Source organism: Cheilinus undulatus, linkage group 20 (genome assembly GCF_018320785.1).
Source record: "Cheilinus undulatus linkage group 20, ASM1832078v1, whole genome shotgun sequence".
NCBI lineage: Eukaryota > Metazoa > Chordata > Actinopteri > Labriformes > Labridae > Cheilinus > Cheilinus undulatus.
The window spans coordinates 42,167,920-42,235,835 of NC_054884.1; the positions used below are offsets into that span (position 1 = coordinate 42,167,920).

The 67,916-nt window shown below is 39.4% G+C and overlaps 2 protein-coding genes across 2 annotated transcripts; one reads left to right on the forward strand and one right to left on the reverse strand.

The window, feature by feature from the left end:
- Nucleotides 1–1,330: 1,330 nt before the first annotated feature.
- On the forward strand, nt 1,331–36,545 carry rnls (renalase, FAD-dependent amine oxidase). Its single transcript, XM_041815160.1, has 6 exons — nt 1,331–1,626; nt 3,091–3,196; nt 11,445–11,587; nt 11,727–11,885; nt 24,840–25,009; nt 36,242–36,545. Exons 1-6 carry the CDS (start codon nt 1,509–1,511, stop codon nt 36,392–36,394), a joined length of 849 nt encoding a protein of 282 aa, XP_041671094.1. The 5' UTR covers nt 1,331–1,508; the 3' UTR covers nt 36,395–36,545.
- An 11,049-nt stretch (nt 36,546–47,594) lies between these two features.
- Nucleotides 47,595–55,628, reverse strand: ptenb (phosphatase and tensin homolog B). Its single transcript, XM_041814898.1, has 8 exons — nt 55,237–55,628; nt 54,978–55,022; nt 54,100–54,143; nt 53,776–54,014; nt 51,185–51,326; nt 50,938–51,104; nt 50,475–50,738; nt 47,595–48,802 (listed from the first exon to the last, which is right to left on the reverse strand). Exons 1-8 carry the CDS (start codon nt 55,296–55,298, stop codon nt 48,617–48,619), a joined length of 1,149 nt encoding a protein of 382 aa, XP_041670832.1. The 5' UTR covers nt 55,299–55,628; the 3' UTR covers nt 47,595–48,616.
- Nucleotides 55,629–67,916: the final 12,288 nt, after the last annotated feature.

The window sequence follows — 67,916 nt, forward strand, 5'->3', positions numbered from 1 at the left end:
AATCATTATTATTATTCTATTATTATCATCATTATGATCACCTTTATTACTGACATAACCATCATTATTATAATATTATATCATCGTTATCATCTGTCTTGTCGTTGTTGTCGTTTCTGTTGTTGATGTCTGCTGAGGACACAAACGTCCCACAGGTTGTAAACACTGTGAAACAGCATCAGCCTTCCTCCTCTTTTTTCTTATTTTTCACTCATTTATTTCTAAAGAAGATTTCATTTGTTAAGGTTAAATCCATCCAAACCTTCCTGGTTGTTCCTTCCTTGGTGTTTGTGACTGTCAGTGAGTCTTTCACATCACTGTGGAGGAATGTTGTCCCATTCTTCTTTGCAGGATTGTTTTCACTCAGTGACACTGGAGGGTTTTCCAGCTTTAACGGTCAGTTTGATGTTTACTCCAGCACAGGCTAAATACTCATAAATATTTCTCATTGTCTAAATCAGGGCTGTCAAACTCGAGGCCCGGGGGCCAGATACGGCCCGTGTTGCAGTCATGCCCGGCCCACCAGATCATATTTTTATTATAACTGGCCCACCAGTATGAGGTCTGCAGATTTCCTCCAGTATAAAAATGTAAACTAATCCTTGATGATTTATAACGTCCTTGTTGAGTCATAAAAATTAGAAAAAGTAAACGGTATAAAAGATTTTAGAAAAAGGCAAAAATGTGGGAAGAAATGTTTTTATCTATATTTTCAATTTTGCATCTCACAGTTATGACTAAAAGTTATGGTTTTGACTTTTTATTTCATATTTTTACCTTTTAGATTTATAATTTTAAGTTTTAAATCCTATTTTGACCTTTTAAAGTCATGATTTTGACTTTTATGTCATGTTTTTACCTTAAACACCCATAAGTTTAAAAGGTAAAAACATGGCATTTAAAGTCTTAATAATGTTTTTAAAGGTAAAATATGAGATAAACACTGAAACCATGAATTTTAACAGTCAAAAACTGAGATAAAATTCAAAATCATGATTTAGTCAAAATATGAGGAAAACATCGAAGTCATGACTTTAAAATGTCACAATATGAAATAAAATAAAAAATCATCAGTTTGACTTTTCATGTCAGATGTTGAGTTTTGAACTTATCATGCTCACCTTTAATCACAAAACCCTCTCTGCCGGAAATAAGGTCGACATTTTATGGTCTACTAGACCCTGTAAGGATCAGGTTAGACCCCAGGTCAGAGTACGGCCCCTCTACACCCCTGGTCTAAATGTTTTTATTCTCCCTTCAGGTTTCTGGATTTAATCGGAGTTTTATTTTGAAATCCTTAGCCGGCTTTCCCGCCTTTATTCTTCCTACCTTGACGACCCTAAACCCGGGCTAGTCTTTGTTGGCCCACATTTATCCTTCTATTTTGTAACGCGGGAGGCGTGTTTAACTTCTGAGGCTGGGGGTCCAAAGACATGTCGATCCGGACCGGTCTAACCTGGGTTATCTCACCTTAGAAGCGTTAGCACGGCTGCCGTTCCGAGCTAAACATGTCCCGGGTTCTGATCGTGGGAGCGGGCCTGACGGGCAGCTTGTGCGCATGTCTGCTGAGGAGAGAGCTGCAGAGTCAGGTGGAGATCGTGGTGTGGGACAAAGCTAGAGGCGCGGGTGAGTCCGAAGCTCCTTCAGAACAGGATCACTTTAGTTTTATCCGGTCACAGACGGAAGTATCTACGCTGTAGAGCAAACCTGGTGACTGATGGAGTGACAGCTAAAACTCTCCTTAAATTCGGCATTTAATTATTTTAGAAATGTTTCTGTTTATCCACCAAATCTGCCTTTTTCCACTACATATAGATCCGACTGATGTGGAGCTCCGCTGTTCTAAAATGGCAGAAAGTTGGAGTATCAGATGGGTTTAAAGTCAGGAATAAATGAAGCTGAGCATGATCAATAACCGCAGTTTAATGTGGATATAATAAAAACGCCTTTACCGATAAAAGGGACGTTTTAAAGAGTTCATTTAAGGTCAGGCCAGTATGTGTTACAGAACCTCATCTAGAAAACTCAGAATTTACTTTCTGAAAGCCACAGATTCAAAAATATACTCCACAGCACCAATAAAATAAAAAGTTTTAATATTAGATAGTATCCTCTTAAATTCGGCCTGAAACGGATCCATGATTTTAACCAAATATCACTGAAATCTTCTATTTTCATGTCCGTGAGTCCTGCTAATGTAGAGCTCATTAAAGGGGACAGGTGAGGCTCAGGTGGGTCTGCCTGTCAGAGGTAGATTATATCATTTTGAAAGAGTTCTACCTGCTGCTGGGTAATATTTATAGATAATATATTAGGAGACATGCTGATACCATGACAATAATCAACATGTCTCTAGAGTGAGAACATCATTCATTCAGTGGACCCCCACCCACATAAACATTCAGATTTAAAGAAACTTAACCATACTTTTAAACATTTCTGTCTAATTTAAAATATTTTTAACGTTTTTGTATCTTTGATATTTTGGTCTGCAAATGTTCTTAAACATCCGTCTTTACCAGGTCATCAGTTATTTGGTTTCAGTCATGAATTTATTACCAATGCTACCTGATTATTCTGCTCTGATAATCCTTAAAGCAGTGTTACTCAACAAAAGAGCCAAGCTGTTGAAAAATAACTCTGCAAGAGCCACAATCCAAGAGTCAAAGCAGTCAAGAGTGGCAAAATGGGCAAAAAGTAGGAAAAAAGTGGCGTTTAATGACCAAAAGTAGCTCAAATGGATGAAAAGTGTCAAAAAATGGTATAAAGGGGTAATAAAGTTTCCCTTTTTTAAGGTTGTCTGGAGGAATAATGTTTAAAATGAAGACATCAAAGAGCCACTAATAATCACATGTTGAGTATCACTGCCTTTAAGTAACTATCAGTCTATTCATGTAGCTCCATGCAGCAGAAGTCAGCAAAGAAAATCACTGTTTTTAATGCTTTATGGTTCTACGCCTCCCCTGATGTCCAGTGGCGCCCCCCAGGGGAAGCCCACCTCACACTTTGAAAACCACTGCTCTAGAAAGGTGGTGGGTCCAGGACCAGGAGATTGGTCCCACTGATCCAACATCCCCTCTTTCCCTCCAGGAGGCAGAATGACCACCAGTCGACCTCCAGACTCGTCCTGCAGCTCGGCTGATCTCGGCGCTCAGTATGTCACAGCCACCGCCGCCTACGCCAAGTCCCACCACAGGTAAGACCCTCAACTGGCCATGCTGAAGGAACCCTTAACAATTCTACAACTTTATTTTTGCCTCACAGGTTCTGATTTCTCAGCTGCTTCCTGTACATGGCGGTGTTTTGGGGCTTTTATTTTTGCCTCACAGGTTCTGATTTCTCAGCTGCTTCCTGTACATGGCGGTGTTTTGGGGCTTTTATTGTGAAGGACTTATCTGACTGTATGTGCTGCTTCCTGTACATGGTGGTGTTTTGGGGCTTTATTGTGAAGGTCTATTCTGACTGTATGTGCTGCTTCCTGTACATGGCGGTGTTTTGGGGGCTGTTATTGTGAAGGACTTATCTGACTGTATGTGCTGCTTCCTGTACATGGTGGTGTTTTGGGGCTTTATTGTGAAGGTCTATTCTGACTGTATGTGCTGCTTCCTGTACATGGCGGTGTTTTGGGTTTTCTATTGTGAAGGACCATTCTGACTGTATGTGCTGCCTCCTGTACATGGCAGTGTTTTGGGGGCTGTTATTGTGAAGGTCTTAACTGACTGTATGTGCTGCTTCCTGTACATGGTGTTTTGGGGCTTTATTGTGAAGGTCTTATCTGACTGTATGCTGCCTCCTGTACATGGCGGTGTTTTGGGGGCTTTTATTGTGAAGGTCTTATCTGACTGTATGTGCTGCCTCCTGTACATGGCGGTGTTTTGGGGCTTTAATTGTGAAGGTCCTTATCTGACTGTATGTGCTGCCTTCCTGTACATGGCGGTGTTTTGGGGCTTTAATTGTGAAGGTCTTATCTGACTGTATGTGCTGCTTCCTGTACATGGTGGTGTTTGGGGCTTTATTGTGAAGGTCTATATCTGACTGTATGTGCTGCTTCCTGTACATGGTGGTGTTTTGGGGCTTTATTGTGAAGGACTATTCTGACTGTATGTGCTGCCTCCTGTACATGGGGGTGTTTTAGCGGCTTTTATTGTGAAGGTCTTATCTGACTGTACGTGCTGCTTCCTGTACATGGTGGTGTTTTGGGGCTTTTATTGTGAAGATCTAATCTGACTGGTTGTGCTGCCTCTTGTATATGGCGGTGTTTTGGGGCTTTATTGTGAAGGTCTATTCTGACTGTGCTGCTTCCTGTACATGGCGGTGTTTTGGGTTTTTATTGTGAAGGACTATTCTGACTGTATGTGCTGCCTCCTGTACATGGGGTGTTTTGGCGGCTTTTATTGTGAAGGTCTTATCTGACTGTATGTGCTGCCTCCTGTACATGGCGGTGTTTTGGGCAGTTATTGTGAAGGTCTTATCTGACTGTATGTGCTGCCTCCTGTACATGGCGATGTTTTGGGGCTTTTATTGTGAAGGCCATATCTGACTGTATGTGCTGCTTCCTGTACATGGTGGTGTTTTGGGGCTTTTATTGTGAAGGTCTTATCTGACTGGTGGTGCTGCTTCCTGTACATGGTGGTGTTTTGGGGCTTTATTGTGAAGGTCACCCTCAACTGGCCATGCTGAAGGAACCCTTAACAATTCTACAACTTTATTTTTGCCTCACAGGTTCTGATTTCTCAGCTGCTTCCTGTACATGGCGGTGTTTTGGGGCTTTTATTGTGAAGGACTTATCTGACTGTATGTGCTGCTTCCTGTACATGGTGGTGTTTTGGGGCTTTATTGTGAAGGTCTATTCTGACTGTATGTGCTGCTTCCTGTACATGGCGGTGTTTTGGGTTTTCTATTGTGAAGGACCATTCTGACTGTATGTGCTGCCTCCTGTACATGGCAGTGTTTTGGGGGCTGTTATTGTGAAGGTCTTATCTGACTGTATGTGCTGCTTCCTGTACATGGTGGTGTTTTGGGGCTTTATTGTGAAGGGCTTATCTGACTGTATGTGCTGCTTCCTGTACATGGCGGTGTTTTGGGGCTTTTATTGTGAAGGACTTATCTGACTGTATGTGCTGCCTCCTGTACATGGTGGTGTTTTGGGGGCTTTTATTGTGAAGGTCTTATCTGACTGTATGTGCTGCCTCCTGTACATGGCGGTGTTTTGGGGGCTTTTATTGTGAAGGTCTTATCTGACTGTACGTGCTGCCTCCTGTACATGGCGGTGTTTTGGGGGCTTTTATTGTGAAGGTCTTATCTGACTGTATGTGCTGCCTCCTGTACATGGCGGTGTTTTGGGGGCTTTAATTGTGAAGGCCTTATCTGACTGTATGTGCTGCTTCCTGAATATAGCGGTGTTTGGGGGGCTTTAATTGTGAAGGTCTTATCTGACTGTATGTGCTGCTTCCTGTACATGGTGGTGTTTTGGGGCTTTATTGTGAAGGTCTATTCTGACTGTATGTGCTGCTTCCTGTACATGGTGGTGTTTTGGGTTTTCTATTGTGAAGGACTATTCTGACTGTATGTGCTGCCTCCTGTACATGGGGGTGTTTTAGCGGCTTTTATTGTGAAGGTCTTATCTGACTGTACGTGCTGCTTCCTGTACATGGTGGTGTTTTGGGGCTTTTATTGTGAAGATCTAATCTGACTGGTTGTGCTGCCTCTTGTATATGGCGGTGTTTTGGGGCTTTATTGTGAAGGTCTATTCTGACTGTATGTGCTGCTTCCTGTACATGGCGGTGTTTTGGGTTTTTTTATTGTGAAGGACTATTCTGACTGTATGTGCTGCCTCCTGTACATGGGGGTGTTTTGGCGGCTTTTATTGTGAAGGTCTTATCTGACTGTATGTGCTGCCTCCTGTACATGGCGGTGTTTTGGGGGCAGTTATTGTGAAGGTCTTATCTGACTGTATGTGCTGCCTCCTGTACATGGCGATGTTTTGGGGGCTTTTATTGTGAAGGCCATATCTGACTGTATGTGCTGCTTCCTGTACATGGTGGTGTTTTGGGGCTTTTATTGTGAAGGTCTTATCTGACTGGTTGTGCTGCTTCCTGTACATGGTGGTGTTTTGGGGCTTTATTGTGAAGGTCTATTCTGACTGTATGTGCTGCTTCCTGTACATGGTGGTGTTTTGGGGCTTTATTGTGAAGGTCTTATCTGACTGTACGTGCTGCTTCCTGTACATGGTGGTGTTTTGGGGGCTTTAATTGTGAAGATCTAATCTGACTGGTTGTGCTGCCTCTTGTATATGGCGGTGTTTTGGGGCTTTATTGTGAAGGTCTATTCTGACTGTATGTGCTGCTTCCTGTACATGGCGGTGTTTTGGGTTTTTTTATTGTGAAGGACTATTCTGACTGTATGTGCTGCCTCCTGTACATGGGGGTGTTTTGGCGGCTTTTATTGTGAAGGTCTTATCTGACTGTATGTGCTGCCTCCTGTACATGGCGGTGTTTTGGGGGCTTTTATTGTGAAGGCCATATCTGACTGTATGTGCTGCTTCCTGTACATGGTGGTGTTTTGGGGGCAGTTATTGTGAAGGTCTTATCTGACTGGTTGTGCTGCTTCCTGTACATGGTGGTGTTTTGGGGCTTTATTGTGAAGGTCTATTCTGACTGTATGTGCTGCTTCCTGTACATGGTGGTGTTTTGGGGCTTTATTGTGAAGGTCTTATCTTACTGTATGTGATGCCTCCTGTACATGGCGGTGTTTTGGGGGCTTTTATTGTTAAGGTTTTATCTGACTGTATGTGCTGCTTCCTGTACATGGTGGTGTTTTGGGGCTTTTATTGTGAAGGTCTTATCTGACTGGTTGTGCTGCCTCTTGTATATGGCGGTGTATTGGGGGCTTTTATTGTGAAGGTCTAATTTGACTCTATGTGCTGCTTCCTGTACATGGTGGTGTTTTGGGGCTTTATTGTGAAGGGCTTATCTGACTGTATGTGCTGCCTCCTGTACATGGTGGTGTTTTGGGGGCTTTTATTGTGAAGGTCTTATCTGACTGTATGTGCTGCCTCCTGTACATGGCGGTGTTTTGGGGGCTTTTATTGTGAAGGTCTTATCTGACTGGTTGTGCTGCCTCCTGTACATGGCGGTGTTTTTGGGGGCTTTTATTGTGAAGGTCTTATCTGACTGTATGTGCTGCCTCCTGTACATGGCGGTGTTTTGGGGGCTTTAATTGTGAAGGCCTTATCTGACTGTCTGTGCTGCTTCCTGAATATAGCGGTGTTTGGGGGGCTTTAATTGTGAAGGTCTTATCTGACTGTATGTGCTGCTTCCTGTACATGGTGGTGTTTTGGGGCTTTATTGTGAAGGTCTATTCTGACTGTATGTGCTGCTTCCTGTACATGGCGGTGTTTTGGGTTTTCTATTGTGAAGGACCATTCTGACTGTATGTGCTGCCTCCTGTACATGGCAGTGTTTTGGGGGCTGTTATTGTGAAGGTCTTATCTGACTGTATGTGCTGCTTCCTGTACATGGTGGTGTTTTGGGGCTTTATTGTGAAGGGCTTATCTGACTGTATGTGCTGCTTCCTGTACATGGCGGTGTTTTGGGTTTTCTATTGTGAAGGACCATTCTGACTGTATGTGCTGCCTCCTGTACATGGGGGTGTTTTGGCGGCTTTTATTGTGAAGGTCTTATCTGACTGTATGTGCTGCCTCCTGTACATGGTGTTGTTTTGGGGGCTTTTGTAGTGTGAAGGGCTTATCTGACTGTATGTGCTGCTTCCTGTACATGGCGGTGTTTTGGGGGCTTTTATTGTGAAGGTCTTATCTGACTGTATGTGCTGCCTCCTGTACATGGCGGTGTTTTGGGGGCTGTTATTGTGAAGGTCTTATCTGACTGTATGTGCTGCTTCCTGTACATGGCGATGTTTTGGGGCTTTTATTGTGAAGGTCTTATCTGACTGGTTGTGCTGCTTCCTGTACATGGTGGTGTTTTGGGGCTTTATTGTGAAGGTCTATTCTGACTGTATGTGCTGCTTCCTGTACATGGTGGTGTTTTGGGGCTTTATTGTGAAGGTCTTATCTTAATGTATGTGATGCCTCCTGTACATGGCGGTGTTTTGGGGGCTTTTATTGTTAAGGTTTTATCTGACTGTACGTGCTGCTTCCTGTACATGGTGGTGTTTTGGGGGCTTTAATTGTGAAGATCTAATCTGACTGGTTGTGCTGCCTCTTGTATATGGCGGTGTTTTGGGTTTTTTATTGTGAAGGACTATTCTGACTGTATGTGCTGCCTCCTGTACATGGTGGTGTTTTGGCGGCTTTTATTGTGAAGGTCTTATCTGACTGTATGTGCTGCCTCCTGTACATGGCGGTGTTTTGGGGGCTTTTATTGTGAAGGCCATATCTGACTGTATGTGCTGCTTCCTGTACATGGTGGTGTTTTGGGGGCAGTTATTGTGAAGGTATTATCTGACTGGTTGTGCTGCTTCCTGTACATGGTGGTGTTTTGGGGCTTTATTGTGAAGGTCTATTCTGACTGTATGTGCTGCTTCCTGTACATGGCGGTGTTTTGGGTTTTCTATTGTGAAGGACCATTCTGACTGTATGTGCTGCCTCCTGTACATGGGGGTGTTTTGGCGGCTTTTATTGTGAAGGTCTTATCTGACTGTATGTGCTGCCTCCTGTACATGGTGTTGTTTTGGGGGCTTTTGTAGTGTGAAGGGCTTATCTGACTGTATGTGCTGCTTCCTGTACATGGCGGTGTTTTGGGGGCTTTTATTGTGAAGGTCTTATCTGACTGTATGTGCTGCCTCCTGTACATGGCGGTGTTTTGGGGGCTGTTATTGTGAAGGTCTTATCTGACTGTATGTGCTGCTTCCTGTACATGGCGATGTTTTGGGGCTTTTATTGTGAAGGTCTTATCTGACTGGTTGTGCTGCTTCCTGTACATGGTGGTGTTTTGGGGCTTTATTGTGAAGGTCTATTCTGACTGTATGTGCTGCTTCCTGTACATGGTGGTGTTTTGGGGCTTTATTGTGAAGGTCTTATCTTAATGTATGTGATGCCTCCTGTACATGGCGGTGTTTTGGGGGCTTTTATTGTTAAGGTTTTATCTGACTGTACGTGCTGCTTCCTGTACATGGTGGTGTTTTGGGGGCTTTAATTGTGAAGATCTAATCTGACTGGTTGTGCTGCCTCTTGTATATGGCGGTGTTTTGGGGCTTTATTGTGAAGGTCTATTCTGACTGTATGTGCTGCTTCCTGTACATGGTGGTGTTTTGGGTTTTTTTATTGTGAAGGACTATTCTGACTGTATGTGCTGCCTCCTGTACATGGGGGTGTTTTGGCGGCTTTTATTGTGAAGGTCTTATCTGACTGTATGTGCTGCCTCCTGTACATGGCGGTGTTTTGGGGGCTTTTATTGTGAAGGCCATATCTGACTGTATGTGCTGCTTCCTGTACATGGTGGTGTTTTGGGGGCAGTTATTGTGAAGGTCTTATCTGACTGGTTGTGCTGCTTCCTGTACATGGTGGTGTTTTGGGGCTTTATTGTGAAGGTCTATTCTGACTGTATGTGCTGCTTCCTGTACATGGTGGTGTTTTGGGGCTTTATTGTGAAGGTCTTATCTTACTGTATGTGATGCCTCCTGTACATGGCGGTGTTTTGGGGGCTTTTATTGTTAAGGTTTTATCTGACTGTATGTGCTGCTTCCTGTACATGGTGGTGTTTTGGGGCTTTATTGTGAAGGTCTTATCTGACTGGTTGTGCTGCCTCCTGTACATGGCGGTGTTTTTGGGGGCTTTTATTGTGAAGGTCTTATCTGACTGTATGTGCTGCCTCCTGTACATGGCGGTGTTTTGGGGGCTTTAATTGTGAAGGCCTTATCTGACTGTCTGTGCTGCTTCCTGAATATAGCGGTGTTTGGGGGGCTTTAATTGTGAAGGTCTTATCTGACTGTATGTGCTGCTTCCTGTACATGGTGGTGTTTTGGGGCTTTATTGTGAAGGTCTATTCTGACTGTATGTGCTGCTTCCTGTACATGGCGGTGTTTTGGGTTTTCTATTGTGAAGGACCATTCTGACTGTATGTGCTGCCTCCTGTACATGGGGGTGTTTTGGCGGCTTTTATTGTGAAGGTCTTATCTGACTGTATGTGCTGCCTCCTGTACATGGCGGTGTTTTGGGGGCTTTTGTAGTGTGAAGGGCTTATCTGACTGTATGTGCTGCTTCCTGTACATGGCGGTGTTTTGGGGGCTTTTATTGTGAAGGTCTTATCTGACTGTATGTGCTGCCTCCTGTACATGGCGGTGTTTTGGGGGCTGTTATTGTGAAGGTCTTATCTGACTGTATGTGCTGCTTCCTGTACATGGCGATGTTTTGGGGCTTTTATTGTGAAGGTCTTATCTGACTGGTTGTGCTGCTTCCTGTACATGGTGGTGTTTTGGGGCTTTATTGTGTAGGTCTATTCTGACTGTATGTGCTGCTTCCTGTACATGGTGGTGTTTTGGGGGCTTTTATTGTTAAGGTTTTATCTGACTGTACGTGCTGCTTCCTGTACATGGCGATGTTTTGGGGGCTTTTATTGTGAAGGCCATATCTGACTGTATGTGCTGCTTCCTGTACATGGTGGTGTTTTGGGGCTTTTATTGTGAAGGTCTTATCTGACTGGTTGTGCTGCTTCCTGTACATGGTGGTGTTTTGGGGCTTTATTGTGAAGGTCTATTCTGACTCTATGTGCTGCTTCCTGTACATGGTGGTGTTTTGGGGCTTTATTGTGAAGGTCTTATCTTACTGTATGTGATGCCTCCTGTACATGGCGGTGTTTTGGGGGCTTTTATTGTTAAGGTTTTATCTGACTGTACGTGCTGCTTCCTGTACATGGCGATGTTTTGGGGGCTTTTATTGTGAAGGCCATATCTGACTGTATGTGCTGCTTCCTGTACATGGTGGTGTTTTGGGGCTTTTATTGTGAAGGTCTTATCTGACTGGTTGTGCTGCTTCCTGTACATGGTGGTGTTTTGGGGCTTTATTGTGAAGGTCTATTCTGACTCTATGTGCTGCTTCCTGTACATGGTGGTGTTTTGGGGCTTTATTGTGAAGGTCTTATCTTACTGTATGTGATGCCTCCTGTACATGGCGGTGTATTGGGGGCTCTTATTGTGAAGGTCTATTCTGACTGTATGTGCTGCTTCCTGTACACGGTGGTGTTTTGGCGGCTTTTATTGTGAAGGTCTTATCTGGCTGTATGTGCTGCTTCATGTCCACAGCGGTGTTTTGGGGCTTTTATTGTGAAGGTCTTGTCTGACTGTATGTGCTGCTTCCTGTACATGGCGGTGTTTTGGGGCTTTTATTGTGAAGGTCTTATCTGACTGTATGTGCTGCTTCCTGTACACGGCGGTGTTTTGGGGCTTTTATTGTGAAGGTCTTATCTGACTGTATGTGTTTTTTTCTTTAGTTTTTACTCCGAGCTGCTGTCCTCTGGAGTCCTGCAGCCTCTTGACTCTCCGATTGAAGGACTGAGGCATAAAGATGGAAGCAGAGACTACATGACGCCACTGGGCATGGGCAGTCTGGTCAAACACTTCCTGTCTGAGTCAGGTACTCGCCTCTCTTCCTGTCTGTTTAGTTTTATTTAATGAGACAGAGCTGATGTCTGAGGAGGAACAGTGTCATAATCCTGTTCTTATCTCAGTCAGGGATCAATCTGATTGGGTCTTTTTTATCCCGTGTGAATCAGGGGCAAATTTATTCTTTGAGCATCATGTGACCGGCCTGTTTCTCCGCGGTGCATCATGGGAGGTCCAGAGGAAGGCGGGGGGCAGTGAGACGTTTGACGCCGTGGTCCTGACGATGCCGGTCCCTCAGATTCTGCAGCTGCAGGGAGACGTGGGAAACAGTGAGACATACGTTTATAATGCTGTTGTGTGTGTGTGTGTGTGTGTGTGTGTGTGTGTGTGTGTGTGTGTGTGTGCAGTAGCTAAACTCTTATTAATGTCTAAGGCAGGGGTGTCAAACTCAAGGCCTGGGGGCCAAATCCGGCCTGTAGAACAGTTAAATCGGTCTGTTAGATGATCTCTTCTCTGCTCTAACTGGCCCATCAGTCTGAGGTCTGCAGAAGTATAAAAATGTAAACTTAATTTCATATTTTCAACTCCAGACTTTGACTTTATAATCCCATAGTTTGACCTTTTAGACTCACAATTTAAAATTTTGAATCATATTTTGACTCTTAATTTCATGATGTTGACTTTCTTTCTAATATATTTGCCTTTTAAAAAAAATTATTTTTCAATTTCACTTTCATGTTTTGGCCTTTTTGAACCCATAAATTTTATTTTCTCAGATTGTGAGTCTTTAAACTGATCTTTTTATTTATTTTTTTAATTTCACAATCATTTATAATCACAGGTTTTTTTTTTCATATTTAATTTCTGGTTAAATGAGGCTGACAGTTTCTGGTTAAAAGGTGGCCCTGTTAGGCCCTCAGGTTAGACCTGAATCCAGAATCTGGCCCCTGCTGTGACTGAGTTTGACCCCCCTGGTCTAAGGTTTTTACTCTGATGTGGTTCATGTGTGGTCCACCTTTACTGGGTAAATCCTCACTTTAGTTCTGCTGTGACGATCATCCTGAGGCTAACAGCTGAAGAGCAGGTTTCCTCTGAGGCTGAGACCATCAGGATCACAGTCTGATGTACTCAGCAGCAGCGTCAGGGCCAGGTATGAAGATCCAGTCCTCCGTCTGGTTCTTTGCTGTGTGAGGAGACCTGGTTCAGGAGTGGGGTTCCTCCATAGACAGAAAAGAAGAGGATCTTCTCTGCATACCTGAAAATACTCAGACTAAAGTAACCGGTGTTGATCACCCTTTTCTCCCAGTGTTTGCTGTCAAAAAGCAGCAAACACTGGGAGAAAAGGGGCAGAATGGGAAAAAATGGGTGGGAAGTGACAAAAAAATAAGTAAAAGGTGGCAAGCACGGAGGGAAAAGTGGCAAAAATGGTGAGAAAAAGTTGTGAAAAAGGGCAGAAAGTAGCAAAAATGAGCTTAGTTTAGTTTATTTAGTTTATTTGTGTCAGGGACATGGTACAAAATGACATTAGTCTCAAAAGAGTAAAGGTGCTGCATACCAGATTTGGCTTGTTAGCTAATTTCCATCTGTAGTAGGTAAACAATGACAATGAAATACAGAATCGACCAATCACAATCACACGAGCATGCACGCACACATCTGCATTCATTCAGCCACAACACATTTCAAGGTAAAGGAGATCAAATGACATAAACTAAAACCTGAATGATATTCTTCATAGTTTAAAACACTGATTTAGAAGATTAATGCTGACAAGACTGGTTCCTTAAAATCCACCTTTGGAAGTCTGCAGAGTTTGAGACTGGTAGGAAGATTACTCCATGCTCTGGTAGCTTTAAAGGAAAAATCAGACTGTGCCACGCTCAGAGAGACCGCGGTCTCCACTGGAGGCAGACCTGGAAGATCTGCTTATGCTCAGATCCAAGTTTAACCGAGCTCTTCAGTGGTGGAGGAGACACATTATTTATTCTGTACACTAATCGAACATCTGAATAGGATTAAATGATCAAAGCTGAGCATTTTATACTCATCCAGTATATCACAGAGATGGTACTGCTGTGACTTTCTGTCCAGACCTTTCAGGGCTTGTTTGTGGAGTGATCTGACGGGTGTCAGACTGTCCTGTTTGCCTGAGATCAGCACGCCATACGACAATGACAGTAAGATAAAATCACAGCATTTAGACGTTCTAGAGGCTTCCACTGTCAGCGTTAGATATTACACTTTAATGTTTGACACATCTTTTTAATACGACTTTAGAATTAACATCTTTATCATTTGTCCATTCGCACAAACACTTGGGAAAACCTCATTTCTGTTTGTTTAAAGAATACATTGTGACAGCTTTGTCAGTGTTGAGAGTGAGATGAGCGTCCGTGAGCCAAATCAGGATCATTACCGCAGGTGAGCAGGACCGTATCAGTAGGTGGGAGTAGGTGAGAAGTGGTAAAAAATGAGTTACAGGTGGCAAAAATGGTCCAAATGTAGCAAAAAATGAGTGAAAAGTGACTTCAATGGGCAAAAACCAGAATAAAGGTGGAAGAATGGGAACTAAGGGGAATTTAACTGCAAAAGGCAGGAAAAAAGTGTCGTAAATGGGTGAAAAGTAACAAAAAGAAGTGGGAGGGTGGTAAATAAACGCATGATCTGTCAAAGTAAAGACCTTTCCCTGCTGAATACGTGTATTTCAGTCTGATTTTATGGTTTCAGGCCTTCTGTTCAGTGAAATGATAATCCATAAATACCTGAATGAGGCGTTTATCCCTCCGTTTTAGATATAATCGTTTTTATAAAGTGTTTTATTTCAGTGATTTTGGACCACAGGAAATAAAAAAAACCTGAGAACATTCTGTTCTCAATGTAACGGCGCTGTTTGACCACAAGGGGGCGGCATCAGCCACGAGGAGGAAAGCAGCCACTGCTGTGATGTCACAGTGACTTTCCAGTCACTGGTATTGATCAGTTTCAGCGATCAGTTTCAGCGATCAGTGGAGATGATCCCTGATCATCAGTATTTTTATTTAAGGGTTTAAAATCTCTCTCCAGGCTTTTATTCTGACGGGGCCATGGTGGTTACTTCCTCCTCCTGCCCACACGCTCGCCAGGATCAATACAGCTCCTCTGATCATTTTCCTGCTCTCTGATTGGTCGACGGCTCACACTCTGGTGTGAAAGCTGCAGAACTTTCTGGGTTTTGTGCATGTGGTCGAGCTCCTTTATGTGTGTCCCTGTAGATGATGATGATGTCATCTTCAGCTCCTCTGATTGGCTGAGGGAGGACAGCGCCCATTTCCTCCATGCCGACACGCAGCCACACTCACAGCGGGTTATTCTTAGACTCCACGGTCTGAGTGCAGCAGGAGGCTGCAGTCCTGGTCTCCATCAGGAGAGAAGACCACGTTTGGATCTGACACAGGATCCATCTGTCCTCCAATCAGATTTAGGCTGGAGTTTATCAGACAGGACGCCCCGCCCTCTTTACATGTCTGTATGCACATACATGTCCATGGAGGGATCTGCAGAGTCTGGATCAGGCCTGTAGTCTGGATCAGGTCTGTAGTCTGGATCAGGCCTGTAGTCTGGATCAGGCCTGTAGTCTGGATCAGGCCTTGGTCTGGATCAGGCCTGTAGTCTGGATCAGGCCTCTAGTCTGGATCAGGCCTCTAGTCTGGATAAGGCCTGTAGTCTGGATCAGGTCTGTGTTCTGGATCAGGTCTGTAGTCTGGATCAGGCCTGTAGTCTGGATAAGGCCTGTAGTCTGGATCAGGCCTGTAGTCTGGATCAGGTCTGTAGTCTGGATCAGGTCTGTAGTCTGGATCAGGCCTCTAGTCTGGATCAGGCTTGTAGTCTGGATCAGGCCTCTAGTCTGGATCAGGCCTCTAGTCTGGATCAGGCCTGTAGTCTGGATCAGGTCTGTAGTCTGGATCAGGCCTGTAGTCTGGATCAGGCCTGTTGTCTGGAACAGGCCTGTAGTCTGGATCAGGTCTGTAGTCTGGATCAGGCCTGTAGTCTGGATAAGGCCTGTAGTCTGGATCAGGTCTGTAGTCTGGATCAGGCCTCTAGTCTGGATCAGGCCTCTAGTCTGGATCAGGCTTGTAGTCTGGATCAGGCCTCTAGTCTGGATCAGGCCTCTAGTCTGGATCAGGCCTGTAGTCTGGATCACGTCTGTAGTCTGGATCAGGCCTGTAGTCTGGATCAGGCCTGTAGTCTGGATCAGGTCTCTAGTCTGGATAAGGCCTCTAGTCTGGATCAGGCCTCTAGTCTGGATCAGGTCTGTAGTCTGGATCAGGTCTCTAGTCTGGATCAGGCCTGTAGTCTGGATCAGGCCTGTTTGTCTGGATCAGGCCTGTAGTCTGGATCAGGCCTGTTGTCTGGAACAGGCCTGTAGTCTGGATCAGGTCTGTAGTCTGGATCAGGCCTGTAGTCTGGATAAGGCCTGTAGTCTGGATCAGGTCTGTAGTCTGGATCAGGCCTCTAGTCTGGATCAGGCTTGTAGTCTGGATCAGGCCTCTAGTCTGGATCAGGCCTCTAGTCTGGATCAGGCCTGTAGTCTGGATCACGTCTGTAGTCTGGATCAGGCCTGTAGTCTGGATCAGGCCTGTAGTCTGGATCAGGTCTTGGTCTGGATCAGGTCTGTAGTCTGGATCAGGCCTCTTGTCTGGATCAGGCCTGTAGTCTGGATCAGGTCTGTAGTCTGGATCAGGCCTGTAGTCTGTATCAGGCCTGTAGTCTGGATCAGGCTTCTAGTCTGGATCAGGTCTCTAGTCTGGATAAGGCCTCTAGTCTGGATCAGGCCTCTAGTCTGGATCAGGTCTGTAGTCTGGATCAGGTCTCTAGTCTGGATCAGGCCTGTAGTCTGGATCAGGCCTGTAGTCTGGATCAGGCCTGTAGTCTGGATAAGGCCTGTAGTCTGGATCAGGTCTGTGTTCTGGATCAGGTCTGTAGTCTGGATCAGGTCTGTAGTCTGGATCAGGCCTCTAGTCTGGATCAGGCCTGTAGTCTGGATCAGGCCTTGGTCTGGATCAGGCCTGTAGTCTGGATCAGGCCTGTAGTCTGGATCAGGCCTGTTTGTCTGGATCAGGCCTGTAGTCTGGATAAGGCCTCTTGTCTGGATCAGGTCTGTAGTCTGGATCAGGTCTGTAGTCTGGATCAGGCCTGTAGTCTGGATCAGGCCTGTAGTCTGGATCAGGCCTCTTGTCTGGATCAGGTCTGTAGTCTGGATCAGGCCTCTAATCTGGATCAGGCCTGTAGTCTGGATCAGGCCTGTAGTCTGGATCAGGTCTGTAGTCTGGATCAGGCCTGTAGTCTGGATCAGGTCTCTAGTCTGGATCAGGCCTGTAGTCTGGATCAGGCCTGTAGTCTGGATCAGGCCTCTAGTCTGGATCAGGCCTGTAGTCTGGATCAGGTCTGTAGTCTGGATCAGGCCTAAAGTCTGGATCAGGCCTGTAGTCTGGATCAGGTCTGTAGTCTGGATCAGGTCTGTAGTCTGGATCAGGCCTCTAGTCTGGATCAGGCCTGTAGTCTGGATCAGGCCTGTAGTCTGGATCAGGCCTGTTTGTCTGGATCAGGCCTGTAGTCTGGATCAGGTCTGTAGTCTGGATCAGGTCTGTAGTCTGGATCAGGCCTCTTGTCTGGATCAGGTCTGTAGTCTGGATCAGGTCTTAGTCTGGATCAGGCCTGTAGTCTGGATCAGGCCTCTAGTCTGGATCAGGCCTCTTGTCTGGATCAGGTCTGTAGTCTGGATCAGGTCTGTAGTCTGGATCAGGCCTGTAGTCTGGATCAGGCCTGTAGTCTGGATCAGGTCTGTAGTCTGGATCAGGCCTCTAGTCTGGATCAGGCCTGTAGTCTGGATCAGGCCTGTAGTCTGGATCAGGCCTGTAGTCTGGATCAGGTCTGTAGTCTGGATCAGGACTGTAGTCTGGATCAGGCCTCTCGTCTGGATCAGGCCTTGGTCTGGATCAGGCCTGTAGTCTGGATCAGGCCTCTAGTCTGGATCAGGCCTGTAGTCTGGATCAGGCCTGTAGTCTGGATCAGGTCTGTAGTCTGGATCAGGCCTGTAGTCTGGATCAGGCCTGTAGTCTGGATCAGGTCTGTAGTCTGGATCAGGCCTCTAGTCTGGATCAGGCCTCTAGTCTGGATCAGGCCTCTAGTCTGGATCAGGCCTGTAGTCTGGATCAGGTCTGTAGTCTGGATCAGGCCTGTAGTCTGGATCAGGTCTCTAGTCTGGATCAGGCCTCTAGTCTGGATCAGGCCTGTAGTGTGGATCAGGTCTCTAGTCTGGATAAGGCCTCTAGTCTGGATCAGGCCTCTAGTCTGGATCAGGTCTGTAGTCTGGATCAGGTCTCTAGTCTGGATCAGGCCTGTAGTCTGGATCAGGCCTGTAGTCTGGATAAGGCCTGTAGTCTGGATCAGGTCTGTGTTCTGGATCAGGTCTGTAGTCTGGATCAGGTCTGTAGTCTGGATCAGGCCTCTAGTCTGGATCAGGCCTGTAGTCTGGATCAGGCCTTGGTCTGGATCAGGCCTGTAGTCTGGATCAGGCCTGTAGTCTGGATCAGGCCTGTTTGTCTGGATCAGGCCTGTAGTCTGGATAAGGCCTCTTGTCTGGATCAGGTCTGTAGTCTGGATCAGGTCTGTAGTCTGGATCAGGCCTGTAGTCTGGATCAGGCCTGTAGTCTGGATCAGGCCTCTTGTCTGGATCAGGTCTGTAGTCTGGATCAGGCCTCTAATCTGGATCAGGCCTGTAGTCTGGATCAGGCCTGTAGTCTGGATCAGGTCTGTAGTCTGGATCAGGCCTGTAGTCTGGATCAGGTCTCTAGTCTGGATCAGGCCTGTAGTCTGGATCAGGCCTGTAGTCTGGATCAGGCCTCTAGTCTGGATCAGGCCTATAGTCTGGATCAGGTCTGTAGTCTGGATCAGGCCTCTAGTCTGGATCAGGCCTGTAGTCTGGATCAGGTCTGTAGTCTGGATCAGGTCTGTAGTCTGGATCAGGCCTCTAGTCTGGATCAGGCCTGTAGTCTGGATCAGGCCTGTAGTCTGGATCTGGCCTGTAGTCTGGATCAGGCCTGTTTGTCTGGATCAGGCCTGTAGTCTGGATCAGGTCTGTAGTCTGGATCAGGTCTGTAGTCTGGATCAGGCCTCTTGTCTGGATCAGGTCTGTAGTCTGGATCAGGTCTTAGTCTGGATCAGGCCTGTAGTCTGGATCAGGCCTCTAGTCTGGATCAGGCCTCTTGTCTGGATCAGGTCTGTAGTCTGGATCAGGCCTGTAGTCTGGATCAGGCCTGTAGTCTGGATCAGGCCTGTAGTCTGGATCAGGTCTGTAGTCTGGATCAGGCCTCTAGTCTGGATCAGGCCTGTAGTCTGGATCAGGCCTGTAGTCTGGATCAGGCCTGTAGTCTGGATCAGGTCTCTAGTCTGGAACAGGCCTCTAGTCTGGATCAGGCCTGTAGTCTGGATCAGGCCTTGGTCTGGATCAGGCCTGTAGTCTGGAACAGGCCTCTAGTCTGGATCAGGCCTGTTGTCTGGAACAGGCCTGTAGTCTGGATCAGGCCTGTAGTCTGGATCAGGCCTGTAGTCTGGATCAGGTCTGTAGTCTGGATCAGGCCTCTAGTCTGGATCAGGCCTCTAGTCTGGATCAGGCCTCTAGTCTGGATCAGGCCTGTAGTCTGGATCAGGTCTGTAGTCTGGATCAGGCCTGTAGTCTGGATCAGGTCTCTAGTCTGGATCAGGCCTCTAGTCTGGATCAGGCCTGTAGTGTGGATCAGGTCTGTAGTCTGGATCAGGCCTCTTGTCTGGATCAGGTCTGTAGTCTGGATCAGGCCTGTAGTCTGGATCAGGTCTGTAGTCTGGATCAGGCCTGTAGTCTGGATCAGGCCTGTAGTCTGGATCAGGCCTGTAGTCTGGATCAGGCCTGTAGTCTGGATCAGGCCTCTAGTCTGGATCAGGCCTGTAGTCTGGATCAGGTCTCTAGTCTGGATCAGGTCTCTAGTCTGGATCAGGCCTGTAGTCTGGATCAGGTCTGTAGTCTGGATCAGGTCTGTAGTCTGGATCAGGCCTGTAGTCTGGATCAGGTCTGTAGTCTGGATCAGGCCTGTAGTCTGGATCAGGCCTCTAGTCTGGATCAGGCCTGTAGTCTGGATCAGGTCTCTAGTCTGGATCAGGTCTGTAGTCTGGATCAGGCCTGTAGTCTGGATCAGGTCTGTAGTCTGGATCAGGTCTGTAGTCTGGATCAGGCCTGTAGTCTGGATCAGGTCTCTAGTCTGGATCAGGCCTCTAGTCTGGATCAGGTCTCTAGTCCGGTATCATGGTTCCTGTTAGCGTTAGATATCATGGTTCCTGTTAGGGTTGGTATCATGGTTCCTGTTAGGGTTGGTATCATGGTTCCTGTTAGGGTTAGATATCATGGTTCCTGTTAGGGTTGGTATCATGGTTCCTGTTAGGGTTAGATATCATGGTTCCTGTTAGGGTTAGATATCATGGTTCCTGTTAGCGTTAGATATCATGGTTCCTGTTAGGGTTAGATATCATGGTTCCTGTTAGGGTTGGTATCATGGTTCCTGTTAGGGTTAGATATCATGGTTCCTGTTAGCGTTAGATATCATGGTTCCTGTTAGGGTTGGTATCATGGTTCCTGTTAGGGTTAGATATCATGGTTCCTGTTAGGGTTGGTATCATGGTTCCTGTTAGGGTTAGATATCATGGTTCCTGTTAGGGTTAGATATCATGGTTCCTGTTAGGGTTGGTATCATGGTTCCTGTTAGGGTTAGATATCATGGTTCCTGTTAGGGTTAGATATCATGGTTCCTGTTAGGGTTAGATATCATGGTTCCTGTTAGGGTTAGATATCATGGTTCCTGTTAGGGTTAGATATCATGGTTCCTGTTAGGGTTAGATATCATGGCATGGTTCCTGTTACGTTAGATATCATGGTTCCTGTTAGGGTTGGTATCATGGTTCCTGTTAGGGTTAGATATCATGGTTCCTGTTAGCGTTAGATATCATGGTTCCTGTTAGCGTTAGATATCATGGTTCCTGTTAGGGTTGGTATCATGGTTCCTGTTAGGGTTGGTATCATGGTTCCTGTTAGGGTTAGATATCATGGTTCCTGTTAGCGTTAGATATCATGGTTCCTGTTAGCGTTAGATATCATGGTTCCTGTTAGGGTTAGATATCATGGTTCCTGTTAGCGTTAGATATCATGGTTCCTGTTAGCGTTAGATATCATGGTTCCTGTTAGGGTTAGATATCATGGTTCCTGTTAGGGTTGGTATCATGGTTCCTGTTAGGGTTAGATATCATGGTTCCTGTTAGCGTTAGATATCATGGTTCCTGTTAGCGTTAGATATCATGGTTCCTGTTAGGGTTGGTATCATGGTTCCTGTTAGGGTTAGATATCATGGTTCCTGTTAGCGTTAGATATCATGGTTCCTGTTAGGGTTAGATATCATGGTTCCTGTTAGGGTTGGTATCATGGTTCCTGTTAGGGTTAGATATCATGGTTCCTGTTAGGGTTAGATATCATGGTTCCTGTTAGGGTTAGATATCATGGTTCCTGTTAGAGTTGGTATCATGGTTCCTGTTAGGGTTAGATATCATGGTTCCTGTTAGGGTTAGATATCATGGTTCCTGTTAGGGTTAGATATCATGGTTCCTGTTAGGGTTGGTATCATGGTTCCTGTTAGGGTTAGATATCATGGTTCCTGTTAGTGTTAGATATCATGGTTCCTGTTAGGGTTGGTATCATGGTTCCTGTTAGGGTTAGATATCATGGTTCCTCTTAGCATTAGATATCATGGTTCCTGTTAGGGTTGGTATCATGGTTCCTGTTAGGGTTGGTATCATGGTTCCTGTTAGGGTTAGATATCATGGTTCCTGTTAGGGTTGGTATCATGGTTCCTGTTAGGGTTAGATATCATGGTTCCTGTTAGCTTTAGATATCATGGTTCCTGTTAGGGTTGGTATCATGGTTCCTGTTAGGGTTAGATATTATGGTTCCTGTTAGGGTTGGTATCATGGTTCCTGTTAGGGTTAGATATCATGGTTCCTGTTAGGGTTAGATATCATGGTTCCTGTTAGGGTTGGTATCATGGTTCCTGTTAGGGTTAGATATCATGGTTCCTGTTAGCTTTAGATATCATGGTTCCTGTTAGGGTTGGTATCATGGTTCCTGTTAGGGTTAGATATTATGGTTCCTGTTAGCTTTAGATATCATGGTTCCTGTTAGGGTTGGTATCATGGTTCCTGTTAGGGTTAGATATCATGGTTCCTGTTAGCTTTAGATATCATGGTTCCTGTTAGGGTTGGTATCATGGTTCCTGTTAGGGTTAGATATCATGGTTCCTGTTAGGGTTGGTATCATGGTTCCTGTTAGGGTTAGATATCATGGTTCCTGTTAGGGTTAGATATCATGGTTCCTGTTAGGGTTAGATATCATGGTTCCTGTTAGGGTTGGTATCATGGTTCCTGTTAGGGTTAGATATCATGGTTCCTGTTAGCGTTAGATATCATGGTTCCTGTTAGCGTTAGATATCATGGTTCCTGTTAGGGTTGGTATCATGGTTCCTGTTAGGGTTAGATATCATGGTTCCTGTTAGCGTTAGATATCATGGTTCCTGTTAGGGTTGGTATCATGGTTCCTGTTAGGGTTGGTATCATGGTTCCTGTTAGGGTTAGATATCATGGTTCCTGTTAGGGTTGGTATCATGGTTCCTGTTAGGGTTAGATATCATGGTTCCTGTTAGGGTTAGATATCATGGTTCCTGTTAGGTTTGGTATCATGGTTCCTGTTGGGGTTAGATATCATGGTTCCTGTTAGCGTTAGATATCATGGTTCCTGTTAGGGTTGGTATCATGGTTCCTGTTAGGGTTAGATATCATGGTTCCTGTTAGGGTTAGATATCATGGTTCCTGTTAGGGTTAGATATCATGGTTCCTGTTAGGGTTAGATATCATGGTTCCTGTTAGGGTTGGTATCATGGTTCCTGTTAGCGTTAGATATCATGGTTCCTGTTAGGGTTAGATATCATGGTTCCTGTTAGGGTTGGTATCATGGTTCCTGTTAGCGTTAGATATCATGGTTCCTGTTAGCGTTAGATATCATGGTTCCTGTTAGGGTTAGATATCATGGTTCCTGTTAGGGTTAGATATCATGGTTCCTGTTAGCGTTAGATATCATGGTTCCTGTTAGGGTTAGATATCATGGTTCCTGTTAGAGTTGGTATCATGGTTCCTGTTAGGGTTAGATATCATGGTTCCTGTTAGGGTTAGATATCATGGTTCCTGTTAGGGTTAGATATCATGGTTCCTGTTAGGGTTAGATATCATGGTTCCTGTTAGGGTTGGTATCATGGTTCCTGTTAGGGTTAGATATCATGGTTCCTGTTAGCGTTAGATATCATGGTTCCTGTTAGGGTTGGTATCATGGTTCCTGTTTTGGTTAGATATCATGGTTCCTGTTAGGGTTAGATATCATGGTTCCTGTTAGGGTTGGTATCATGGTTCCTGTTAGGGTTAGATATCATGGTTCCTGTTAGGGTTAGATATCATGGTTCCTGTTAGGGTTAGATATCATGGTTCCTGTTAGGGTTGGTATCATGGTTCCTGTTAGGGTTGGTATCATGGTTCCTGTTAGGGTTAGATATCATGGTTCCTGTTAGGGTTGGTATCATGGTTCCTGTTAGGGTTAGATATCATGGTTCCTGTTAGTGTTTGATATCATGTTTCCTGTTAGGGTTGGTAACATGGTTCCTGTTAGGGTTTGTTATCATGGTTCCTGTTAGGGTTTGATTTCTTGGTTCGTGTTAGGTTGGTATCATGGTTCCTGTTAGGTTAGGTATCATGGTTCCTGTTAGGGTTAGATATCATGGTTCCTGTTAGGTTTGGTATCATGGTTCCTGTTGGGGTTAGATATCATGGTTCCTGTTAGCGTTAGATATCATGGTTCCTGTTAGGGTTGGTATCATGGTTCCTGTTAGGGTTGGTATCATGGTTCCTGTTAGGGTTAGATATCATGGTTCCTGTTAGGGTTGGTATCATGGTTCCTGTTAGGGTTAGATATCATGGTTCCTGTTAGGGTTAGATATCATGGTTCCTGTTAGCGTTAGATATCATGGTTCCTGTTAGGGTTGGTATCATGGTTCCTGTTAGGGTTGGTATCATGGTTCCTGTTAGGGTTAGATATCATGGTTCCTGTTAGGGTTAGATATCATGGTTCCTGTTAGGGTTAGATATCATGGTTCCTGTTAGGGTTGGTATCATGGTTCCTGTTAGGGTTAGATATCATGGTTCCTGTTAGCGTTAGATATCATGGTTCCTGTTAGCGTTAGATATCATGGTTCCTGTTAGGGTTGGTATCATGGTTCCTGTTAGGGTTAGATATCATGGTTGCTGTTAGCGTTAGATATCATGGTTCCTGTTAGGGTTAGATATCATGGTTCCTGTTAGGGTTGGTATCATGGTTCCTGTTAGGGTTAGATATCATGGTTCCTGTTAGGGTTAGATATCATGGTCCCTGTTAGGGTTGGTATCATGGTTCCTGTTAGGGTTAGATATCATGGTTCCTGTTAGGGTTAGATATCATGGTTCCTGTTAGGGTTGGTATCATGGTTCCTGCCATGTATGTGGTTCCAAAACAGTGATGTCGTCTTCAAAGGATGACAGCATCTTCAAAGGATGACATCATCTTCAAAGGATGACATCATATTTGATAGCCATGCTAAGACCTGCAGATATATCTGATCTGCTCCACAGCTGATTTTAGCCAGACCCACGGGGCTAATGCTAACTATGGCGCTAATGCTAACCCTGGGGCTAATGCTAACATTGGGCTAATGCTAATGCTCAAATCTTAATGAAGGTCTTCAGTTTTTAAGTTTTGGTTCTTTTTTGGCACCGTCAGTAAATATCAGACTGTCTGGTTTTTAACTAGTATATACTGGAGATGGAGCATAGTCCCAGTCCCAGTAAAGACCACTGTCTCCGTCTGTTCCAGTGGTCCTAATATGATGGAGACAGAGTAGAACCAGTCCCAGTCCCAGTAAAGACCACTGTCTCCATCTGTTCCAGTGGTCCTAATATGATGGAGACAGAGTAGAACCAGTCCCAGTCCCAGTAAAGACCACTGTCTCCGTCTGTTCCAGTGGTCCTAATGCCACCTGTTAGGTATGACTGCACACCTCTGTGTCCATCCTCAGGCCCTGGTGTCTGACGGTTCAGCCGCCTTTGGGGTTCGTCTCTAATAAATTTCAGCCTCCATGTTTGTGTCCTGTTAGGCGTTAGATCATGGTTCCTGTCGGTTACACCATGGTTCCTGTTAGGTCTGGAGAACCTGGAGAAACACAAGGAGGAGGTCCAGCCAATCATCTTACAGGAACTCCAGAAGCTTCTTCCTGATCTGCCTGAGCCGGCCAGCGTCAAGTGTCAGAAATGGAGGTACTCCCAGGTACGGAGGTCAAAGTTCAGCTAACCTTACTAATACTACAGCATTAAAATAAGTCAGTGATACTTTAGTGGTCTATCGCACTCATGGTCTGGGTCTGTTAGTGGTCTATCGCACTAAATCAATAAATAAATAAATATCCAGTGTTCACACTATAAATAAATAAATAAATAAATATCCAGTGTTCACACTATTAATAAATAAATAAATAAATATCCAGTGTTCACACTATAAATAAATAAATATCCAGTGTTCAGACTATAAATAAATAAATAAATAAATAAATAAATATCCAGTGTTCAGACTATAAATAAATAAATAAATATCCAGTGTTCAGACTATAAATAAATAAATAAATAAATATCCAGTGTTCAGACTATAAATAAATAAATATCCAGTGTTCAGACTATAAATAAATAAATAATTATAGAGTGTTCAGGCGATAATTAAATAAATAAATAAATCTCCAGTGGTCATAAGATAAATAAATAAATAAATAAATATCCAGTTTTCAGACTATAAAGAAATAAATCAATAAATATCCAGTGTTCAGACTATAAATAAATAAATATCCAGTGTTCAGACTATAAATAAATGAATATCCAGTGTTCAGACTATAAATAAATAAATAAATAAATAAATATCCAGTGTTCAGACTATAAATAAATAAATAAATGAATATCCAGTGTTCAGACTATAAATAAATAAATAAATGAATATCCAGTGTTCAGACTATAAATAAATAAATGAATAAATAAATATCCAGTGTTCAGACTATAAATAAATAAATAAATAAATATCCAGTGTTCAGACTATAAATAAATAAATAAATAAATAAATATCCAGTGTTCAGACTATAAATAAATAAATAAATGAATATCCAGTGTTCAGACTATAAATAAATAAATAAATGAATATCCAGTGTTCAGACTATAAATAAATAAATGAATAAATAAATATCCAGTGTTCAGACTATAAATAAATAAATAAATGAATATCCAGTGTTCAGACTATAAATAAATAAATAAATAAATATCCAGTGTTCAGACTATAAATAAATAAATAAATAAATATCCAGTGTTCAGACTATAAATAAATAAATAAATAAATATCCAGTGTTCAGACTATAAATAAATAAATAAATAAATATCCAGTGTTCAGACTATAAATAAATAAATAAATAAATATCCAGTGTTCAGACTATAAATAAATAAATAAATAAATATCCAGTGTTCAGACTATAAATAAATAAATAAATAAATATCCAGTGTTCAGACTATAAATAAATAAATAAATAAATATCCAGTGTTCAGACTATAAATAAATAAATAAATAAATAAATAAATATCCAGTGTTCACACTATAAATAAATAAATAAATAAATAAATATCCAGTGTTCAGACTATAAATAAATAAATAAATATCCAGTGTTCAGACTATAAATAAATAAATAAATATCCAGTGTTCACACTATAAATAAATAAATAAATAAATATCCAGTGTTCACACTATAAATAAATAAATAAATAAATATCCAGTAATCAGACTATAAATAAATAAATAAATAAATATCCAGTGTTCAGACTATAAATAAATAAATAAATAAATATCCAGTGTTCAGACTATAAATAAATAAATAAATATCCAGTGTTCAGACTATAAATAAATAAATAAATAAATATCCAGTGTTCAGACTATAAATAAATAAATAAATAAATATCCAGAGTTCAGAATATAAATAAATAAATAAATATCCAGTGTTCATAAATAAATAAAAAAATATCCAGTGTTCATACTATAAATAAATAAATAAATATCCAGTGTTCAGACTATAAATAAATAAATAAATATCCAGTGTTCAGACTATAAATAAATAAATAAATATCCAGTGTTCAGACTATAAATAAATAAATGAATATCCAGTGTCTACTATAAATAAATAAATAAATAAATATCCAGTGTTCAGACTATAAATAAATAAATAAATATCCAGTGACTATAAATAAATAAATAAATAAATATCCAGTGTTCAGACTATAAATAAATGAATAAATAAATATCCAGTGTTCAGACTATAAATAAATAAATAAATAAATATCCAGTGTTCAGACTATATGAATAAATAAATATCCAGTGTTCAGACTATAAATAAATAAATAAATAAATACCCAGTGTTCAGACTATAAATAAACAAATAAATAAATGAATATCCAGTGTTCAGACTATAAATAAATAAATAAATAAATATCCAGTGTTCAGACTATAAATAAATAAATAAATAAATATCCAGTGTTCAGACTATAAATAAATAAATAAATAAATATCCAGTGTTCAGACTATAAATAAATAAATAAATAAATAAATATCCAGTGTTCAGACTATAAATAAATAAATAAATAAATATCCAGTGTTCAGACTATAAATAAATAAATAAATAAATAAATAAATATCCAGTGTTCACACTATAAATAAATAAATAAATAAATATCCAGTGTTCACACTATAAATAAATAAATAAATAAATATCCAGTGTTCAGACTATAAATAAATAAATAAATAAATATCCAGTGTTCAGACTATAAATAAATAAATAAATAAATATCCAGTGTTCAGACTATAAATAAATAAATAAATAAATATCCAGTGTTCAGACTATAAATAAATAAATAAATAAATATCCAGTGTTCAGACTATAAATAAATAAATAAATAAATAAATATCCAGTGTTCAGACTATAAATAAATAAATAAATAAATATCCAGTGTTCAGACTATAAATAAATAAATAAATAAATATCCAGTGTTCAGACTATAAATAAATAAATAAATAAATGAATATCCAGTGTTCAGACTATAAATAAATAAATAAATGAATATCCAGTGTTCAGACTATAAATAAATAAATAAATGAATATCCAGTGTTCAGACTATAAATAAATAAATAAATGAATATCCAGTGTTCAGACTATAAATAAATAAATAAATGAATATCCAGTGTTCAGACTATAAATAAATAAATAAATGAATATCCAGTGTTCAGACTATAAATAAATAAATGAATAAATAAATATCCAGTGTTCAGACTATAAATAAATAAATAAATGAATATCCAGTGTTCAGACTATAAATAAATAAATGAATAAATAAATATCCAGTGTTCAGACTATAAATAAATAAATAAATGAATATCCAGTGTTCAGACTATAAATAAATAAATAAATGAATATCCAGTGTTCAGACTATAAATAAATAAATGAATAAATAAATATCCAGTGTTCAGACTATAAATAAATAAATAAATAAATATCCAGTGTTCAGACTATAAATAAATAAATAAATAAATATCCAGTGTTCAGACTATAAATAAATAAATAAATAAATATCCAGTGTTCAGACTATAAATAAATAAATAAATAAATATCCAGTGTTCAGACTATAAATAAATAAATAAATAAATAAATAAATATCCAGTGTTCAGACTATAAATAAATAAATAAATAAATAAATATCCAGTGTTCAGACTATAAATAAATAAATAAATATCCAGTGTTCAGACTATAAATAAATAAATAAATAAATAAATATCCAGTGTTCAGACTATAAATAAATAAATAAATAAATATCCAGTGTTCAGACTATAAATAAATAAATAAATAAATATCCAGTGTTCAGACTATAAATAAATAAATAAATAAATATCCAGTGTTCAGACTATAAATAAATAAATAAATATCCAGTGTTCAGACTATAAATAAATAAATAAATAAATATCCAGTGTTCAGACTATAAATAAATAAATAAATAAATATCCAGTGTTCAGACTATAAATAAATAAATAAATATCCAGTGTTCAGACTATAAATAAATAAATGAATAAATATCCAGTGTTCAGACTATAAATAAATAAATAAATAAATAAATATCCAGTGTTCAGACTATAAATAAATAAATAAATATCCAGTGTTCACACTATAAATAAATAAATAAATAAATATCCAGTGTTCACACTATAAATAAATAAATAAATAAATATCCAGTGTTCAGACTATAAATAAATAAATAAATAAATATCCAGTGTTCAGACTATAAATAAATAAATAAATAAATATCCAGTGTTCAGACTATAAATAAATAAATAAATAAATACCCAGTGTTCAGACTATAAATAAACAAATAAATAAATGAATATCCAGTGTTCAGACTATAAATAAATAAATAAATAAATATCCAGTGTTCAGACTATAAATAAATAAATAAATAAATATCCAGTGTTCAGACTATAAATAAATAAATAAATAAATATCCAGTGTTCAGACTATAAATAAATAAATAAATAAATATCCAGTGTTCAGACTATAAATAAATAAATAAATAAATATCCAGTGTTCAGACTATAAATAAATAAATAAATAAATATCCAGTGTTCAGACTATAAATAAATAAATAAATAAATATCCAGTGTTCAGACTATAAATAAATAAATAAATAAATAAATAAATATCCAGTGTTCAGACTATAAATAAATAAATAAATAAATATCCAGTGTTCAGACTATAAATAAATAAATAAATAAATATCCAGTGTTCAGACTATAAATAAATAAATAAATAAATATCCAGTGTTCAGACTATAAATAAATAAATAAATAAATATCCAGTGTTCAGACTATAAATAAATAAATAAATATCCAGTGTTCAGACTATAAATAAATAAATAAATATCCAGTGTTCAGACTATAAATAAATAAATAAATATCCAGTGTTCAGACTATAAATAAATAAATAAATATCCAGTGTTCAGACTATAAATAAATAAATAAATATCCAGTGTTCAGACTATAAATAAATAAATAAATAAATATCCAGTGTTCAGACTATAAATAAATAAATAAATATCCAGTGTTCAGACTATAAATAAATAAATGAATAAATATCCAGTGTTCAGACTATAAATAAATAAATAAATAAATAAATATCCAGTGTTCAGACTATAAATAAATAAATAAATAAATATCCAGTGTTCAGACTATAAATAAATAAATAAATAAATATCCAGTGTTCAGACTATAAATAAATAAATAAATAAATACCCAGTGTTCAGACTATAAATAAACAAATAAATAAATGAATATCCAGTGTTCAGACTATAAATAAATAAATAAATAAATATCCAGTGTTCAGACTATAAATAAATAAATAAATATCCAGTGTTCAGACTATATAAATAAATAAATAAATAGACTTACTAAACAATATAAATAAATAAATAAATAAATATCCAGTGTTCACACTATAAATAAATAAATAAATAAATATCCAGTGTTCAGACTATAAATAAATAAATAAATAAATATCCAGTGTTCAGACTATAAATAAATAAATAAATAAATATCCAGTGTTCAGACTATAAATAAATAAATAAATAAATATCCAGTGTTCAGACTATAAATAAATAAATAAATAAATATCCAGTGTTCAGACTATAAATAAATAAATAAATATCCAGTGTTCAGACTATAAATAAATAAATAAATATCCAGTGTTCAGACTATAAATAAATAAATAAATAAATATCCAGTGTTCAGACTATAAATAAATAAATAAATATCCAGTGTTCAGACTATAAATAAATAAATAAATATCCAGTGTTCAGACTATAAATAAATAAATAAATATCCAGTGTTCAGACTATAAATAAATAAATAAATAAATAAATATCCAGTGTTCAGACTATAAATAAATAAATAAATAAATATCCAGTGTTCAGACTATAAATAAATAAATAAATAAATATCCAGTGTTCAGACTATAAATAAATAAATAAATAAATATCCAGTGTTCAGACTATAAATAAATAAATAAATAAATATCCAGTGTTCAGACTATAAATAAATAAATAAATAAATATCCAGTGTTCAGACTATAAATAAATAAATAAATAAATATCCAGTGTTCAGACTATAAATAAATAAATAAATAAATATCCAGTGTTCACACTATAAATAAATAAATAAATAAATATCCAGTGTTCAGACTATAAATAAATAAATAAATAAATATCCAGTGTTCAGACTATAAATAAATAAATAAATAAATATCCAGTGTTCAGACTATAAATAAATAAATAAATAAATATCCAGTGTTCAGACTATAAATAAATAAATAAATAAATATCCAGTGTTCAGACTATAAATAAATAAATAAATAAATATCCAGTGTTCAGACTATAAATAAATAAATAAATAAATATCCAGTGTTCAGACTATAAATAAATAAATAAATAAATATCCAGTGTTCAGACTATAAATAAATAAATAAATAAATAAATATCCAGTGTTCAGACTATAAATAAATAAATAAATAAATAAATATCCAGTGTTCAGACTATAAATAAATAAATAAATAAATATCCAGTGTTCAGACTATAAATAAATAAATAAATAAATATCCAGTGTTCAGACTATAAATAAATAAATAAATAAATATCCAGTGTTCAGACTATAAATAAATAAATAAATAAATATCCAGTGTTCAGACTATAAATAAATAAATAAATAAATAAATATCCAGTGTTCAGACTATAAATAAATAAATAAATAAATATCCAGTGTTCAGACTATAAATAAATAAATAAATAAATATCCAGTGTTCAGACTATAAATAAATAAATAAATAAATATCCAGTGTTCAGACTATAAATAAATAAATAAATAAATATCCAGTGTTCAGACTATAAATAAATAAATAAATATCCAGTGTTCAGACTATAAATAAATAAATAAATAAATATCCAGTGTTCAGACTATAAATAAATAAATAAATAAATATCCAGTGTTCAGACTATAAATAAATAAATAAATAAATATCCAGTGTTCAGACTATAAATAAATAAATAAATAAATATCCAGTGTTCAGACTATAAATAAATAAATAAATAAATATCCAGTGTTCAGACTATAAATAAATAAATAAATATCCAGTGTTCAGACTATAAATAAATAAATAAATATCCAGTGTTCAGACTATAAATAAATAAATAAATAAATAAATAAATATCCAGTGTTCACACTATAAATAAATAAATAAATAAATATCCAGTGTTCAGACTATAAATAAATAAATAAATATCCAGTGTTCAGACTATAAATAAATAAATAAATAAATATCCAGTGTTCAGACTATAAATAAATAAATAAATGAATAAATATCCAGTGTTCACACTATAAATAAATAAATAAATAAATAAATATCCAGTGTTCAGACTATAAATAAATAAATAAATATCCAGTGTTCACACTATAAATAAATAAATAAATAAATATCCAGTGTTCACACTATAAATAAATAAATAAATAAATATCCAGTAATCAGACTATAAATAAATAAATAAATAAATATCCAGTGTTCAGACTATAAATAAATAAATAAATAAATATCCAGTGTTCAGACTATAAATAAATAAATAAATAAATATCCAGTGTTCAGACTATAAATAAATAAATAAATAAATATCCAGTGTTCAGACTATAAATAAATAAATAAATAAATATCCAGTGTTCAGACTATAAATAAATAAATAAATATCCAGTGTTCAGACTATAAATGAATAAATAAATATCCAGTGTTCAGACTATAAATAAATAAATAAATAAATATCCAGTGTTCAGACTATAAATAAATAAATAAATAAATATCCAGTGTTCAGACTATAAATAAATAAATAAATATCCAGTGTTCAGACTATAAATAAATAAATAAATATCCAGTGTTCAGACTATAAATAAATAAATAAATAAATAAATAAATATCCAGTGTTCAGACTATAAATAAATAAATAAATAAATATCCAGTGTTCAGACTATAAATAAATAAATAAATAAATATCCAGTGTTCAGACTATAAATAAATAAATAAATAAATATCCAGTGTTCAGACTATAAATAAATAAATAAATAAATATCCAGTGTTCAGACTATAAATAAATAAATAAATAAATATCCAGTGTTCAGACTATAAATAAATAAATAAATAAATATCCAGTGTTCAGACTATAAATAAATAAATAAATAAATATCCAGTGTTCAGACTATAAATAAATAAATAAATATCCAGTGTTCAGACTATAAATAAATAAATAAATAAATATCCAGTGTTCAGACTATAAATAAATAAATAAATAAATATCCAGTGTTCAGACTATAAATAAATAAATAAATAAATATCCAGTGTTCAGACTATAAATAAATAAATAAATAAATATCCAGTGTTCAGACTATAAATAAATAAATAAATAAATACCCAGTGTTCAGACTATAAATAAACAAATAAATAAATGAATATCCAGTGTTCAGACTATAAATAAATAAATAAATAAATATCCAGTGTTCAGACTATAAATAAATAAATAAATAAATATCCAGTGTTCAGACTATAAATAAATAAATAAATAAATAAATATCCAGTGTTCAGACTATAAATAAATAAATAAATAAATAAATATCCAGTGTTCAGACTATAAATAAATAAATAAATAAATATCCAGTGTTCAGACTATAAATAAATAAATAAATAAATATCCAGTGTTCAGACTATAAATAAATAAATAAATAAATATCCAGTGTTCAGACTATAAATAAATAAATAAATAAATATCCAGTGTTCAGACTATAAATAAATAAATAAATAAATAAATAAATATCCAGTGTTCACACTATAAATAAATAAATAAATAAATATCCAGTGTTCAGACTATAAATAAATAAATAAATAAATATCCAGTGTTCAGACTATAAATAAATAAATAAATAAATATCCAGTGTTCAGACTATAAATAAATAAATAAATATCCAGTGTTCAGACTATAAATGAATAAATAAATATCCAGTGTTCAGACTATAAATAAATAAATAAATAAATATCCAGTGTTCAGACTATAAATAAATAAATAAATATCCAGTGTTCAGACTATAAATGAATAAATAAATATCCAGTGTTCAGACTATAAATAAATAAATAAATATCCAGTGTTCAGACTATAAATGAATAAATAAATATCCAGTGTTCAGACTATAAATAAATAAATAAATATCCAGTGTTCAGACTATAAATAAATAAATAAATATCCAGTGTTCAGACTATAAATAAATAAATAAATAAATAAATAAATATCCAGTGTTCACACTATAAATAAATAAATAAATAAATATCCAGTGTTCAGACTATAAATAAATAAATAAATATCCAGTGTTCAGACTATAAATAAATAAATAAATAAATATCCAGTGTTCAGACTATAAATAAATAAATAAATAAATAAATATCCAGTGTTCACACTATAAATAAATAAATAAATAAATAAATATCCAGTGTTCAGACTATAAATAAATAAATAAATATCCAGTGTTCACACTATAAATAAATAAATAAATAAATATCCAGTGTTCAGACTATAAATAAATAAATAAATAAATATCCAGTGTTCAGACTATAAATAAATAAATAAATAAATATCCAGTGTTCAGACTATAAATAAATAAATAAATATCCAGTGTTCACACTATAAATAAATAAATAAATAAATATCCAGTGTTCACACTATAAATAAATAAATAAATAAATATCCAGTAATCAGACTATAAATAAATAAATAAATAAATATCCAGTGTTCAGACTATAAATAAATAAATAAATAAATATCCAGTGTTCAGACTATAAATAAATAAATAAATAAATATCCAGTGTTCAGACTATAAATAAATAAATAAATATCCAGTGTTCAGACTATAAATAAATAAATAAATATCCAGTGTTCAGACTATAAATAAATAAATAAATAAATATCCAGTGTTCAGACTATAAATGAATAAATAAATATCCAGTGTTCAGACTATAAATAAATAAATAAATATCCAGTGTTCAGACTATAAATGAATAAATAAATATCCAGTGTTCAGACTATAAATAAATAAATAAATATCCAGTGTTCAGACTATAAATAAATAAATAAATATCCAGTGTTCAGACTATAAATAAATAAATAAATAAATAAATAAATATCCAGTGTTCACACTATAAATAAATAAATAAATAAATATCCAGTGTTCAGACTATAAATAAATAAATAAATAAATATCCAGTGTTCAGACTATAAATAAATAAATAAATAAATATCCAGTGTTCAGACTATAAATAAATAAATAAATAAATATCCAGTGTTCAGACTATAAATAAATAAATAAATAAATATCCAGTGTTCAGACTATAAATAAACAAATAAATATCCAGTGTTCAGACTATAAATAAATAAATGAATAAATAAATATCCAGTGTTCAGACTATAAATAAATAAATGAATAAATAAATATCCAGTGTTCAGACTATAAATAAATAAATAAATAAATATCCAGTGTTCAGACTATAAATAAATAAATAAATATCCAGTGTTCAGACTATAAATAAATAAATAAATATCCAGTGTTCAGACTATAAATAAATAAATAAATATCCAGTGTTCAGACTATAAATAAATAAATAAATGAATAAATATCCAGTGTTCAGACTATAAATAAATAAATAAATATCCAGTGTTCAGACTATAAATAAATAAATAAATAAATATCCAGTGTTCACACTATAAATAAATAAATAAATAAATAAATATCCAGTGTTCAGACTATAAATAAATAAATAAATATCCAGTGTTCACACTATAAATAAATAAATAAATAAATATCCAGTGTTCACACTATAAATAAATAAATAAATAAATATCCAGTGTTCAGACTATAAATAAATAAATAAATATCCAGTGTTCAGACTATAAATAAATAAATAAATATCCAGTGTTCAGACTATAAATAAATAAATAAATATCCAGTGTTCAGACTATAAATGAATAAATAAATATCCAGTGTTCAGACTATAAATAAATAAATAAATATCCAGTGTTCAGACTATAAATGAATAAATAAATATCCAGTGTTCAGACTATAAATGAATAAATAAATATCCAGTGTTCAGACTATAAATAAATAAATAAATATCCAGTGTTCAGACTATAAATAAATAAATGAATATCCAGTGTTCAGAGTCATAGTGGCGTTGACACCCAGATCTTTTCTGCCTTTCTCCACCGGAGCTTTGCAGATTTGATATCTGATAACTGATAAATCCAACTGACCTTGAATTCATCTTAGTGAGGGCGCGTTTGATTTACGGCCCCGTCCGTCCCCCTGCAGGTGCTGACCTCGGTGCCGGACTGCCCCGGTCAGATGACCATTGTGGACCGGCCGCTGCTCGTCTGCGGCGGCGACGCCTTCACCCACTCTAACTTTGACGGCTGCGTGGAGTCTGCACTGAGCGTGCTCAGTGTGATGAAAGCTGCACTGTGATGGGGCCAATGCGACAGGAAGTGACTGTGGACTGAAGTTAATCAGCAAATATTAATTTAACACATAAATGGTTGATGAAGACTCACAGAAACGTTTATCAGTGATCGTTAATAAATGTCTGAATGATCAATAAATCAGCCTTTCACCTGTAGCTCTTATTTGTTTATTTATTTATTTATTCAAAGCTGAGCTCTGGAGGCATTTTTGACACTTTTAACCCTTTCTGCTAATTGTAACTAATTGTAAGCTTTTTGCTCTTTTTTGCTGCCATTGACTTTTTTTCTGCCTTTAGCTGCTTTGAGCACTTTTTTTTTTTTTTTTTTTTTTACCAAGTTTGGCCAATTCTCTCCCTTTTTTGCCATTTTAATTTGAATTTGGAGCTTTTTGCCATTTTTCTTAACAATTTTAACCCCTTATTGAGGAACTTACTGCCACTTTTAACCCATTTTTGCTACTTCCGCCCCTTTGGGCCCTTTTTTGCCTTTTTTGCAGCTTTTCTCCCTCCTTCCGCTGCCATCTGCTAATTCAATCCTGTTTCTGCAGCTTATGCCTTTTCACCACTTTTAACCCATTTTTCTGCCCTTTATTGTCATTTTGTGCCAATTTTGCTGCCCTTTCAAACCTCTCTTGCAGCTTTTTGCCCTTTTTTGCTTCTTTTGTTGCTGTTTTTACCACTTTGGATTATTTTTTTGCCACTGTTCTATTTTTTAAAGGAACTTATTGCCACTTTAAACCCATTTTCGCTACTTTCGCCCCTTTTTTGCCACATTTCTGCTGCTTTTTACTGCCATGTGTTAATTCTGACCTGTTTTTGCAGCTAATGCCTTTTTTTCCATTTTTGACCCATTTATTTGCAGTCTTTTGCCCTTTTCCTACTTTTTTTTGCCATTTTTCACAGATATTTACTTCCGCTCCACCAAACTGTCTCTACTTTATTCTCTGGTATTCTAACATTTGTGAACATGTTATCTGTGAAGTCTAACATTCCTCTCCCTACGGTTTAGTTCAGCATGAACGTTAGTGATGAAAAGGTAAATCTGAAGAAAATGTCTTTCCATTTGAAAAAGTCTACATTGTTTTGAGTGTTTATTATCTAAATGTGGTGATCACAAATCGACTTTGACTGTATTTGGTTATTTCTGATCAGTAGTCCCTCCTAGACTGACCCTCATCCCTGAACTCTGACCTCCAGGACTCATGCTGGGTCTGTGCTGATGAAGACAGTGGAGCAGACGCAGTGAAGAAGAAGAAGAAGCTGGTTTGTGGTTCCTCTGCTGCGTTCTCTGATCTTTTTATAGCAGCAGATAAGACAGAATTAGTTATGGTTTGGTGCCCACAAGGCTCACTGTGTGTCTGCGTGTGTGTGTGTGTGTGTGACCCAGTTTTTCCTTGCCTGTTCTCCCGTCGTTTGGAGCACGCTCAGTAGTGCCACTGCATTGCATTGTGGGGGAAGCGATTCTGATTTGTGCCCAGTCACTGGTAGCTATAGAAGCTGCACGTTTGTGATTTTAACAATGAAGATAAAACATGAGGAGAGTTATGGAGCTTTAGTCTGAGGTGGTTCCCGCTCCGCCACACAGGTAAATGTTCGTCTGTCCGCGGTGACCAGGTAGCTCATGTTCCCTGGAAGAACTGAAGATCTCAGGGATCAGTGCAGGACCTTCCTCTGCCGTTGTTTTAGACTATTTTTGTTGTTTTTTCTGTTTGTGCTCCCTGGTTCTGGTCTGAACTGAACCAAGTTCTCAGGTTCACCCTGGTCCAGAGTCAGGAGGACTGTGGAGGACTCTGCACACCTGTGACCTCAGATTATTTCAGTAGCTTCCTCTCTAACATCTTTCTCCTCGCTCCCACATTACATTCACGTCTTTGACACCCACTCTGAGCCGGTATTTCTATATACCATGCCATTTTGCCAAAAGTATTCACTCATTCATCCAAATACTGTAAATCAGGTGTTCAGTCTCTTCCATGTCCACAGGTGTATAAAATCATCACCTAGGCATGCAGACTGTTTCTACAAACATTAGTGAAAGAATGGCTCGCTCTCAGGAGCTCAGTGAATTCCAGCGTGGTACTGTGATAGGATGCCACCTGTGCAACAAGTCCAGAGGTGAAATTTCCTGGCTCCTAAATATTCCACAGTCAGCTGTCAGTGGTATTAGAACAAAGTGGAAGCCATTGGGAACCACAGCAACTCAGCCACCAAGTGGTAGGCCACGTAAAATGACGGGGCGGGGTCAGAGGATGCTGAGGTCATAGTGACCAGAGGACGCCAACTTTCTGCAGAGTCAATGGCTACAGACCTCCAAACTTCATGTGGCCTTCAGATTAGCTCAAGAACAGTGGTAGAGAGCTTCATGGATGGGTTTCCATGGTAACAGCTGCATCCAAGCCATACATCACCAAGGTCAATGCAAAGCGTGGATGCAGTGGTGTAAAGCACGCCGCCACTGGACTCTAGAGCAGTGGAGACGTCTTCTCTGGAGTGACCAATCACGCTTCTCCATCTGGCAATCTGATGGACCAGTCTGGGTTTGGTGGTTGCCAGGAGAACGGTACTTGTCTGACTGCATTGTGCCAAGTGTAAAGTTGGCCCCTTGGCCCCTTAGTTCCAGTCAAAGGAACTCTGAATGATTCAGCAGACCAAGAGGTTCTGGACAATTCCATGCTCCCAACTTTGTGGAACAGTTTGGGGATGGCCCCTTCCTGTTCCAACATGACTGTGCACCAGTGCACAAAGCAAGGTCCATAAAGACATGGAGGAGAGAGTTTGGTGTGGATCAACAGAGTCCTGACCTCAACCCCATAGAACACCTTTGGGATGAATTAGAGCGGAGACTGAGAGCCAGGCCTTCTGGTCCAACATCAGTGTGTGACCTCACAGATGTGCTTCTGGAAGAATGGTCAAAAATTCCCATAAACACACTCCTAAACCTTGTGGAAAGCCTTCCTAGAAGAGTTGAAGCTGTTAAAGCTGCAAAGGGTGGACCCACGTCAGGGAGCAATAGAATAAATACACACAGACAACAGGAGCTGTTTATAAATAGTTTATTCACCTTTACAGTGTTTTAATTTTATTATAAAACAAGGATGGGGGATAAAGTACTGGGGGAGGGGAGGGGGGGTCAGTTTGACATGAAATGTTGTTTCCATGGTGATACAGGCCTGTAGTTATGGTGGCTTTTGAGTTTGTATGTTTATAAAATCAATACCTGACGATTAAAAATGAGACAATCAGGAACAGAAACACTGGACCACTGAGCTGAAACCTGAAACTGAACGCCACGGTTCTGCTCCGGAAGGTTCTGCAGTTGAAATGACACCAAAGATTCAGAGTCTGTACATAACTGAGCCAAAAGACATCTGCTTTCACGGCGCCGATGTCCAATAATGACGCTTCCTGGCACGTTTTTATGGCTGGCCACACGCTGGACGATTTCAAAATCTTAGGACACGGGAGCTCAGAGACCGGCGGACGGTCTGGACAAAGCCAACGCTGCTACAGCTGTCGTTGTCGGCTGGATCAGCACTCGTTACCAAGTCCACATCCCCTATTCCAGTTATTAATACATCCACGCCATTTACCTCGCACAGCTGTTTCATCACCACCGTGCAAGTGAGCTGTAAAAATACCCAACATCCTGTTGGTGGCGCCCCCAAGGCTGCTCGCTCTCACTGGCAGACGAATCAAACCGTAAATATTAAACACGTCTAATATTTATTTTCCCAAAATAGAGGAGGCTCTGATTCCCCCAGGAGCAGCAGAATACTCTAGCTTACGCCACAAACTTGAGGATAAGTTGGACAAAAGCTCAGCTGTGACTGGCTTCTCATCAGGCCACGCCCCCTCCAATCGCTGGGCAGCAACTCCGACCCAGAATCGTCCCTAAGCTCGTGGAGCGTGCAGCCAGCCTCAGACAGACAGATAGATTGTACCGGACTCAGAGATGCAGACGTCCCATCAGGAGCAGAGAAGTGTTGCTGGCTTCAGGTAAAGGTGCGGCCACATCACGCCTCTGTGACTTAAATACTGCTCTCGGCTAATTCGCCAAAACGACAAATTCAAGAACTAGCTTATGGTTCCAATGCCAATCCCGGCGCACAAGTGAAGGAGCGATCTTTGAATTTGTACTTTCAGCCGAGACCAACACTGATACTCTGGTTTGAAATGTCGACGCCATTACAGAAGCTTTTATAAAACACGACAAAAGCGACCACGCTAACCTGGGAGGGCGATGAGACCGCACCTTAAGGCAAAAAGAAGAGAGTACATGAATATCGACTATGTTCACGTGGTCAACGCCAAACTAAAACATTTAAAAAGAGAACGTCTGAGCTTCACTTTGGCAGGTTTGTATGAGATGTAAACAGAAGAAGTTGAAGCGTCGTCGACAAACACAGAAGCTTTCTAACTGAGGGAATCACAGAGGTATGGAGACGAGCATGATGGGAAACTGAGGCTCGTTATCAGTCATTTTCTAGGAGCACAAAGAAGGTCCAGGATCCTCCCTGCTGCGTTTTCATGGAGCGGTCTGGTTTGGTGAACCCTGGTCTAGCTGACTAGGAAAGTAGGAGCCACTGATACAGGAGGCTCCACCTCTATAGGGACACTAGCTCACGTACATTCTGACGTTCCATGCCTTGTGCCAGGTAGCATGGAGCTGATTCGCAGGTCAAAAGCCTTAAAATTCTTCTGACCAATCAACAGACTGCAGAGTCTAGCTCCACCCTTTAGGGCCGGATAGGAATGGTTGGTACCCCAGCAGAAGGGTGCCGACATGTAGGACGGTATGGGGCGTTTATTGTGGTTCCTTTCCAAACTTCTGACAGTGGAAATACAAACGGTACCAAACCTAACCGAACCGGACCGCTCGGTGGAAATGCAGGTTTACAGAATCCAGATTCGGAGGTTGTTGACGTCACTCAGGCCAAGGCTAAGAGCGGGAAACCTGGTGATATCTTTATACTGGTGTTTTTATGTTGATCCAATAAATTCCAGAGCTGGGCACACTCAGCTAATGCTTTAAATGCTGCTGTTACTGTTTTACATCAACATTAACAGAACTCTGGTCAAACACGCTCTCGGACTGTTCTGTTAAACTCTGAATGTTAGCACCGGCACAGGAGAGCTGTCCATGGAAGCCAATGACTACAAACGGTTGTTGACAGGTGGGCGGAGTCATAGACAGCGGCTGCTGTGTTGGCTGGATCTTGAAATGGCTAACCATGATCAGACTCTTCTAGGGATGTATGGCGTGATACTCATCCACACCAGTTTAGTCAAAAACCGTGAGAATGAAGAGGAACACTCTACCAATGTGAAAACTGCCCTCTAAAGCAAGGGTTCCCAAACTTTTCAGCCTGTGACCCCAAAAATCCTGATGCTGGAGACTGGGGACCCCCACGGTACCTTAAAGTGGTTGAAGCACACCTGAACACAGCCGTGCAAATGCAAGGATAGTCATGTGTAGACTTACATTTTAAGGATTTTTTTAAATACTACTTTGATTTTGGCATAAATCTCACTAAATTAGCAGGTTTTTTGAATTTCTAAACTGTTTATTTTACCTAGTTTTGTAAAGGTTTATGCATAAAATGTGTTAAATTTGAAGTTATATATACATATATATATATATATATATATATATTCTTTATTTCGGGAAGACGCCTCACGGCCCCCAGAGAGGTCCCGACCCCACTTTGGGAACCACTGCTCTAAAGTATTAAACCACAAACAAATCAGCATTAACATAATAATCCCACTAACATCAAACTTTTCCCACAGATGTAGTAACTCTAAAATTTACACGGTTTTATTTTGTGGGAAGTTAAAAATCTCCATTATTAAAAATTTTCCCCAAATGTGATATGACCATAAAAACTAAATGTCTGTGGTCATTTTTGATTGTTGTTTAAGTCGGCTTTGACTCAAGTCACATCAACATTTCTGCTTGCCATAAAACAGGAAGTAGTTTTTTCACAATCTGTTAGAACACATTTTAATCCACTCTGTCAATATCCAAGGCTCAATCACTGTTTAAGCACTCTGGAAAACACTTCCTGTTTTATGGCAAACAAAAAAATACCCATTACTAGGTTTTTTTTTTTTTTACAAGCATTTTTTTAAAAGGCAACAAACAACTACTACTTTCATTCTTCATGCTCACATTACATTTGTGGGAAGTTCACACACTGCGTAGAGACGGTGATTTCTACCATTCCCAAGGCAGCTGCCACTACGTTCACGGGAATTTACCTAAATTTGAGGGATTACATTAAAAACGTTTTTGGGCAGTTGATACGTTTGCAGGTGGACAGAGTCACATGAACTCTTCCCAAAGTTTCAGTCTTTGTTGAAGGATTAACGGTTCAGTGGAGGTTTGATTAACTGTGCCCACCTCTGAAGAAATCTTCACAACTTTCTCCCTGTCTTTTCCGAGCAGATTGGTATGTAAAAATCTGTTTTTATCTGATTTTTACACGTTTAATGTTCCCTCTGACTCTGGATCTGTGAAGGATCCCTGAAAACCTGATGGCTTTTTTTTCAGCAAATATGTGTGGCCAAATGTTGTAAAAATTAAACCAGGACAAATCCATATCCTAAAGCTGGTAATGCTAACTTTCAAAGAATAATCTCTGTCCCAACAGTCCCAGCTGTGTTGCTAGTGGCTGACACCGATAACGGTCCAAAGAAAAGACGTAGAGCACCTCAAACAGTCAGGGACATGGAGAGCACCAACCTGGCCTCGAGTACCCCAAACCTGGTCAGGGATCAGAAGGGACAACGTTCAACAGAAGCACTCAGACATACACTCGGACCTCCCAGCATGGCTTTAAACACTGAAGAAGAAATATCATTAACTTTAACTGGAAGCCAACAGTCCTGTTTGAAGGATTCAGCTGGTACTGGTTTAGATTTTCAGAGTGAGCCAAACAGGAATGGTGTGGACGTGTATACTTGAATTTACCATGTGCAAACTGAGCATGCACTTTTCTTTCTTCAACATGTCATACCACCCTCACATAATCTAGCTCATCTACTAGCTGTAATACGGTAGCAGAGCTCATCTACCAGCTGCAATACGGTAGCAGAGCTCATCTACTAGCTGTAATACGGTAGCAGAGCTCATCTACCAGCTGCAATACGGTAGCAGAGCTCATCTACCAGCTGTAATACGGTAGCAGAGCTCATCTACCAGCTGTATTACGGTAGCAGAGCTCATCTACCAGCTGTAATACGGTAGCAGAGCTCATCTACCAGCTGTATTACGGTAGCAGAGCTCATCTACCAGCTGTACGGTAGCAGAGCTCATCTACCAGCTGCACACGGTAGCAGAGCTCATCTACTAGCTGTAATACGGTAGCAGAGCTCATCTACCAGCTGTAATACGGTAGCAGAGCTCATCTACCAGCTGTAATACGGTAGCAGAGCTCATCTACCAGCTGTAATACGGTAGCAGAGCTCATCTACCAGCTGTAATACGGTAGCAGAGCTCATCTACCAGCTGTAATACGGTAGCAGAGCTCATCTACTAGCTGTAATACGGTAGCAGAGCTCATCTACCAGCTGTAATACGGTAGCAGAGCTCATCTACTAGCTGTAATACGGTAGCAGAGCTCATCTACTAGCTGTAATATGGTAGTGACTTCAGCTTTGTCAAACAGCATTCTTAGCTTCTTAGCCTTTCTGTTGAAAGTGTCCACATATTTCTGTCTCTGACAGGCTGATGACAGGAAGTGAGGCCAGGTCTGACAGCACCTATCAGGACTCGGGACAGGAAGTGTGTAGTTGCTGTAAAACACACAAAGAGAGCCTGTGGATGTGTGGCCACACTGACAACAGTGCTCGGCGTCACAGACCGGGTCTGGACGAACACTTGTGGCTGGTAAAGAGCACCACAGATGGTCAAGAGGCTCTGAAACTGGCCCTGGCTAGCTTTTGTTAGCACCTCAAACCTAGCCATGGGTTCACTGTCAGCTTGGATCTAAACCTCAAGACGTGATCACACAGGACTGATACCAGCTGTAGGAGGGCTCCTGCTTAGTCCAGACTTAAAGTTCTACTTTCTTTAGAGTCACACTGATGTGATCCGGCTCTTTCCAGTCTTTGAGGAATTCCTATTTGGTGTTTCTTGCTTCCTTCAACAACAGTGAGTCAGCTTGCATTAGCCTGTACACGGTGAGGACTTCATCTACATCAATCATTTCTGGTAGCATGGATGCGGGTACAGGCGTTCTCACTTGATTGGTTCAAGCGAAAGAATGACCCGGAAACCTGCTGAAGGCAGGTTTCCGGGGCTGAGTCACGCTCATCCACTCAGAGGCCGATTCTACTCAGACTGAAGTTGAAGGAGCGATCGACTGAACCTGAACAAGAGCCTTCAGGATGTCAGGATCAGCCCCAGAAGACTCCCAGAGGTACGTCCCCCTCCTGTGCCCTGCAAGGACCAAACCCTGGTCTTCTACTCAGCTGGGATGCCAAGACGGTCACCAAACTTTATTCTTTCTCAGTCTGCATCAAGCTGGGGACGTATCTTTTACCGGGTCCAACTCTGACAGTACTGTTGATGCCGAGGTGCTTCTTTTACAGAGGAAATGTCATTTCTGTTTTGGTTTGGTTTGGTTTCAAGCCTCTTAGTAAGTCCTGCATGATCACGCTCTTGGAAAGGCCTGCAGGGTCAACAGCAACAAATTCAACAACTTTAGGACCAACACAGAGCCGATGATAGGTCGTAGCACCAAATGCTGGGACGGAAAATCAGACATCAAGACTTTGTAGCCACATCCAGTCTGGAGGCAGACGGTCCCTTTGGATGACCATGAAGGATGCTCCTACCGTCAAACGCAACCATGGCAAATTTCAAAGCTCAAGAGGCATCTTAGAAAAGACACAAATCTAAGTCTGAATGTAGTGGTCCTGGAGAAGACCACCGGTCTACTAGAAAGAACATGGACAAGATGAATCCTGTACACGTCCTAAGAACAGGAACCTCCTAGGGATTTAGGTGTGTGTGCTCTGATGAGAATATCTAAAACTAAATTCAGACATGAACTGGGGAGCATCCCTGGTGGTCATTATCTGTACAGCTGTAAAAGTCTGACGCCTGCTGTGTGCTAACGTTTGTCCACACTGTTAGAGGGACATTCGCCAAGAACTCCATGAAGTGGTGAATCTAACACGGACAGAGTTGTAGTTACAGAGCATCACTCTTGTTGATAGATGAGAAACCAAAGACATGCAGAGGCTTAATCCAATGGCGATCGTGGAACCTGCTGGAAGCTGATTGGTCAGCGGCTGGCATGCTGATTAAATGGCAAGCCCAAACTTTGCGCACCTTGGTACAACGGGTTTCTCCACATCATCTGGGAGGTAAACCCCAAATATTCAGATTTTTAGGAGCGTAAAGGAGAAATGCACAAGGACAACCTTTCAGCTCGACCAAAAACATCCATGAGCCTTTGCAGTCTTTTCAAACAAAGCCATCTCTATTCCTGAAGTTCAACCCCACCAGCATCCATCCAGGCAGCCTCAGCCTGGAGCAGTAGATTCCTGTTTGAGAGCGTGCTAGCCTACGTGGCGTACAGATCCAGCTGAAGGAATGGTTATACTCTAAGTAGCTTGTTTGTTGTTTAGCTTAATGTTGGATACAAGTCAGCGAATAACAAAAATACATTTCCTGTAACTGTAGGAGCTGATTGAAGGGCTGAAGAGGATCCTTCTGTGCAAAACTGAGGACAGACAGAAACGTAGCATTTGTTCACAGTAGGGTTGGACTGCAGGGGCGTTTGAAACACAAAATGATTGACAGAAGTGCAGCAGATTGTTTTCATTGTCACATTCAAACCCTAACTTCTCTCTGTGTGCTGCTCCAACATCAGTCCAGACCCACCGACACGGGTAAGATTTACCATGAAGGCCAGCAACGACACCGTCCCATCAGGGTCCAAGATAACCTGAACCTCCAAACCTCAGCTCACCTGACTCATCCACAGCGACTCCTACTGGTTCTACCAACTAAAACTGACTGGTCTAAACCAGCCAGAACGTTCTAGAGAAGTAGTTCAACATAGGGATGTGCTAACCTGACACGCCACATGGATTTGTTTCACACATCCATCTGGAAGTGTAATGGAAACCCAGCTAGTGACAGCGTTTGGGAAAGGGCAGAGGATTTAAAAAAACTTGGCATGTGATTGGATGAACATTCTGTCTGTCACATCTCTACGGGCCAATCAGAGCAACAAAACACGTGACGTAGCCGTGACCAAGGTGCGCGTGCGCAGCTACCGAGGAATAACAGTAACCATGGCGACTGTAGACATGTCAGTACACGACTTTTGTGGTTTTTAAAAAGAAAACAACTCACTGCTGTTCTTTGTTCTTTCAATGAAGAAATGTCGTCAAGTTCTGATAAAAGTGGCGCTTTAGCAGCAACAACGCTAATCTCTTCCTCCATAACTGCATGGGCCTCTTGTTGCTGCTTGGTTACGTCACGACTCTGCCGCGCCTGACGGTACCGCCCCTCGTCGGTTTTGACGGAGCTTTGTGAGATGGATTCACCAGTGAGAAAGACGGAAACAGGCGTATCCATCTGCTTTGCAAGGTTAGGGATGTGCACTGATGGCAGCTAAATGGATATGACGGTAAACTGTCCAACAACGGGGAGAGAGTGGAGGGCTGGAAAAGAGCTCCAGGACGGACCCGCTCCAGGACGGACCCGCTCCAGGACGGACCCAAACCAGGTCAGCAACCTCTGCACATGCGGCGGGGAACATTACCACCGGGCTACCACTGTCCCCGGTCTGGCAGACACAGACACTGTGGTAGCAGGTTAAATAACTGGGCTGAGTTCTGGCTGTTTTCTGATGGTCTGATGGCTTTAGACTTCAGTTGGTAAAAGGGAACAGCCTAACCTTGCCATGCAGACGGATACGGCCGTTTCCTTGTTTCTCACTGGTGAATCCATCTACAAAGCTCCCATCTGAACCGTTTGGGCCCTGTGAGAAAGTGACAGGACCAATCAGCGACGAGGGGCGGTACTTTCAGTTGCAGCAGAGTTGTGACGTAAACAAACAGCAGAAAGAGCTGGTGCAGTTATGGAGGAAGAGATTAGCGTGGATGCTGCTAAAGCGCCACTTTTATCAGATCTTGACCACATTTCTCTGTTAAAAGAAGAACAAAGAACAGCAGTGAGCTGTTTTCTTTCCAAAAATGACAAAAGTCATGTACTGACATGCCTACAGTCGCCATGTTTCTCAAACGTTTCCTGTTGAAGCTTTCCCAGATGTCAGGTTAGGAACAGCCATAGTTTGGACCTGAAAAGGTCTGGAGTGGTCCCAGATCAAACTGGGTTTGTTTTGATGTGGGCACCTTCAAAAACCCTCAATGAGACAAAAAAGACCACAGTTTTGCTGAAGTCCAGATTTCTTTACGTCAGCTGATCCTGTCCTATAAGGACAAAGATCCTGGTCTTCCACGGTCTGTCAGTCGTCTGGGATGACTTCATCACTGGCTGTAGTCTGAACATCCGAGGGAGACGGTTTCATAAAAACTGTAGCTCGATGGCTGCTGACCGCCCAGTTCCCGATGCTCAGCTTCATGGTAATCTTTGCTGGCCTTCAAAAACCACAAGGACTGTTTATGGCAGAGTAAAACGCTCAACGCCACCAGGACGGCGTGATATTTGGACTCATTGATGTTAGCACACAGAGAGGAGTGGGCTCGCCTACAAAGCTCAACAGAACAGAGGACTGAAGCAGAGAGAGAGGAAAAGAAGATTGGTCTGCAGAACTGGAAGGAAGAAGAGAGGAAGGACACACGGGGTTTCTCCAACAAACATCTGTAGTCACTAAAGAAGTCTACTTGTCTTTCAGTTTGTTTATATTCAAGTTTTACTCCTTTGTTTCTGAATCCTCCTGTCTGTCCATTCATCTGTCTTATTGTCCGTTGGCCCTCCACCGGCCCCACGCCGCGGCCCCCCTCACCTCTGACCACCAGGTCATGTGATTGTCCGGCTGTGCATTGGGCAGCGATCGAAGGGGGAGGGGTTAATACTGACCTGAGCTCTTTGATGCGAGTCCACAGATCAGGCCTGGTCCGTCGGTTATATTCCCCCGCTAGCTAGCGTGCTAGTGTCCCTGTGGGGTTGATGACTGTGTATACATACATCCTGTATATATCCTGTATATATACACACACGGATATGAGCGAGCCAACGTCTGTCAGACTTTTGTGATCTGATTGTGATGGTCCTCTTCGAAGGGCTCGTTCTCCGGGTCCGAGTCCGTTGTGTCCGAGTAGCGGTAGTGATCCGGTTCGTTGTCGCTGACGTCAGGAGTCACTGAGGCCGTGCTGCTGGCGTCACAGTTCGCTCCTTCCTCTACCGTCTTAGTGAAGAACAGTTTCACCTGAAACCGCATGAAAACAGGCCAATCTTAGTACAATCTGCCACGTAAACACAGAAAACAGACGGGGGTCAGCTACAAGATCTCAACCCTCAGAGCTCACAGCTGTGTTTTCACCATCACGTCTCTCCTGGACCTTTAGTCTTAAAAAGCTGATACAACATCAACCCTGTGGTCACAGTCAAGATCTAAACATCCTTTAATTCAGGACAACCTGGGCTTGAAGAATAAATCTACTACAGCAATGTCACTTAGATTTTTACAAAGTTACAGGACTCTAAAGACGAAAGAAAAAACTCATCAGAATTAGAAACTCAGAGATTTTTACTGATAACAGTAAACATCAGTGACTACGTCAGACCTGTTCTCCATCTCTTGGAGACAAAACAGTGAAAAAATAAACGTTCTGTGACTAACGGTTTTCACATTATCTACATATATACAAAGAAAAGTCCATGTGCTTTTCTGCAGTTAGATTCATTTGTGCCATTCTCAAAGCAGTAGAGACGCAACTGGGTGACTACAACTCCCACAATGCATTGTGGTAAACAACATGGCGATGCCCTTGGCAAAACTGAAGTGATCGAAAATGGATTAAAAATGAACAAAAAGATGCTTATCATCAGATCTAACGATGTGGATTCAATCTGTAAAGACCCTGAAAAGTCACCGCAGTCCTGGGCTCACTAGAACGCGTCCTGTAGGGTCACAGAGACATAGGGTAGCAAAGAAACGCCAGGAAGGTCAGCTTTCAGAGGACAAAAAAGTGTCTATGACTTATGGTTCAAAAGTTAATGTTTTTATAAACTTGTCACTTCTTGTTATTTATTTACGCCGTCCTCAGAGACCCTGTAAGGTCAGCCCAGTTCCAGGCTCAGTAGAAAGTGTTCTGTTAGATCTACGAATGCATGGAGGACGTGATCAGAAAGGAACAACACAGAGCTTTCAGATAAAACAACAATGAAGTCTCTACGACCTACGGTTCAAACGTTACCAAGTGATCTATAAAGGGATGTACGGATCCGTGCCGAGTGAGCTCTAAGGGTTAAGAATAAGAAGCGATTTGTACCTGATGCTGGCTAATTTCTGTTTTAATTAGAAAGATCCACATGCACACTGATTAGCATAAAACAATGGAAACGTTAGATCACGCTATCATTAATGTTGGATGTCTAGGGTGTTACAGCGGTGTCCCCAGGCCCCCTTTATCAAAACCTTCCTTCAGGTCTACATGATGAGACTACAGTAACATGAGTCAGAAAGTTTGGAAATGCTTTTGAGAATACTGGGTTAATCTCCCAATATTCTGACTGACCTACCTGAACTAAAACAAGAGTTCTATGATGCTATGAGCATGAAGTTTGACTGTAAATGAGAGATGCTCCTATTTTTCATGATGATTGTCTGTATTCTAAGGCCATATGTCAGGTAAATAAAGAAGCAGGAGTAGTGAAGATCTGGCAGTAGGGACAGGAATATTTCTACCTTCCTATCCAGAAACAGGTGAACAGAAGCTTTCAGACTAAAAGCATGACTGAAGAGCTGTAGTTCTTCAAATGTTCCTGCTGTTCTGATAGCGCTAAACTCGATCATTTCAAAGACTGCGGTGTCTAAAGTCTAAAAGAATGCTGTCCACCCTTCAGCTGAACCCAGTCTGGTGAAGGAAAACTCTCACCTTGAAGTTTGGGGAGAAGTTCCTGTTGGCCTTGTCCTTGTTGGCCTTGTCCAGGTCGTTCTTGGTCAGAGTGAGGACCAGGTAGTCCCTGTCGTTGGTCTCTCCCCCCACCATCATCATGGAGGGGCTCATCATGCCCGGGTTCTGCTGCATCCTGTCCCCTGGTTCCCGTGGCGTCCCCGCGCTGCCGTTCTCCAGTCTGTCGAGGTTCTCCTCCGGCCCTGGGATGAAGAACGTGTTGACCCAGAAGTGGAACATCTTTTCCTGAAAAAGAGCCAGGAGCCAGGGGTCAGCCTCGTTTCTCTAAAGATGAAGATGTCCGCGGTTTTTGATGTTTCAAACCCAGAAAAGGGCGAAGGTGTCTCAGTGGAGCTGACACACGCAGCAGTAGTGTTTAGACGGTAAATCTCTAAAACCTGCTCTGAGGACAACCCTATGACAGACTTTAAGACAGCAGCCTCACCTTCTTCATCATCTTGTTCTGCTTGTGGAAAAACTCCACCTTGATGTCTCCGCAGACAGGAAGTGGCTGTGGGAACTCGAACAGCATGAGTTTGTCCTCCCGTCGGGTGTTGGCAGGGTTAGACGTGTGGATTTTTACCTTTAACTGATAGACTACAAACTGCGGATCTGCAGACAGACACAAACATGAGTTATCGCCACGTCTGGTAAATCTGAGCATGTTGTTTCTGACATGCAGACGGACGTACTGCAGGTTCCTCCTGTGAACATGGGGATGGTTTCAAACAGCATCTTGTGGAAGAGCAGGGCGACCGGTTTGTAGAGCAGCTGGTTCCTCAGCAGGAAGCTGTAATAAATGACGTATCGCCGCTGACTCGGGATGGTCACGCCCTGAAAAACAAACATCCATGTACATAGGCGTTACAGACCAGGCCAGATTTAAGAGACCAAGACTTTTGGGTGTCCAAGAGGGCCTGAGCCCTCAGGTCCAGTCTGTCGAACCCGCGTGAGTGCTCAGTACCGCGCTCAGGCACGGTACACTTCCCTGGCCCTAGCACAACTGGAGGAAGCGAGACTGCTTATGCACGCACACGAGCACGGCTGTGCAAAGTGGATGTGAAGTATAATAATCTGACATTCTCCTCCTCAATCATTGGTGGAGTGTTAGAGAGCCGTTAGACCAGTGTTCCTCAACCCTGCTCTACCACAGAGACAAACTGTTGAAAATTTCCTCTGCAAGAGCCACAATCTAAGGAGAAAAGTGGTAAAAACAGCATGATGTAGAAATAAAGTAAGGTACAGGTGGAAAAAATGGTCAACATGCAGGAAAAATGGGTGAGAAGTGACAAAAAAATTAGTTACACATGACAAAAAGTGGTCCAAAGGTGGCAAAAACATGAGTGAACAGTGGCTAAAATGGGCAAAAAGCAGTCGAGTGGCAAAAATGGGCAAATAAAAAGGAAACAAGGGGTACGTAATAGGGCTTGGCAATTAATCCAAATGTAGATTAAACCGCAATGTGACCTGCAATTTTCAAATCGCAGAGGGTGTAATATTATATTATTATTATATTATATTTAAGCAGAGGTGTTTTGCTCTACAAATCATGCAAACATTTAAGTGCCAATATTTTCTAGAATAATCGACCAAAGTTCCTACTTACCTTGTTTTTGTACTTTTTTGTCTTCTTCAAAATAAGATATCCATAAAATCATCCCTCCCTTCAATACAATTCATATAAAATTTGCAATATTGGAAAAAATAATTGCAATACAAAATTTTTGTTGGATTGGTTTTAATTTGGGGGAATTTTTGCTTAGAAATTTTTAGTTAATTTTGTGGAAATTTAAGAAATGTATTTTGACATTTTTAGGAATTTGATTTGATGGGGGGGGCTTTAAAATTTAGAGTATCTTCATGATATTTGAAATGTAAAATTTGTAAAATTTTGGGGAATTTGATTTGAATTTCATTGGAAATTTGTTTAGAACATTTTAGGTTGTTTTTTATGGAAATCTTTAACATTTATTTGTGAATTTGGGGAAATTTGATTCAAATTTCTGGGGGAATTAGCTTTGAACCCTTTAAGTAATTTCATGAAAATTTGAGAAATTTATTTGTAAATTTTTAATAAATTGATTTGATGTTTTTTTGGGGGGTGCTTTGATTTTTCTTTTATGAAAATTGAGGAATTTATTTGTAATTTTTTGGGAGTTTGATTTGATTTGATTTTTTGGGTGGTGGGGCAGGTTTTAATTTTTTTTTTTTTTTTTGTTATTTTCTTAGAATTTTTTAACATTTATTTGTAGATTTTGGGAGATTGGATATAAATGTTGGGGGGAAATATCTTTGTGTTTTTATATAGAGTGGTTTATAAGATGAGGAACCTGAAGAATGACCACATTTAAAATTGCAATCGCAAAGTTGGGTGAAAAAAATCGCAGTTAGATAATTTTCCCAAATCGTTCAGCCCTAGTATGTAATGACAAAAGCTAGCTTAAACGGGCAAAAATGGTGTAAAAGAGCAAAAATGGGAAAAAGTGTCAAAAAGAAGAGACAAAAATTTTGGGGAAAAAGGAAACAAGTGGTATTTATTGGGAAAATGTAGCTTAAATGGGCAGAATGGGGCAATAACATGAGTGAAAAGTGACTAAAATGGGCAAAAAAGCAGGCAAGAGTAGCAAAATTAGGGGAAAAAATAGTAAACAAGTGGTATGTAATGACCAAAGGTAGCTTAAATGGGCAAAAAATGGTGAATAAGGGCAAAAAGAAGATGCAAAAATTTGTGAAAAAAATTGGAAACAAGTGGCAAAATGGCCCAAAAAAGAAAAAAGGGGTGTTTACTGGCAAAAGATAGCTTAAATGGGTGAAAAATGGCAAAAATGGTCAAAATGGCAAAATAGTTTCCCCTTTTTTAAGGTATTTAAAATAAGACATAAAACAGCCACGGGGTGAGAATCACTGAACTAGACCATTCACTGCACCAACGCAGGCAACCTCAAATATGACTGAACATTGGGACACTGGACAGTCACTACATTCTTATTCCATGTACAACATTCATCCTGTAATTCTACCATTTGATTTTTTAAAATTTGGATCCCTAATTTGATAGAATCATGAACTTTAACCTTTAGGACTTTAATCTGCAGCCCAGCGTTTTCCTTCAAAGTTTCTGGAACGTTCATCCAAATGAAGAACCTTGAATGGATAAACGAGCAGATGCTCATATTTATACACATCATCGTGCCTGCTGTTATTTCCTGTTGACATCTGTGGATCTAAACAACGATGGAGACCCAGCAGTGATTCCTCATACTAAACACAGATGTTCTGGTACCTTCTTGTCGCGGGTTCGGACCTCGCCGTAGAAGTCGAGCGCCTCCTGAGCTTCCTGAAACTTCCCTCGGTGCAGCAGGTAGGCACAGATCATAACGCCCGTACGGCCTTTTCCCGCCTTGCAGTGGATGGCGGCGACGTGCTGCTCGTCCTCGCTCAGCCACTGGTCGAGGTCCTCGCAGAACGGCTTGATGAGCTCCAGCTGGGGCGGGTTGTGATCCTCGAACGGGTACTGAGCCACTGGGAGAGGCGGGAACAAAGAGAGTGAACACCAGCGGCTTTTCTGATCAGTCATCAACAATCTGAGTTTCCAGACGAACGTTACCTTGACAGTTGAACTTTGCAGCGTCATAATGTCGCTCAGCACACCTGTGAGCAGAGAGAAGACGTTAGGCTGATGTAACGCTGTTCTAGACTGGCTGAGCGTCGGCTGTGTGGCGGCAGCGGTGTGTGTCCAGCTCACACCGCCTCATCAGCTTCACCTCCGTTAATCTCCCTGCTACAAACTGGATTCATGACTAAACAGGGCTTTTACTTTGAAAAGCCAAAAACAGAAATGTCACCACGTTTATGACAGATTCTACCACAGCAGAAAGACACGTCTGCTAAAACAGGGTCAGTATGAATCCTCTATCATTACACCACCTGGTCTAGCTGACACACCTGTGCAGGTTCTGCTCTCTAGATCAGTGGTTCCCCGGTTTAGCTGACGCACCTGTGCAGGTTCTGCTCTCTAGATCAGTGGTTCCCCGGTTTAGCTGACACACCTGTGCAGGTTCTGCTCTCTAGATCAGTGGTTCCCTGGTTTAGCTGACACACCTGTGCAGGTTCTACTCTCTAGATCAGTGGTTCCCTGGTTTAGCTGACGCACCTGTGCAGGTTGTTTTCAGAGTCTTAAAGCACTGATGGAGCCATAAATCCAATATCAATTTTGGAACATTCTGCAAAATCCAAGGGTTCATCTTATCTAAATTTAATTTCACTGATCATAGAGCGCTTACACAAACAACCTTATTTCACACATGAGGAAACTCACAGGCTAAGGCTGTGCTGACGTCTCTTCCTAACACCAGCTGCTGTTTAAAACTGTTAGGAGCAACACCTTCAATAATACGGCATGTAAATGTGAGGCACAGCCCTACTCTATCATTGTGCTGAGTTTAGAGGAGCCTTAAACAAAAACAGTACAGCTGAAGTACTCACAGATTGTAGATCTTGTAGTGGTTCTTGTGCTTTGAATCTAGAAACCTTGGAGAGAAAACAGGGATTTACTGCAAAATTCTTCATCAACAGTTTGTCATAAATTTAATATTCTAATCCTGACAGAACAGAATCACTGTTTCCATCCTAGTGTGGTGAAAATGATGACAAACATCAGGGAAATGCAGTCAGACTGCTGGTATTTACTACTGCTATTAAACCACAGAAGAAGAGACCAATGACAGAGCTCATCTGTTCCTACCGTACAACGTCGTCAATGTTGTTCCTGTAGACTCCCTCCAGCCGCTCAGCAGGGAAACCCATGGCGATGATGTTTGGATAGATATCTGACCACACGTTAAGGAATCACACATCTGTATCGCCGTAGCTCTGAGAGACTAAAAAAGACTTCAACAAATACACAACATATTTATGCACCTTTAGCAGGTGATTCACCTACTGAGCTGCAGAGGGAGCCGATAGAAGGAAAAAAACAGGTCAGCTAACTCAGCACAGTCATTTCATCATTTTTAAGCCAATGCAGTGAAGTAACGTCTGTTTTCTTTGTCTTTAATGAGAGCTACTGCAGAGGTTCATCAGGATCTGAGAGTTAGAACACCAGAACCTTAATATAGCTATGTAAATGTAGCTCAGGTTCCTCTGTAAATGTAGCTCAGGATCCTCTGAAAATGTAGCTCAGGTTTCTCTGTAAATGTAGCTCAGGATCCTCTGAAAATGTAGCTCAGGTTTCTCTGTAAATGTAGCTCAGGATCCTCTGAAAATGTAGCTCAGGTTCCTCTGTAAATGTAGCTCAGGATCCTCTGAAAATGTAGCTCAGGTTTCTCTGTAAATGTAGCTCAGGATCCTCTGAAAATGTAGCTCAGGTTTCTCTGTAAATGTAGCTCAGGTTCCTCTGTAACTGTAGCTCAGGTTCCTCTGTAAATGTAGCTCAGGTTCCTCTGTAACTGTAGCTAAGGTTCCTCTGTAAATGAAGCTAAGGTTCCTCTGTAAATGTAGCACAGATTCCTCTGTAAATGTAGCTCAGGTTCCTCTGTAAATGTAGCTCAGGATCCTCTGAAAATGTAGCTCAAGTTTCTCTGTAAATGTAGCTCAGGTTCCTCTGTAAATGTAGCTCAGGTTCCTCTGTAAATATAGCCCAGGTTCCTCTGTAACTGTAGCTCAGGTTCCTCTGTAAATGTAGCTCAGGATCCTCTGAAAATGTAGCTCAGGTTTCTCTGTAAATGTAGCTCAGGATCCTCTGAAAATGTAGCTCAGGTTCCTCTGTAAATGTAGCTCAGGATCCTCTGAAAATGTAGCTCAGGTTTCTCTGTTAATGTAGCTCAGGATCCTCTGAAAATGTAGCTCAGGTTTCTCTGTAAATGTAGCTCAGGTTCCTCTGTAAATGTAGCTCAGGTTCCTCTGTAAATGTAGCTCAGGGTCCTCTGTAACTGTAGCTCAGGTTCCTCTGTCAATGAAGCTAAGGTTCCTCTGTAAATGTAGCTCAGGTTCCTCTGTAAATGTAGCTCAGGTTCCTCTGTAAATGTAGCTCAGGTTCCTCTGTAAATGTAGCTCAGGATCCTCTGAAAATGTAGCTCAGGTTTCTCTGTAAATGTAGCTCAGGTTCCTCTGTAAATGTAGCTCAGGTTCCTCTGTAAATGTAGCTCAGGTTCCTCTGTAAATGTAGCTCAGGTTCCTCTGTAAATATAGCCCAGGTTCCTCTGTAAATGTAGCTCAGGTTTCTCTGTAAATGTAGCTCAGGATCCTCTGAAAATGTAGCTCAGGTTCCTCTGTAAATGTAGCTCAGGATCCTCTGAAAATGTAGCTCAGGTTCCTCTGTGAATGTAGCTCAGGTTCCTCTGTGAATGTAGCTCAGGTTCCTCTGTGAATGTAGCTCAGGTTCCTCTGTGAATGTAGCTCAGGTTTCTCTGTGAATGTAGCTCAGGTTCCTCTGTGAATGTAGCTCAGGTTCCTCTGTGAATGTAGCTCAGGTTCCTCTGTGAATGTAGCTCAGGTTCCTCTGTGAATGTAGCTCAGGTTCCTCTGTGAATGTAGCTCAGGTTCCTCTGTGAATGTAGCTCAGGTTCCTCTGTGAATGTAGCTCAGGTTCCTCTGTAAATGTAGCTCAGGTTCCTCTGTTAATGCAGCTAAGGTTCCTCTGTAAATATAGCCCCGGTTCCTCTGTAACTGTAGCTCAGGTTCCTCTGTAAATGTAGCTCAGGTTCCTCTGTTAATGCAGCTAAGGTTCCTCTGTAAATGTAGCTCAGGATCCTCTGAAAATGTAGCTCAGGTTTCTCTGTAAATGTAGCTCAGGTTCCTCTGTACCTGCAGCTCAGGTTCCTCTGTAAATGGAGCTCAGGTTCCTCTGCAAATGTAGCTCAGGTTCCTCTGTAAATGTAGCTCAGGTTCCTCTGTAAATGTAGCTCAGGTTCCTCTGTTAATGTAGCTCAGGTTCCTCTGTAACTGTAGCTAAGGTTCCTCTGTAAATGTAGCACAGATTCCTCTGTAAATGTAGCTCAGGTTCCTCTGTGAATGTAGCTCAGGTTCCTCTGTGAATGTAGCTCAGGTTCCTCTGTGAATGTAGCTCAGGTTCCTCTGTGAATGTAGCTCAGGTTCCTCTGTGAATGTAGCTCAGGTTCCTCTGTGAATGTAGCTCAGGTTCCTCTGTGAATGTAGCTCAGGTTCCTCTGTAAATGAAGCTAAGGTTCCTCTGTAAATGAAGCTAAGGTTCCTCTGTAAATGTAGCACAGATTCCTCTGTAAATGAAGCTAAGGTTCCTCTGTAAATGAAGCTAAGGTTCCTCTGTAAATGTAGCACAGATTCCTCTGTAAATGTAGCTCAGGTTCCTCTGTAAATGTAGCTCAGGTTCCTCTGTAACTGTAGCTAAGGTTCCTCTGTTAATGTAGCTCAGGTTCCTCTGTAAATGAAGCTAAGGTTCCTCTGTGAATGTAGCTCAGGTTCCTCTGTGAATGTAGCTCAGGTTCCTCTGTGAATGTAGCTCAGGTTCCTCTGTGAATGTAGCTCAGGTTCCTCTGTGAATGTAGCTCAGGTTCCTCTGTGAATGTAGCTCAGGTTCCTCTGTGAATGTAGCTCAGGTTCCTCTGTGAATGTAGCTCAGGTTCCTCTGTGAATGTAGCTCAGGATCCTCTGTTAATGCAGCTAAGGTTCCTCTGTAAATGTAGCTCAGGATCCTCTGTAAATGTAGCTCAGGTTCCTCTGTAAATGTAGCTCAGGTTCCTCTGTAACTGTAGCTAAGGTTCCTCTGTAAATGAAGCTCAGGTTCCTCTGTAAATGTAGCACAGATTCCTCTGTAAATGTAGCTCAGGTTCCTCTGTAAATGTAGCTCAGGTTCCTCTGTTAATGCAGCTAAGGTTCCTCTGTAAATATAGCCCCGGTTCCTCTGTGAATGTAGCTCAGGTTCCTCTGTGAATGTAGCTCAGGTTCCTCTGTGAATGTAGCTCAGGTTCCTCTGTGAATGTAGCTCAGGTTCCTCTGTGAATGTAGCTCAGGTTCCTCTGTGAATGTAGCTCAGGTTTCTCTGTGAATGTAGCTCAGGTTCCTCTGTGAATGTAGCTCAGGTTCCTCTGTGAATGTAGCTCAGGTTCCTCTGTGAATGTAGCTCAGGTTCCTCTGTGAATGTAGCTCAGGTTCCTCTGTAAATGTAGCTCAGGTTCCTCTGTTAATGTAGCTCAGGTTCCTCTGTAACTGTAGCTAAGGTTCCTCTGTAAATGTAGCACAGATTCCTCTGTAAATGTAGCTCAGGTTCCTCTGTAAATGTAGCTCAGGTTCCTCTGTAAATGTAGCTCAGGTTCCTCTGTTAATGCAGCTAAGGTTCCTCTGTAAATGTAGCTCAGGTTCCTCTGTAACTGTAGCTCAGGTTCCTCTGTAACTGTAGCTCAGGTTCCTCTGTCAACTGTAGCTCAGGTTCCTCTGTTAATGTAACTCAGGTTCCTCTGTCAATGTAGTTTAGGTTCCTCTGTTAATGCAGCTCAGGTTCCTCTGCAAATGTAGCTCAGGTTCCTTTGTAACTGTAGCTCAGGTTCCTCTGTAACCGTAGCTCAGGTTGCTTCATGTCTCTGGTCTTTGCTGAGATCTTTCTACCCCTTGACTGGAGTCCACCTGTGCTTAATTAACCTGATTGGACATGATTCTAAAGCCACGCCCGTCTTTACAGAAGGCCTCACAGCTGACAATGATATCAGACCAGAAACCAAGGGTCAAAGGTCAGAGGAGCTGCAGAGCTCAGAGACAGGATTGTTGACAGGCACAGATGTGGGGAAGACTACAGAAACATTTCTGCTGCTGTGAAGGTTCCTAAGAGAACAGCGGCCTCCAGAATTCTGGACCAACCAGGACTCTTGTAGAGCTGGTCACCATCGGGGCAGAAGGACTTTAGTGAGAGAAGAGACCAAGAACCTGATGGTCCCTCTGAGCTCCAGAGATCCTGGAGGAGATGGGACAAAGTTCTAGAAGGACAACCATCACTGCAGCCTCCACTGGTCTGGACTTTATGGAGAAGAGGAGAGATGAAGACTCTCCTCAGAGAAACATGAGAGCCTGGTGGAGTTAATTCCCCTCAACCCTGACCGGTCTCCTGGTCTCCTGGTCCCTGCTGCTGAGAATAGTCATGTAGTACCTGAGAACAGTCTTGGTCTGGAGACTGGTCTCGAGACCACATTTTAAATGTCTTGTCTCAGTCTCGGACAGGCCGGACTCTGGGTTTTCCATTAAGACCGGTGGAGACCAGCAAGCCCCGGCTAAACCTACAAAACCTCAGACATCAGTCTGTGTTATTTCTGGTCAGAAACCCTCTGAACTCTGTAGACCTCATCCACCTGACTAATCTACATAAACGTCTCATTTTCAGAGATTTTAAATAATTCTGGACTTTTCCGTGGCTTTTAAATACAGGTAAGGAATTATTTTTACAAGAAGTTGGTTGAACAAAGTTAAGATTTGAGATTTTTGCATGTTGACACATCCGTTTTTATCTGTCAGGTTTATTACAAAGAAAACTAAAATTAAAGAGAGGATGCTCTGTAACTGTTCAACCTCGTCATGGTGTTTAACAGTGATTTTTATGGTCTTGGATAGTATCGTCTTGAGTACAACACTGACTGAGAAGCACCCCCAGAGCATGATGCTGCCACCACATGCTTCACTGTTGGGATGGTGTTGGACAGGTGAAGAGTGGAGCCTGGGCGCCTTCAGATTCAGAACTGAGGCCCAACAGTTGAGCGTGTAGATCCTAACAGTCTGAGAGTCCTTCAGGAGCTTTAACACAAACTCAGACTCCTATCCTCTCCTCCATGAAACCCTGATCAGTGAGGGCTGACCTCCTGGAACTCTGTCCCATCTCCTCCATGAAACCCTGATCAGTGAGGGCTGACCTCCTGGAACTCTGTCCCATCTCCTCCATGAAACCCTGATCAGTGAGGGCTGTCCTCCTGGAACTCTGTCCCATCTCCTCCATGAAACCCTGATCAGTGAGGGCTGTCCTCCTGGAACTCTGTCCCATCTCCTCCATGAAACCCTGATCAGTGAGGGCTGTCCTCCTGGAACTCTGTCCCATCTCCTCCATGAAACCCTGATCAGTGAGGGCTGTCCTCCTGGAACTCTGTCCCATCTCCTCCATGAAACCCTGATCAGTGAGGGCTGTCCTCCTGGAACTCTGTCCCATCTCCTCCATGAAACCCTGATCAGTGAGGGCTGTCCTCCTGGAACTCTGTCCCATCTCCTCCATGAAACCCTGATCAGTGAGGGCTGACCTCCTGGAACTCTGTCCCATCTCCTCCAGGATCTCTGGGGCTCAGGGTGTAGAAACACCTCAGCAAAGATCAGAGACACGGGAGGAACCTGAGCTACATTAACAGAGGAACCTGTGCTACATTTACAGAGGAACCTGTGCTACATTTACAGAGGAACCTGAGCTAAATTTACAGAGGAACCTGTGCTACATTAACAGAGGAACCTGAGCTACATTAACAGAGGAACCTGAGCTACATTAACAGAGGAACCTGTGCTACATTTACAGAGGAACCTAAGCTGCATTTACAGAGGAACCTGAGCTACATTAACAGAGGAACCTGTGCTACATTTACAGAGGAACCTAAGCTACATTTACAGAGGAACCTGTGCTACATTTACAGAGGAACCTGAGCTACATTAACAGAGGAACCTGTGCTACATGAACAGAGGAACCTGAGCTACATTTACAGAGAAACCTGAGCTACATTTACAGAGGAACCTGTGCTACATTTACAGAGGAACTTGAGCTACATTTACAGAGGAACCTGAACTACATTAACAGAGAAACCTGAGCTACATTTACAGAGGAACCAAAGCTACATTTACAGAGGAACCAAAGCTACATTTACAGAGGAACCTGAGCTACATTTACAGAGGAACCTGTGCTACATTTACAGAGGAACCTGAGCTACATTAACAGAGGAACCTGTGCTACATTTACAGAGGAACCTGAGCTAAATTTACAGAGGAACCTGTGCTGCATTTACAGAGGAACCTGAGCTACATTTACAGAGGAACCTGTGCTACATTTACAGAGGAACCTGAGCTACATTGACTGAGAAACCTGAGCTACATTTACAGAGGGACCAAAGCTACATTTACAGAGAAACCTGTGCTACATTTACAGAGGAACTTGAGCTACATTTACAGAGGAACCTGAGCTACATTAACAGAGAAACCTGAGCTACATTTACAGAGGAACCAAAGCTACATTTACAGAGGAACCAAAGCTACATTTACAGAGGAACCTGAGCTACATTTACAGAGGAACCTGTGCTACATTTACAGAGGAACCTGAGCTACATTTACAGAGGAACCTGTGCTACATTTACAGAGGAACCTGAGCTACATTTACAGAGGAACCTGAGCTACATTAACAGAGAAACCTGAGCTACATTTACAGAGGAACCTGAGCTACATTTACAGAGGAACCTGAGCTACATTTACAGAGGAACCAAAGCTACATTTACAGAGGAACCTGAGCTACATTAACAGAGAAACCTGAGCTACATTTACAGAGGAACCTGAGCTACATTGACTGAGAAACCTGAGCTACATTTACAGAGGGACCAAAGCTACATTTACAGGGGAACCTGAGCTACATTTACAGAGGAACCAAAGCTACATTTTCAGAGGAACCTGAGCTACATTTACAGAGGAACCTGAGCTACATTTACAGAGGAACCTGAGCTACATTTACAGAGGAACCTGAGCTACATTTACAGAGGAACCTGAGCTACATTTACAGAGGAACCTGAGCTACATTTACAGAGGAACCTGAGCTACATTTACAGAGGAACCTGAGCTACATTTACAGAGGAACCTGAGCTACATTTACAGAGGAACCTGAGCTACATTTACAGAGGAACCTGAACTACATTTACAGAGGAACCTGGGCTACATTTACAGAGGAACCTGAACTACATTTACAGAGGAACCTTAGCTACATTTACAGAGGAACCTGAGCTACATTGAAAGATATCAGTTGTCAACACAAAGTGTTAATCAAACCTGCTCCAGAGCAGCCAGAGGGCCGTTTATCTCCCGCCATCCTTCTCCATCTGAAGGTGACTGAAGACAGGAGCAGACGAGGTGTCAGACATTCATTACTGAGAGGTATTATTTCCCAGAAGGCTTTGGGATTCAAACCAGCAGCTCTTTCTCTCTCCTTATGTATCCCCATCCTCCCTCGCCCACTCTGCTCTCTAAAACCATGACATCATCGATACCACACACACACACACACACACACACACACACAGACATGCTGCAGTTCCAGACTAAAACCTGGTTTTCTACCAGCACAGCCATCAGTCAGCGAGTAAAGCTGCAGGTTTTCAGTCATGTGTGCCGCTCTTACAGCCTGCTGACATCCATGCTGGTCCTTCAGATAGGACTGTAGTCCGGACTCTCTCTGACCCTCCTCTGAGTCTAACAACAGCCCAGACATCCTCTCTGTGGACTTCATCTCCTATTAAATCCTCCTAAGACCCAGCATCCACATATGAGGACATCACATTTCTGCTATCAGAACTTCTGAGATAACAGTCCCGAACCTCCTCTGAAGGTTATGTTGTTTTTTGAATGTTAGAATAATTTGCTGTTTGGATATTTAGGAGAATTTGCGTGGAATTCATCAAGTATCTTCATGGAAAATTTCAGGGATATGTTCACATATTTTGAAGAGTTTCACTGAAAGTTTTGGGGATATTTTCTTTACATTTCTTTGACATTTTCTTGGGAATTTGGGAAATTTATTTGTATATTGTTTGGACTGGATTGGGACTTTGGGAGGCAGAAATTGTTCTTTAAAATTTTCACAAATATTCATGGAATTTCGGGAATTTATTTGTACATTTTATTTAAGATTTTGCAGAGAAATTTTAGGGTGAATTTCCAAGTTTCTTTGGGGAATTCGCTTGAAATTTTTCAGGATTTTAAATGGAATTTTATATGTTTGAACTACAAGATTTGAGGACTATTTAAAGAAATTTGGGGAACTTATCAGGATATACGTTAATAAAATATTTAAGACTTTGACAGAAATTTTCACAAGGACGTTTCCTTAATTTGAAGGAATTTTTTAGACTTGGAAAGATAAAATTCCAAGAAATTCCAAGAAATTCCCTTCCAGAGCCAAGGCTGATGTTTTAACTCATCAGTTTCTACTTATACTACCAGACAAGTGGGAGAAAATAAGAAACTCTCAGGAGGAAAACATCTCCCTCCTAATCAGCTCTATCTTAACACTGAGATACATTTAAACATTAATGCACTATCAGCTATAATCCAGCTGTACCATAGCCTGTTAGCTTAGCATGTTAGCTTAGCCTGTTAGCATTCACTCCCTTCAGTACCGCTCCAAAGTGAATAAAAACATTTCTCTACCGAGCCGAAAAAACTTTACTTTACTCAACTCCTGATAATTCATCACAACTAAAGGAACATTTAGACATTTAATCGGAAATAAAGGCCTCAGAGGTTAGCTGGCGGGGACCAGCCTCCCTCTATTTAATAAGAAGCATCACCTCTAGGGCTGGGTATTGGTAAGAACCTCCCGATTCAATTCGATTTCGATTCTTTAGGTTGCGATTTGATTTGATATTGATTTAAATGCTTCAATGTCGATTCAGTAAGAAGTAAGACGTAGAAATACACAAATAACCTGTTGACAATTTTTGTATAACTATTTTCATGCCCATGTGAACATATTTGGTGGGTCACCTCACATTTTTTAGCAATAAAACATCTGAAAATAAAAATTTGAACAATAATAACTTATTTGTGCATATGGAGTACAAAAGTAAAAAACATGACAGTTCTGTATAAACACTGAAAAAGTAAAGTGCATGTATACTATTTCTGTCCTCTTGGAAATTGTGATAAACCTCACATAACACGGTTATGGTTGGTTGTTGTTTGGTCGAGAGCGGCCTCCGTCTATACACATGAATCACACGCACAGCGACCCCCACTGGCCAGGAGGTGAATCGATTCAGAGAATTTGCTGAATCAATTGAATTGGGGGAGGAAATATTGCGATGCATCGATTAATCGATATTTTTACCCACCCCTAATCACCTCTGACAAACTCTGTTTAATTATCTGTTCTAGTTTTAGTTTTTTGGTAATTTAGTTTTGGTTATTTAATTAGTTTTGGTTATTTGGTTTTAGTTATTTAGTTAGTTTCAGTTATTTAGTTTTGGTTATTTAGTTAGTTTTCATTATTTAGTTTTAGTTAGTTAGTTAGTTTCAGTAACTTAGTTTTAGTTAGTTTCAGTTATTAAGTTTTGGTTATTTAGTTAATTTGAATTATTTAGTTTGAGTTATTTAGTTAGTTTCAGTTATTTAGTTTTAGTTATTTAGTTAGTTTCAGAGATTTAGTTTTAGTTAGTTTCAGTTATTTAGTTTTGGTTATTTAGTTAGTTTCAGTAATTTAGTTTTAGTTAGTTTCAGTTATTTAGTTTTCGTTATTTAGTTAGTTTTCATTATTTAGTTTTGGTTATTTAGTTAGTTTCAGTTATTTAGTTTTGGTTATTAAGTTAGTTTCAGTAATTTAGTTTTAGTTAGTTAGTTTGAGTTATTTAGTTTTGGTTATTTAGTTAGTTTCAGTAATTTAGTTTTAGTTAGTTAGTTTGAGTTATTTAGTTTTGGTTATTTAGTTAGTTTCAGTAACTTAGATTTAGTTAGTTAGTTTGAGTTATTTAGTTTTGGTTATTTAGTTAGTTTCAGTAATTTAGTTTTAGTTAGTTAGTTTTAGATATTTAGTTTTGGTTATTAAGTTAGTTTCAGTAATTTAGTTTTAGTTAGTTAGTTTGAGTTATTTAGTTTTGGTTATTTAGTTAGTTTCAGTAATTTAGTTTTAGTTAGTTAGTTTGAGTTATTTAGTTTTGGTTATTAAGTTAGTTTCAGTAATTTAGTTTTAGTTAGTTAGTTTTCGTTATTTAGTTTTGGTTATTTAGTTAGTTTCAGTAACTTAGATTTAGTTAGTTAGTTTGAGTTATTTAGTTTTGGTTATTTAGTTAGTTTCAGTAATTTAGTTTTAGTTAGTTAGTTTGAGTTATTTAGTTTTGGTTATTTAGTTAGTTTCAGTAACTTAGTTTTAGTTAGTTAGTTTGAGTTATTTAGTTTTGGTTATTTAGTTAGTTTCAGTAACTTAGATTTAGTTAGTTAGTTTCAGTTATTTAGTTTTGGTTATTTAGTTAGTTTCAGTAATTTAGTTTTAGTCGGTTAGTTTCAGTTATCTAGTTTTGGTTATTTAGTTAGTTTCAGTTATTTAGTTTTCGTTATTTAGTTAGTTTTCGTTATTTAGTTTTGGTTATTTAGTTAGTTTCAGTTATTTAGTTTCGTTATTAAGTTAGTTTCAGTAATTTAGTTTTAGTTAGTTAGTTAGTTTGAGTTATTTAGTTAGTTTCAGTAATTTAGTTTTAGTTAGTTAGTTAGTTTCAGTTATTTATTTTTGGTTATTTAGTTAGTTTCAGTTATTTAATTTTCGTTATTTAGTTAGTTTTTGTTATTTAGTTTTGGTTATTTAGTTAGTTTGAGTTATTTAGTTTTGGTTATTAAGTTAGTTTCAGTTATTTAGTTTTAGTTAGGTAGTTAGTTTCAGTTATTTAGTTTTGGTTATTTAGTTAGTTTCAGTTATTAAGTTTTCATTATTTAGTTAGTTTTCGTTATTTAGTTTTGGTTATTGAGTTAGTTTCAGTTATTTAGTTTTGGTTATTAAGTTAGTTTCAGTAACTTAGTTTTAGTTAGTTAGTTAGTTTGAGTTATTTAGTTTGGTTATTTAGTTAGTTTTTGTTATTTAGTTTTAGATATTTAGTTAGTTTCAGTTATTTAGTTTTAGTTATTTAGCTAGTTTCAGTTATTTAGTTTTGGTTATTTAGTTTCAGTTATTTAGTTTGGTTATTTAGTTAGTTTTCATTATTTAGTTTTAGTTATTTAGCTAGTTTTCTTTAGTTTTGGTTATTAAGTTTGTTTCAGTAATTTAGTTTTAGTTAGTTAGTTTTTGTTATTTAGTTTTAGATATTTAGTTAGTTTCAGTTATTTAGTTTTAGTTATTTAGCTAGTTTCAGTTATTTAGTTTTGGTTATTTAGTTTCAGTTATTTAGTTTGGTTATTTAGTTAGTTTTCATTATTTAGTTTTAGTTATTTAGCTAGTTTTATTTAGTTTTGGTTATTAAGTTAGTTTCAGTAACTTAGTTTTAGTTAGTTAGTTAGTTTGAGTTATTTAGTTTTGGTTATTTAGTTATTTTCAGTAACTTAGTTTTAGTTAGTTAGTTAGTTAGTTTGAGTTATTTAGTTTCAGTTATTTAGTTAGTTTTTGTTATTTAGTTTTAGATATTTAGTTAGTTTCAGTTATTTAGTTTTGGTTATTTAGTTAGTTTCAGTTATTTAGTTTGGTTATTTAGTTAGTTTTTGTTATTTAGTTTTAGATATTTAGTTAGTTTCAGTTATTTAGTTTTGGTTATTTAGTTAGTTTCAGTTATTTAGTTTGGTTATTTAGTTAGTTTTCATTATTTAGTTTTAGTTATTTAGCTAGTTTTAGTTATTTAGTTTTGGTTATTTAGTTAGTTTCCGTTAATTAATTTTAGTTATTTAGTTAATTTTAGTTATTTCGTAGTTTTAGTTATTTAGTTGATGTCAGTAATTTAGTTTTGGTTATTTAGTTAGTTTCCGTTAATTAATTTTAGTTATTTAGCTAGTTTCAGTTATTTAGTTTTGGTTATTTAGTTAGTTTCCGTTAATTAATTTTAGTTATTTAGTTAATTTTAGTTATTTCGTAGTTTTAGTTATTTAGTTAGTTTTAGTTGCATAGTTTTGGTTATTTAGTTAGTTTTAGTTGCATAGTTTTGGTTATTTAGTTTTGATTATTTAATTTTAGTTATTTAGTTTTGGTTATTTAGTTAGTTTTAGTTAATTATTTCGTTTTAGTTAGTTAGTTTTAGTCATTAATTTACATTTAGTTAATAAGTCAGTTTCAGTTAATTAGTTTTAATTATGTAGTTAGTTTAAGTTAATTGTTAGTTTTAGTTAGTTAGTTTTAGTCATAGTGTTATTTTTAGTTAGTAAGTTAGTTTTAGTTAATTAGTTAATTATACTATCATTCCACTAATATCAGACATAAATAACAGATTTAAATTAATATATTTCTATCATTAATATCCATAATATCAGACATAAATAACAGATTTAAATTAATGTGTTTCTATCATTAATATCCATAATATCAGACATAAATAACAGATTTAAATTAATGTGTTTCTATCATTAATATCCATAATATCAGACATAAATAACAGATTTAAATTAATATATTTCTATCATTAATATCCATAATATCAGACATAAATAACAGATTTAAATTAATGTGTTTCTATCATTAATATCCATAATATCAGACATAAATAACAGATT

Bases quoted from the DNA above. Each gene is read 5' to 3' on its own strand.
- rnls (XM_041815160.1), top strand. From the start codon at position 1,509: ATGTCCCGGGTTCTGATCGTGGGAGCGGGCCTGACGGGCAGCTTGTGC. The intron at 11,886-24,839 runs GTGAGACATACG...GTGTCCTGTTAG, and splicing joins GCAGGGAGACGTGGGAAACA to GCGTTAGATCATGGTTCCTG. The intron at 25,010-36,241 runs GTACGGAGGTCA...GTCCCCCTGCAG, and splicing joins AGAAATGGAGGTACTCCCAG to GTGCTGACCTCGGTGCCGGA.
- ptenb (XM_041814898.1), bottom strand. From the start codon at position 55,298: ATGGGTTTCCCTGCTGAGCGGCTGGAGGGAGTCTACAGGAACAACATT. The intron at 54,015-54,099 runs GTAACGTTCGTC...CGCCTCTCCCAG, and splicing joins TGCAAAGTTCAACTGTCAAG to TGGCTCAGTACCCGTTCGAG. The intron at 50,739-50,937 runs GTGAGGCTGCTG...GCTCTTTTTCAG, and splicing joins AGAACAAGATGATGAAGAAG to GAAAAGATGTTCCACTTCTG.